The sequence below is a fragment of the Staurois parvus genome, unplaced genomic scaffold, assembly GCF_062004578.1.
Source record: "Staurois parvus isolate SC_StPar_1 unplaced genomic scaffold, SC_StPar_1.0 ptg000918l, whole genome shotgun sequence".
Classification (NCBI taxonomy): Eukaryota; Metazoa; Chordata; class Amphibia; order Anura; family Ranidae; genus Staurois; species Staurois parvus.
This window is the reverse complement of record NW_028318714.1, coordinates 149,142-221,230: the sequence shown is the minus strand read 5'-3', so window position 1 is coordinate 221,230 and position 72,089 is coordinate 149,142. Positions and strand designations below refer to the sequence as shown.

The 72,089-nt window shown below is 44.3% G+C and overlaps 1 protein-coding gene across 1 annotated transcript; it reads right to left on the bottom strand.

Annotated features, from left to right (window-relative positions):
- Positions 1–12,501: 12,501 nt before the first annotated feature.
- Positions 12,502–69,270, bottom strand: LOC149442050 (myosin-3). Its single transcript, XM_089656572.1, has 41 exons — positions 69,183–69,270; positions 67,144–67,182; positions 60,676–60,884; positions 58,441–58,584; positions 57,233–57,389; positions 56,436–56,463; positions 55,606–55,717; positions 53,762–53,854; positions 51,335–51,398; positions 51,128–51,226; positions 50,815–50,918; positions 50,554–50,692; positions 50,170–50,288; positions 49,933–50,082; positions 47,397–47,567; positions 46,570–46,879; positions 45,031–45,098; positions 44,681–44,768; positions 44,476–44,593; positions 43,941–44,064; positions 40,694–40,830; positions 39,281–39,536; positions 35,797–36,039; positions 35,498–35,674; positions 35,143–35,288; positions 34,612–34,702; positions 31,644–32,033; positions 30,273–30,399; positions 26,829–26,947; positions 26,550–26,746; positions 25,008–25,191; positions 24,285–24,450; positions 23,723–23,847; positions 23,305–23,613; positions 22,350–22,553; positions 20,828–20,953; positions 20,519–20,689; positions 20,024–20,128; positions 19,854–19,949; positions 19,394–19,531; positions 12,502–16,669 (listed from the first exon to the last, which is right to left on the bottom strand). The coding sequence occupies exons 3-41, from the start codon at positions 60,874–60,876 to the stop codon at positions 16,646–16,648; spliced, it is 5,820 nt and encodes a 1,939-aa protein (XP_089512698.1). The 5' UTR covers positions 60,877–60,884; positions 67,144–67,182; positions 69,183–69,270; the 3' UTR covers positions 12,502–16,645.
- Positions 69,271–72,089: the final 2,819 nt, after the last annotated feature.

Below are 72,089 nucleotides of genomic sequence, written 5' to 3'. Positions count from 1 at the left end.
CGTATCTATCTGTCTATTATCTATCTATCTATCTATCTATCTATTATCTATCTATCCCGTATCTATCTATCTATTATCTATCTATCTATCTATCTATCTATCTATCTATCTATCTATTATCTGTCTATATATCTATCCATCTATTATCTATCTATCCCGTATCTATCTATCTATTATCTATCTATCTATCTATCTATCTATCTATCTATCTATCTATCTATCTATCTCTATCTATCTATCGATCTATCGATCTATCTAATATATGAAGAATCTGCAGATAACATTTTGGCAGTGAGGAATATTTGTCCTGTTGGCTGCTGACAGCTGTGTAGATTGGATGTCAGGGCAGGTGGAAGGTTAATGGTGGAATGTACACACACTGACAGATGAATCTATATCTGTCCTCCTACACAATCATCTACACTGAGCACAACTTCCATAACTACAGAAGAAGAGTCTGCATGTGTTCCCTGTGAGCCCCATCCCATGGGAGGACGGCTCCACCACAACTGGGATTTACCTCCTAATTATTACAATTATTATATATCATTATTATTCTGTATACAGGTGGTATTGGGTAGAATCCTTATCTCCAATCTTTAAAGGAGAAGTACAGCCAAACCTCTTTTGTCTGTACTAATGTGCATCACAGGAGTGTAGTTCATTCTGCACACCTGTGACCCATTTTCAGCTGACAGGCTGAAGCCCGCTGCTGGCTGATATCATTCAGCCAAGTCTGACATCACTCAGCCAAGTCTGACATCACTCAGCCAGGTCTGACATCACTCAGCCAAGTCTGACATCACTCAGCCAGGTCTGACATCACTCAGCCAGGTCTGACATCACTCAGCCAGGTCTGACATCACTCAGCCAAGTCTGACATCACTCAGCCAGGTCTGACATCACTTAGCCAAGTCTGACATCACTCAGCCAAGTCTGACATCACTCAGCCAGGTCTGACATCACTCAGCCAGGTCTGACATCACTCAGCCAGGACTGACATCACTCAGCCGGTCCAGGCTGGGCAAAGATCCCGACTTTAAAGTCGCAATCCTCCCCAAAGTCTAAAGCAGCACCTGGCTCAGCCTCTCTGCGGCGGTGAGAACTCATGTTATGTGATCGCTTCTCACACTTAGAGCTGGCGGGAGACATATGCAGCATTGGACCAATGCTGCTTCCACCTAGGTAAGTACAATTGGGGGGGGGACACGTTTAATCCTCATCTCTCTCCTCTCTCTTTTCTTCTCTGTCCTTTCCTCTGTTTATCTTTCTCATCTCTCCTCTCCTCACCCATCTCTTTCTTTTTCTTTTCTAATTTTCTTTTCTGTCTTCACCTTTTCCCCTCCCATCTCCATTCATTTTATTTCCTTTTCCCAGCTTTTTCCTGCCTCTCCTTTTTTTCTCTCCTCTCCTCTTTTTCTCTGCTCTCCTCTTTTTCCTCTCCTCTTTTTTTCTCTCCTCTTCTCTTTTCTACCCTCCTCTCCTCCTTTTGTTCTCCTCTCCTTTCTTCTTTTTTCCCTTCTCCATAGCCTCTACTGTCTTCGTATGTTCTTTCCTCTTTACCCCTTTCTTTTTCCTTCACTGCTCCTCATGGTTTCTCTCCTCAGTTCTCTCCTCTTCCTCTTCTCTCCTCCCTTTATTTTTTTCTCATTTCCTCTCTTTTCTCTCCCCCCTATCATCCTCTTTCTTCATGTCTCTTCTCTCCTCTTCCATTCTTTTCTAATCTTCACTGCTCCCTTTCCTCTTCTCCCTTTTTCTTCTTTTCTCTTCTCTCTCCTCTCTCCTTTCCTCTTCTCTGTCCTCACTTATTCTCTTTCCTCCCCCCCCTCCCCTCCTCTTCTCTTCTCTTTTCTCTTCTCTTCTCTCCTTCTTTCTCTTCCTATCGCTCCTTTCCTCTTCTCTCTCTCCTCTTTTTCCTTCTCCTCTCCTCTTCTCTCCTCTCCTCTTCTCTCTCCTCTCACCTCTTCTCTCTACTCTCTCATCTCCTCTCATCTCTGCTCTCCTCTTCTCTCTCCTCTCCTCTTCTCTCTCCTCTCTCCTCTTCTCTCTCCTCTTCTCTCTACTCTCTTATCTCCTCTCCTCTCCTCTCTGCTCTCCTCTTCTCTCTCCTCTCTCCTTTTCTCTCCCCTCTCCTCTTCTCTTCTCCTCTTCTCTATCCTCCCCTCTATTCTACCTCTCCTGTTTCTCTCTTCTCTCTCTCCTCTTCTCTTCTCTTCTCCTCTTCTCTATCCTCCCCTCTATTCTACCTCTCCTGTGTCCTCTTTTTTCTCTACTCTCCTCTGCTCTCTTCTACTTCTTTCTCTTCCCTTCACTCCTTTCCTCTTCTCTCTCCTCTCCTCCCTCCTTCCCTTTCTACTTTCCTCCCCTCGCCCCTCACCCCTCACCCCTCCTTCAATACCCTCCCTCCCTCCTCTCCTGTGCTCCATTCTCTCCATTTTTACCCCCTTTCTTTTATCATTCCACTCTCCTCTCTCTATTCTCTGACCTCCTCTCTCTTCTTATCTTCTCTCCTCCTCTATCCTCCTCTCTTCTCTCTTTCTCTATCACATATCCCTCTGTAGCCGGTACAATTATTGGATGTTCTCTCGTCAATTTTTAAACATAAAACTACCCTTTCTTGCCGTGAAGCAATTCCTAAAGCTGAATCTGTCCCGTCATCATGCTGCCTTCCTGTGTCCCTCGGAATAATTAATTTGATCAAGTTCCTATTAAAAAGTACTTATTAATGGTCAGCCCCGTTATTAGCGCCTCGCTCTTGGCATCTAGCGCCCACTGCCTGTGAATTGTGTGTGTGACACGGAGCCAGAAACCAGCGCTAAACTGTTGTAATTGGCTGAAAATTTCCAATGCGGATCTAATTGGTTGTGATAATCAATCAAATTCACTAAAAGGCGCCCAATTCATGTAGGCAAATTATCGGGAGAACTCTGCCAGACGTCCTGTGTGCAGCACAGAAATGAATGGGATGTGAGATATTCGCTTCATCTAATCATCTAATCTGAGATCCGTGAAAGAGCAGCAAGATGAGAATTATAGATGGGAATCCGCCCAACACGAGATTAAAATACTCCGTCTGTGTCAGAGCGTCCTCTTCATGTGGATATTGTATGGCTGGACAATGGCTGTCCCTCGGTTTATCTTCTTCTGGATGCTGCTGCTTCCTGTATGGAATCTAATTACATTCCGGGACCCCGTTGTCCCATGCTGATGGCCAATTTAGGCTAAAGAAGGCTCAGAAAGAAAAATTAAAACTGAACTCCAGACACAAAAATGTTCTTTTAAATGTATTCCTCGATAGCCGCAAAGGAAATAATTCCCCTTGTTTGCACTAAATGCTTTTGCAAACTTAGATATTACCTTGTAAAAGTAGCATCACTGTGATGTACATAGCCTGTGCAGAGCTGTGGGAGGGGCCTAGAAGGCTCCACCCATGACAGGCTGCCTGCAGAAAAGTACAGGAGGGGCGGAGACAAGACCAGTCACCCTGCACAAGGAGAGAGAACAGCAGTGATCGGTCTTTATTCCAAGAAGTTTCATGCTGGATAACTGCACAGATCTGGAAGAAATAAACAAAGCTCACCAAGATCCAAGAAGAATACACATGAGGGATGTATTTAGACAATGTTTGCTGATCCCTGGAGTTGAGCTTTTAAAGCACTCTGAGATAAGCAGTCAGGAAGTCATCACCTCAAATGTATTACTTTCTTGTTCTCCACCTTCAGGTTTGACATGTTCCTGTATAATCCCCCCATCCCCCACCCTACTGAGATGGCAAGTAGATCAGGCATTGGCGTAATCAGCGGTTTACAGTCTCTGACAGTCAAGCAAAAATAACAAAGTAAAATGTAATATCTCTTTAAAAGACAAAATTACAAAATCATCTTTTGCTGCGCTATTTAGCTTTGATCCAGATTTTTTTCCCTACTTTAACTTTTCTGCCATTAGATGTCTGATGGTCAACATCATTCGGCCCACTTCCTTCCCAGGTCATCCTGAACTCACCCCAGTCAGTGAAATCACTTTGAAGTCACTGTGTCACCCTGCTCTCTCCTCCTATCAGCACGCTCATTGTCAGCACATGAACTGACTGGCTTCTTGTGCTGCTTCTTCCTCTCACACTGCAGCCCTGCTCCATAAAGACTGCAAGAGGCTGATACCAGACCAGGGGCGGACTGACCATTTGGAAACGCGGACACTGCTCGAGGGCCCGGGGTCAGTAGGGGGCCCCATGAGATGCCCCCTTTTTCATAGGCTTTTTTGAGTTTGGGCAAGGACACAGGGGCCCCATGATCCCCTATTGCCCGGGGTCCCCATGAGTTGTCAGTCCGTCCCTGGTCAATAGTGTGACAGAGATGCACAGAACCATTATTCCACCCGTCTGTACCACGGAGTAACAACCCTGAAGTAATGTCAGTCTGCCCCTGTACCAGACACATTCAGGTACTAAATATATATATATATTGATGTAATGTAATGTCACTGATTTTAGGTCACATTCAGGTGTCTACACTGTCTATTATTATTATTATATAGGATTTATATGGCGCCAACAGTTTGCTCAGCACTTTACAATATACAGGGAGACAATACAGTAACAATACAGTTCAATACAAGATGGATAGGAGGGCCCTGATCCTGGGAGCTTACAATCTAAGCATATATATATATATATATATATACATATATACACTATATTGCCATAAGTATTGGCCCCGCCCTCCAAATCATTGGATTCAGGTTTTCCAATCACTTCCATGGACACAGGTGTATACAATCATCACCTAGACATGCAGACTGCTTCTACAAACATTGGTGAAAGAATGGGTCGCTCTCAGGAGCTCAGTGACTCCAAGCGTGGATAGGTTGTCACCTGTGCAATAAGTCCATCCGTGACATATCCTGGCTACTAAATATTCCACGCTCAACTGTTAGTGGGATTATAACAAAGTGGAAGCAACTGGGAACAACAGCAACTCAGCCACCAAGTGGTAGGCCACGTCACATGACAGAGCGGGGTCAGCGCATGCTGAAGCGCACAGTGCGCAGAAGTCGCCATCTGTCTGCAGAGTCAATAGCTAAAGACATTCAAACTTGGTGTGGCCTTCAGATTAGCACAAGATTAGTGCGTAGAGAGCTTCATGGAATGGGTTTCCATGGCCGAGCAACTGCATTCAAGCCTTACATCACCAAGTGCAATGCAAAGCGTCAGATGCCGCAGTGTAAAGCATGCCGCCACTGGACTCTAGAGCAGAGGAGACGTGTTCTCTGCAGTGACTAATCACGCTTCTCTGTCTGGCAATCTGATGGATGTGTCTGGGTTTGGCAGTTGCCAGGAGAACGGTACTTGCCTGACTGCATTGTGCCAAATGTAAAGTTTGGTGGAGGGGGGATTATGGTGTGGGGTTGTTCTTCAGGGGTTGGGCTTGGCCCCCTAGTTCCAGTGAAGGGAACTCTTAAGGCGTCAGCATACCAAGACATTTTGGACAATTTCATGCTCCCAACTTTGTGGGAAGAGTTTGGGGATGGCCCCTTCCTGTTCCAACATGACTGCACATCAGTGCACAAACCAAGGTCCATAAAGACATGGAGGAGTCAGTTTGGGGTGGAGGAACTTGACTGTCCTGCACAGAGTCCTGACCTCAACCCCATAGAACACCTTTGGGATGAATTAGAGCGGAGACTGTGAGCCAGGCCTCCTCCCCCGACATCAGTGCCTGACCTGACAAATGTGCTTCTGGAAGAATGGTCCAACCTTCCCATAGACACCCTCCTAAACCTTGTGGACGGCCTTCCCAGAAGAGTTGAAGCTGTTATAGCTGCAAAGGGCGGGGCCAACTCCATATTGAACCCTACGGACTAAGACTGGGGGGCCATTAAAGGTCATGTGCGTGGAAAGGCTGGCCGACCAATACTTTTGGCAATATAGTGTATATATATATAAACTGTGCTGAGAAATGTATTTTGTTTGCTATATGCATATAGTTACAAATTGGGACGGTTGGGCAGTTGCGGTGGCGGTTGCCATTTTTGTTTAACTGGAATTAACACAGCCAGCATTGGACGCCTTGAGCTAGCTTTGTGTTTTGCTGGGTTTCTGGTGTGTCCCTGCACGTTTAAGGAGGAATGGGCTCCCTCCAGACATGCCTGTCCTTAATTTATCCAATGCTATATAAGCTCCAACATGGAATCTCTCACAGACTATTATTATTATACAGGATTTATATATTATTATTATTATTATACAGGATTTATGGCGCCAACAGTTTGCTCAACGATTTACAATATAACGGGAGACAATACAACAATAATACAGTTCAATACAAGAGGGTTAGGAGGGCCTGATCCTGGGAGCTTACAATCTAAGAGACTAGAGTTAGAACTGCTCTGTACACAGGGACCTTGATGAGGAGGTTCAGCTTCCACATATATTTGTAAATATTGTGGCATTAAAACCTTTAAGTCCCGTAAGTTTGAGAGTGTGACCTCCATGGATCAAATTTGTTTTTCCAGTACATCCCACAGATTCTCAACTTATTGAGATCTGGACAATTTGGAGGCCAAGTTAATATTTTGAACTCATTGTTTTTTCCTCAAACCATTCTTGACCCATTTTTGCAGTGTGGCAGGGTGCATTATCCTGCTGAAAGAGGCAACTGCCATCAATAAATATCATTTCCATGAAGGGGTGTACTTGGTCACCAGCAATATTTAGGTAGGTGGTACGTGTCAAGTTAGATCCACATAAACAGCAAGACCCAAGCAGGGGCGGACTGACAACTCATGGGGCCCCTGGGCAATAGGGGATCATGGGGCCCCTGTGTCCTTGCCCAAATTCAAAAAAGCTTATGAAAAAGGTACCAGGGGCATCTCATGGGGCCCCCTACTGACCCCGGGCCCTCGGGCAGTGCCCGAGTTTCCAAATGGTCAGTCCGCCCCTGGACCCAAGGTTTCCTAGCAGAACATTGGTCAAAGCATCACAGCTTGCCTTCTACCCATACTGCATCCTTGCGTCATCCCTTGCCAAGGTAAGCCACACATCCGGCTATCCACATGATGTAAAAGAAGATGGCAATTATTAAACCAGGCCACCTTCTTCCATTACTCCGTGGTCCAGTTCTGATGCTCATGTTACTATTGTAGACACATTAGGCTGTGGACAAGGCTCAGCATGGGCACCCTGACTGATCTGTGGCTATGCAGCCCCATACACAACAAACTGTGATGTCCATTTTTTCTGCTTTCAACACATCAACTTTATGAACATGTTTACTTGCTGCCTAACATATCACGCCAACTTTCAGATGCCCTTGTCATTCCCTTAACCTGTCTGTGATGTTATGGCTGATTGATGTATATATTGTGGAGGAGAGGTAACCAAGGGATCCACCTCTAGAAACTTGTCCACATCATTCCTGTTAGTCGCCCTTTAATAAAAAGGTGCACATTTAGTAATACCCACGGTCACTGAGCACTTCTAGAACTCATCATTTTGGGATGAAATTTGGATTTTTCAGCGTGGGGGCCAAATGCCATCGCCATCGTAGGAGGAGGAGAGTCTTACAGGAAAATTCTTCTTCTTCATACTTCTCTTATTTTTAGCCCAGCTTTTCTGCACAGTTGTTGAGACTTAAGTTACATGCCAATGCTTGGGTCCGAATCCTGGCAAGACTCTTAAGAGTTGATCCCTGATATATTTTTAATAAAGTGTCTTATATTTCCTCCTTGTGAGTCACGGCATTCCAAGAGGGGGACACTAAATCCAGAAGCATGCCTATATATGACGGGGGCCCAGAATAGAGCGCGGCTTTATAATATCGCCCCTTCTGGGTGCATTACTGAGGAAGATGAGTAGACGGCACAGTACATAAGAGGAACGGATCTGTAGGTCTCATCCTGAGTCTATGTCAGACCCCACTAACTGTCCGTTCCCCAGAATCCTCTGCTCTCCATCGTGGTCAGCACAGTGATAAGTAGTTTGCAAGACTTTCCTCCAGTACAAATGGCTTCCTAAGTGGGTTCTATAGTGCTTCGAGTGCATCTCATACCCCGTGGTTTATAATATTCCTTGTATCTCATTCTGTATAACTTTGCTTTGATGTTTCTCTTGGTTGTACACAACAGGTACTCTTTAAAAGTCTAAACTGGGCATACAACCATAGTTTTTTAGCCTGCAGGAACTATATGCCCTAGCATAACGTGCCTACAAGGAGATGCTGGGACTCGTAGTATCATGGCCGTTGGCTGATCCTTACCATTGACCTGCAAAATGGTTAATATTCAGCACCATTTGGTTCCCATTTAAGCAATTCAATCCTCAACTGAAGAAAATGGACTCAAAGTCCTAACAAGACAAATGTGCAAAACCAAACCAAAGGTGCCCAGTCTGGAATCAAACTCAAAATGTGATTGGCTGTTGTGCATCCTGCACTCTGCACATTCTCAGCCTATAGGACAAAGACTCATTAGATCCACTGCTCACAGAAAAGGGGCCAAGAAGAGGGTTACCATTGTCCTAGTGGCATTGGGGGTCTCTCTATTTGTGGCTTAGAACCCAACTCCAGCTACAACCTATTTTATGGTTTTGGATGGAAAAGGGCAAGGGTGTAACCTGTTTCCTGATTTGCTTGTCCCAGTAGGAGGGGGTGTCCACAGTGGAGAAATGGACAGGAATAAAAGCCTTCATTTGCATCCCCCACTTAACTTATAGCCATCACACATTCACGTCAAATAAATGGACAAGAGGGAGGAGTGACAGATCGTCTGTCTCCTGTTGGAGAGATGTGGTGTACTTCCTGTTACAGTGACCACACAGGAAGTGAAGGGAAAAGCTCCCCAATGGTGACAGAAGCCTGGCACACCCCCCCCCCCCCCCATCCACTGTGTCCTAAACTAATTCAAACGTTTTTTCCCAGAGTTGCACTTTAAAGAGAAAAGGAACTTCAATCTCAGTTATCTAGGGAACAATGATTGAGGAAAGCGTGGAAATGGAAAGACACGAAATGTGTGACACCCTGCAAATATTCAGTAAGAGTAAAATGTAACAATGGAAAACCCTAAAAGATTGCAGAACACTTAAGGCTCTATTGATAAAAGTTTTTATAAAGTCCTAACAAGATTCACACATTTTCAAATTCGATTTGTTTTGAAAAATGTGTGAATCCTGGGTGAAAGTTGTGTGAAATAGTTTCTGAATAGTCCCCCGGGGCGGGGGCGATTTACTAAAGCCGGAGAAGACAGAATCTAGTGCAGCTGTGCATAGTAACCAATCCGATTCTAATGCAGGTCAGGGTCGGACTGACCATTTGGAAACTCGGGCACTGCTCGAGGGCCCGGGGTCAGTAGGGGGCCCCATGAGATGCCCCTGGTACCTTTTTCATAGGCTTTTTTGAGTTTGGGCAAGGACACAGGGGCCCCATGATCCCCAATTGCCCGGGGGCCCCATGAGTTGTCAGTCCGCCCCTGATGCAGGTCATACACGGGTCAAATTCCAAAAAATTGTCCTTAGAAAATCGAAAATTTTGTGCGTTTTGTAATGCGATGGTGCCACCATTGATTTCAAAATTCAACCAACCAAGCCTTCAATTTTTCCTCATGTTGCTACAGAAAAGAATTTTCGTGGCCAAGAATTTTCTTTTCTTTCCAGGTCACTGCTTCATATTTCTTGCACGATTCTCCCATCATTGATTCGAAATTTGTTAGTTTTTCAAAAAATTTCCGATCACTCAAATTCGATTTTCACATGAAAATCGGCTGTTTCTGTGACCCACTAATGGCGCGAAATTCGAACAAAAATTCTTAGAAAAGATTTTCTAAAGAAAATTCTTTCAGAATTCGACCCGTGTATGGCCGGCTTTACTTCAACTTGTTCAATTAAACTTTGACAATAAAGCCTGCAAGCTGATTGGTTACCACGCACAGCTGCACCAGATTTTGGGTGCACCAGTTTTAGTTAGGCTCCATGCATGCTTATGCAACTTGTCATGCGATTTTGGGGTCCATGAAAAATCACCCCCCTCCAGGGGCGGAATGACAACTCATGGGGCCCCCGGGCAATAGGGAATCATGGGGCCCCTGTGTCCTTGCCCAAACTCAAAAAAGCCTATGAAAAAGGTACCAGGGGCCCCCTACTGACCCTGGGCTCTCGGGCAGTGCCCGAGTTTCCAAATGGTCAGTCCGCCCCTGCCCCCCACCATGTTACCTAATGGGTACCATTCATATCTGTGCGACTTCAAGTCACAGCGACATCTAAGTGGTTCCTGCATTACTTAGGTCCTACTTTCAGGCGACTTAAGGGCCATAGACTTCATATAAACCCTCTAAAGTCGCATGAAAGTCTCACCTGAATGTTGTACATGTGACTTGTGTGCAACTTTGTAGCAGAAACAGTTATCTTCTGTCAAAGCCAAAGTCGCATCAAAGTTGCACTCAACCAAAGTCACATTAAAGTTGCAATGAACATCGCATGATTTTGAAATCTCCCCCCAAGTGTCTAACCAATGGAAATGTTGGGTTTGTCACTCTTGATCTTAGTAAATAGACTCCATAGATTGTTGCATTCCGCTGCTGCATCCGCCAGCCCTTCATAATGTCAACTCCATATCAGGAGCGGACTGACCATTAGAGCACTCCAGCATTGCCCGAGGGCCCAGGGTCAGTAGGGGGCCCCATGAGATGCCCCTGGTACCTTTTATAGGCTTTTTTTTGTGTGTTTTGAGTGTGGTCAAGGATACAGGGGCCCCATGATCTCCTATTGCCCAGGGGCCCCATGAGTTGTCAGTCCTCCCCTGCTCCATATATACCCCATCATGAGTGATCTTGAGGTCCTACGGCTAATGAAGAACTACAAGTCCCAGAACAAACACTCTTAACGCATGCTGCACCAGTCCTCGGTATTTATGACATGGGTCTTGTCTCACCATAACGCTGGTCACTCGAAGCGAACGCATCTATTGACCTTATGGGTAAACTGCAGACCAACGCACCAGAAATGCATCATGGAGAATTTTTGCCTGCTGCTTCAGAAATTAATTTCTTTATTTTTGTGCATTTTTTTAAAAAGCAGCTCAATGTATTATATTGTGTCTGCTGGGATGTGATGTTCAAGTCACAGAAGAAGATGCAGAGCAGCCAGAAAATGACTACAGACAGCCCTGCTGCGCCCTCATGTGGCTCTTCTAAATACTGCAATGGAAGGGTCAGATTTGCACCTTCAACTGCTGTGGTCTAGAGCAGGGGTGTCAAACTCCATTTCATCACGGGCCGTATCAGCATTATGGTTGCCCTCAAAGGGCCAGTTCTATCTGTAAGACTAGATGTCCAGAGCACCCCACCATCCATTACATCAGATGTCAAGAATCCCACACCCTGCCTAACATCACCGGGCACCCCCTTTGTGGGCAAAGCTAGGAAACAGAAAGTGCAGGGTCTGGAGGAGGACCAGAGGAGGAGTGGAGTCAGTTACCAGAGCCTGCTGAGTGCTGAGACCAGGGGAGGCAGAGATGAGGGGGTGCTGCAGCTGCACTGAGGGGGTGCTGCAGCTGCACTGAGGGGGTGCTGCAGCTGCACTGAGAGGTGCAGGATTTGGCAGAGGAGTCCTATTCTCCTCTCTGCTACTGACTAATGAGACAAGGTGGGGGTGGAGACAAGAGGGTACCTGCAGGAGAGGTGCAAGGGCCACATGAAATGGCCTGGAGGGCCGGATTTGGCTCGCGGGCCTTGTGTTTGACACCTGTGCTCTAGAGAGTCAGGTATTTTCTAGCTGTTGGAAACCACAAAATTTTACTTCTTCCATAAGATAAACCACTTATGTAAAAATCACGGCCCTCACCATACGGTTCTCCATAAGACCATTTGGGGGCGTGACCTTTGACCCCCAAGGTACAATTACAGAGACTTAAAGGCAAGTGAGCAATTACGGGCAGCACATTGGCTAAATGGTTAGCACTTCTGCCTGGCAGTACTCGGGTCGTTGGTTCAAATACCAACCATGGCACCACCTGCCTGGAGTTTGCATGTTCTCTCTGTGCCTGCGTGGGTTTGCTCCGGGTACTCCGGTTTCCTCCCACACTCCAAAGACATGCTGATAGGTTAATTGGATCCTGTCTAAATTGTCCCTAGTATGTGTATGTATGAATGTGAGTTAGGGACCTTAGATTGTACACCCCTTGAGGGTTAGGGACTGATGTGAATGTACAATATATATATATGTAAAGCGCGTAGTAAATTGATGGCGCTATATAAGTACCTGTAATAAATAATTAGCCAGATTCCATCTTCAGGGATTTCCTTCCAGAGTAACTTTATGCATTTTAATGTCAATATAGAAAATATTAAAAATGTGATCATCAAACACGACAGTCGTAGTGATGGTAATGGCCCTATAAAGAGGAATATTGAAAAGGAAGGAAATACAATATGGAGGTCGGCGGTTCCCCTGGAATCTCAATGGCGGCCCTGTGGGGTCAGAACAGGACACAAAAGAAAGACAAGGCACCACACAGGTATTTATTGGACATTTATTTCCATTAGGAAATACTAAATACATTCTACAGGTCAACACGGCTTGACAGCGACATCCAAAATGAGACCAAATACATTTAAAGCAGTGACAGAACCGTCTGATCTGCCTTGGTTTAAAGGGCATGTCCTGGACCACAACTCATTATTTTCCCTTTACCCATAACTAGTGCTGCTGGCTGTTATATCCTGCCTTGGATGATATTTTTTGGCTTTCACTGACAATATGCAATGGGGGAGATTCACTAAAACTGGTGCACACAAAATCTGTGCATAGTGACCAATCAGCTTCTAAGGCTGGCCACACATTATACAATTTCTTACAATTTTCTGCCCAATTTCCTTTAGATTTACCTTCAACTATGTAGTGCAAGGGCCCACCTAATTGGATACTATTGAAAGTGTTGTTTAACCCCTTCCTGTCCGGACACTTTCACCCCCTTCCTGTCCAGGGCAATTTTCAGCTTTCAGCGCTATCACACTTTGAATGACAATTGCGCGGTCATGCAACACTGTACCCATATGCATTTTTTTGAGACAGATAAAGCTTTATTTTGGTGGTATTTATTCACCGCTGGGATTTTTATTTTTTTTGCTATGTAAATTAAAATGTCCAAAAATTTTGAAAAAAAGTGTTTTTCTTATAACATTTTGCAAATAAATAATATTTCATCATAAATCTTGGCCAAAATGTATTCTGTTATATTTTTAGTAAAAAAAAAAAATAACCCAAATTAGTTTATAACCAAAAATTATAATTTTTAAACATTTCTTTTACATTTTTTTAATTTTTTTATATTATTATCATTTATTTATTTACATACTGTCACCCTAGCAGTACAGTGTCACCATGGTGACACTGTACTACTTGTGGGAGGTGATAAAGATTTTTTTTTTTACACTGATTGCTTTCACACCCATAAAGAATATAAAAGCAATCATTTCTCCTCTCTAGCTGCCTTCCTGCAGCCATTGAGAAATACTGTGTGAGCTGTGATTGGCCACAGCTTGTCACATGGTACAAGGCTGTTGTGAATGGCCTTGTACCATGTGACTTCTGTGATCATTCACAAATTTCACACATAGTAAGCAATGATGTCAGAAGTGGCATCTTGCTTACTACTCTGCATGTGATCACTGATTGGCTAATCAGTGATCACATGATCGGGACCTCACACGGAGGTCCTGTCTGACGATTGGTGTTTCACTGTGTCCTGAGGACACAGCGGGCACCGGATCACGGTGCTGCACGCTCCCAGGGAGCACACACAAGCAGGGGGCCGGGAAAGCCGTTTATAAACAGCCACCTGACCCTGCACTGCCACCGTTTGGCCGTTTATATACAACGGCCGGATGGGAAGTGGTTAAGTTTGATCTCATATTACATTGTTTTTGGTAAATCTAAAGCACAATTCTCAAGAAAATTGTATAATGTATGGCCAGCCTAAGTTCAGCTTGTTCAGTTAAGCTTTGATAATAAAATCTGGAAGCTGATTGGTTACTATGCACAGTTTTAGTAAATCCCTTCCACAGCTTGCTGGACATCATGTCTGTCTGAAGACTCCAACAGATCTGATAAGAAGTTGTGTCTCACCCCCAGGTTCACACCTATGCAGCCGTGAGGGCTGCGTTTTGCTCGGGTACGAGAGCCCATTCATTTGAATGGACTCCTGTGCCCGGGACACGCAGGGAAAGAAGTCCCTGCACTTCTTTGGAAAACACAGCCCGCACAGGACCCTCGGTTCGCAGTACGGTTGCGTTTCCCAGTGTGGGCAACGTGCCATTAGAACTAATGGCGCCCGCCCGCGGGTCCACAATTCTCTGTGCAGGTGGTGCGGCTGCACGGATTTTTGTGCGGATCCAAAGCAGCACCATCCGTAAAGATTTGAACCTAGGGTCAGGCCCCTTTCACATGCGTAGACCGATGGGATCCACCTGTCTGTTTTTCAGGCAGACCCGATCCATCCATCCATAGACTTCTATGAACCGGCGGGTGTCAGTAGACAACTGACACCTGTCGGCATCCGATCCGATCCTGTATGTCAAATACAGACGGATGGATCGGATCAAATGACAATCGGGTTGAAACAGACAGGCGGTGCGTTTCCATCCAACCATCCCATTCAAATCAGTGGGCTGTGTCTGCTCTGAGTGGACAGAGACCTGTCATCCGCCTGCTCAGCGCAGAGATTCCCCCACTGAGCAGGCGGATCATGCTGACGGATCCGCCCCGTTTGAAAGGGGCCTTCAGCTGGCTGTACACAGTTAGAAAATCAAAAAAAAAAAAAGGATGGATTTATAAATACCTATTGAATGTGCATGCGATAATGCCATCATTGTATCAAAATATTTCCCCCAATTGTTGAAATATTATTGATCGTTCACAAAATAAATGGGGAATTTTTTGTCCATCGGTGGAAATGATTTCAAGGTTTTTTGACCTTTGCGAACCTTCCCACTCGCCAACTATATTTAGATTGTAAGCTCCACGAGCCGGGCCCTCCTATTCCTTCTGTACTGAAATGTATTGTAATTGCATTGTCTCCAGTTATATTGTACAGCGCTGCAAAAACTGTTGGCGCTATATAAATCCTGTATTATAATAATAATAATATATTTAAAAGAAAGATCTTTCTTTTCTTTGCTTGCACGTCCAGGGTTACATTTTAACACGTGCATGCGCTGTAGAATTTCTCAAACTGTTTTCAATCGATCCCACTACTAATGTTTAGAAAATTTTTCATTTTTGCTCAAAAAATCCGACATCTAAAATCCACTTTGCATTTCGATAACCAAAATGAGCCCACTAACATTTTGAAAGTCGAACGATCGAGCGCATCAAACACATTATCAAGTGATTGTCTAAGGCTACGTTCACACTAACATTGTGTGCAGGCGGCACAGAGGCGTTTGGGAAGCTTTTTTACCACTTCCCAAACGCCTCTGCCAATTCTGCACATTACAGCACATGGTGCAGTTCTAACGGGAGCGTTTGCGTCGCGGCAAAACGGACGCCTCTGGTCGAGTCAGGAGGTGTTGAAGCCTCCTATTCTCGTCTATGGTACCGCTCCGCAAATGCCCGGCTGGCGTTTGCGGTGCGGTTGCGACGCGGTTGCGGGGCGTTTGCGGAGCGGTAACACCACTCAAACTGCATTATAGGCGTTTGTGGGGCGTTATTAACGCTCGGCAAATGCCTAGCAACCACCGCTAAACCGCGCATGCGGCGTTTGTGGAACGTTTGCCAAGCGTTAAAAAACGCTGTGCAAACGCCGGACCAACGCTTGCCAAACGCTATAGGGGCGTTTGGCAAGCGTTGGTAAAACAGCCAAGTGTGAACGAGCCCTAACTGTGTATGGCCAGCATTACTCTGAGTTGATTGACTGCTTGTCTGTACTGATAGGTGTCATAGGAAGATATGCCCACTCATCACTAGCGAGGCCACGAGGCCAGGGGCAGACTGACAACTCATGGGGCCCCCGGGAAATAGGGGATCATGGGGCCCCTGTGTCCTCACAAACACTCAAACCACATACAAAAAATCCTATGAATGGTACTAGGGGCTTTTCATGGGGCCCCCTACTGACCCTGGGCCCTCGGGCAGTGCCCTAGTGCCCAAATGGTCAGTCCGCCCCTGCAGGAGGCTTAACACTAGGGGTGCAAATATTCAGTTTAATGTACTCTCTTTGGCAATAACCCCAAGTAAACACTTCCCAGACCTGTACGAACCAGAAAATTGAAGCTTCTGCATTTATAAACTTTAATGTCACACATATGTACTATGCCATCCATCATGAAAACATTGCGAGTGTCTTCAGCAAGCTAAGAGGTACCAATAAATACCCCCCTCCCCTTCCCCATCCCTTGCCTATGCTATGTGCCTAGTGAACTAATGAACTTTTCGGTTTGGTGGTTTCTGGTCACACATCCTACTGTGACATGTCGGGGCTCGTTTGCACCTACCAATCCCAGCAGAAGGTATACCAGCAGCTATAGAGGAGCATGTTGGGAGCAGCAAGACTCGAGACCTCAATGACAAAAATACTGCTTTTACTACATATGCTGGTCTGACAAAGAAGGATGCCACCTCATGGAATACACATTATGTGCATCTCATCGCCGTGTTCTGTTCTTATTCTACGCTGGACACAACCAACTGAAAGAAACAGTAATGGTCAGTTAATGAGGAATTCATAATACACATTGTAAACTGTATCATTTCTAAGGCAACATATGATATAGTACTGGCAAAAGTAATGGTTCTACCGACGTCTAATTGCCATCTGTGATCCGGCTATGCTCTATGCCCATGCCACCAGCCTATATGGCAGCACCTATATCCTCACCTCACCTCACCCCCTCGGTCTCCGCCCAAATCACACACCTACTGAGCGACATATCAGACTGGATGTCGCTCCAATTCCTTAAACTGAACCTCTCCAAAACCGAGTTTCTTGTCTTCCCCCCAGCCCAGACACCACCCCCCATTGACTTCTCCGTCACATCCAACAACGCCACCATCAAACCCGCCCCACAGGCCAGAGTACTTTGTGTCATTCTGGACTCCAACCTATCCTTCCAGCCCCAAGTCCAATCTTTAACAAACTCGTGCAGACTCCACCTCCGCAACATCGCCAAAATCCGCACGTTCCTAACCCCAGAAACCACTAAATAGCTCATCCACTCCCTCATCATATCACGACTCAATTACTGCAACTCCCTCCTCACTGGCCTGCCTCGCCGCTGGCTATCCCCGCTTCAGCCGATCCTGAATACGGCTGCCAGACTCATTCACCTTTCCAACCGCTCCGTTTCCGCCACCCCCCTCTGCCAATCCCAAGGACTCATCTTTCTCCAAAAGAGCCTCTGGCTGATTGAAGATGACACTTCTGTAATATATACAGTGCAGCGCTAATGAAATAATATATACATATGAATGCCTGAGATTCGGCGTTAAACACATAAATATAATAAGACCATAAATTATAAAGTCCAGTAGCAGTATGAAATTGTATATAAAAGTTCTATAGTGCTCTTTACGAAATTGTAATAAAGTGGCTATGGCATCACCCCTTTTGACAATGTACTAGGTGTACGAAACACGTCAAGGAGGAGCCACACACGCCTGTGACGTCACGCCACCAGATCACGGAGGTCCGGTGGCCACACAACTACCCAGCTGGTTAGTGATCTTAGCGGTTTCCGCTGCACGCTATCTACATGATATTTACCTATTGGCAAAGGCTTATTGAATTTTAAATGTGTGTTTGCTATTTTAGATTTCATAATTTTGATCCATTAATAAAATATTTACTATTTTGACATACTACACTATGGAAACTATTTTTTGCTCCACACCGACCATCTAACTCCCCAGGATCCATTGGTGACCATCCCTAAGGCCCAGAGGAGAGTGATTTAATTGCTGACCCCTACCGCAGCCCACACCTTTAGAGGCGTCATCCTACTGCCCATTTGTGACTGAAAGCCCACCTACTGCGAGCTGCACCTTTCCAGGACAGAGGGGACCTCTGGTTTTGATTACTGCGCTTATTAATTGCGCATCTGGTGAGTGCGCAATTTTATCATTTCCTGCGCGACACTGTTTTTGTGCCTTATTGGGATTATTAGAGTCACTTTCTTTATTACAATTGCGTAAAGAGCACTATAGAACTTAAATTTATGCGTTTAACGCCGAATCTCAGGCATTCATATGTATATATTATTTCATTAGCGCTGCACTGTATGTTTTACAATTTTTTAGAGGGTTTTAAGGTTTCCTTTTAGTGGATTTGCTGCTTCTATTCCATTTTAGCGCTCGCTGAATTACACTTTTATACTTCTGTAATATAGATCACCCCACTCCATCTAGTGCCTGGCAGCCCATAGTATGTTAAACATTTCTCTAACCCAGAGTCAGCAGTTGGGCACTGGAGTGACCATGGTAGGCCACAAAGTGTCGGCTAGTACCATTCGTGATGGCCCATATACTTTGCTATGTAATCATATGGTTATAATGTTACTAACTCCTAACATACATACATAACTGATTACCTAGAACTGACCAAGATTAACAAGAAATGTTGTTTATCCAGCTCAGAAATAGCCCTGGAGATGTGACTGCCTATAAGTTCTTTCATAAATCCATTGCTGAAGACCTCGGCTGTGTGTAGAAGTAACTCTAATTGCTGAGCCACTTGACGTGCTAGACTGCTTCCTCTCTGATCCATTAGACCACGGGTGTCAAACTGGTGGCCCTCCAGCTGTTGCCAAACTACAAGTCCCATGAGGCATTGCAAGATTGACAGTTACAAGCATGACTCCCAAAGGCAGAGGCATGGTGAGACTTGTAGTTTCGCAACAGCTGGAGGGCCGCCAGTTTGACACCCCTGCATTAGACAATTTTGTCCTGTTCCGTGTTTCTTGCGAACCTTGAACTTTTTGCTCCCCCCATGAACTTCCTATTAAAACCATGCCTTTGCACTTCTTGCAATATCTCATCACTTCTGAAGCCATCCATATCTTTGCTACCACTCGTTTCTGACCTTTGGCTTGTTCCTCGACTTACTTATGCTTGATCCCAACCTATGCTTCTGCTTAATTCCTTCCTGCTATATCTGCTACTGCACCCTGGCTTGTTCACCTCCTGGTGGTACAAACCTGAGGACGACAACCTAGTATTAACAGACAGCAAAACCCATCTCCACCATCAGGAGCTCTGGTGCTTAGACCTCCACACCTTGGGTGAGCACACATCATCTGTCAGGGTGACTTGCTTGTATGCCTATCCTTCTGGTCAGTGGAAGCCTCTCTACTGCTATAGCTACTGGACTCCAAGCGTGACTCCAGACCATGACAGTACAATATGGAGGAGACTTACCTTGGTGGTGATGGTCTCCCGAGTCTTCAGTCGTAGCTTATTAACCTGTGATTCAGCAATATCCGCTCTTTCTTCTGCCTCCTCCAGTTCATGTTGGACGCGGCGACACTTCGATAAGTTGGTGTTAGAGTGTTCCTCCTGGTCAAAGGGTAAGAAGATATTCAGTGTCAGCAATATATGAAATGTATCCTGGGAAATCTGAACTTTTTGAGGGGAACTTGGCCTCTACTACTATGAGTATTGGGTGTTTTTGTGACTTATTGCACTGTATTTCACACCCAGGACCCAACTGACATGGCACAGTTGAAGCAACTTCTATCATTCAGCAATGCTGTTCAGTAGCCACATGAATCTTCAGGGATTTTGTGTAATTACAGAATTTAGTAATAAAATGATTAAATTGTTTAAACCCCATCTAAGTGAGTGCACGGTAAGGGCCAGGTGTCCCACTCGAACTTACCGCCTCCTCAGTCTGCCTCTTGTAGGATTTCACTTTCATCTGCAGTTTGTCCACCAGATCTTGAAGTCTGAGATTATTCTTTCTGTCCTCTTCAGCCTGCCGTAAAAGATCAAGTTAACTGCTATATTCAAAAGGAAAAGTAACACAATCCCATTAGTATCAATATGTACCTGAAACGATAGCTCTTTGACACGCCTCTCATATTTACGAATACCTTTAATAACATCAGCACTCCTCTTCTGCTCCAGATCCAGCTCTGTCTCCAGTTCCCTCACCTGGAGCGATCAATTAAATAATAAATTTATGGGAAAACAGAACCAAATGAAAATGTTCACAGTTCTAATCTGTTGAATATGTTGTGGATTTAAAACTTTGAAAAGCATTTCTAAAGTTCTGCATGGCGTACATGAGTTCTTCTTGACATATGTGTAAACATATTTTTTATAAATTAGAGTAGAAGATAATGGAGCCCATTATTAGTGAGACTAGCAGGAAAGTCTTTGGCATATTGGTTAGGATAATGTAAGTAGCTAATAAAAAAAAAATACATTGAAAGGAAAGAGTTGTCTGGATCTCTGAAATGGATGTAGCAGCGTGTATATGTCTTCCTAAACTTAAGAAGGTTTGTATTGTTAATGCTATTTGAAGGTTGGGAAGACACTCACTCTGGCCTCCAATTTCTGGAGCTGCTTTTTCCCTCCTTTAAGTGCCAACTGCTCAGCTTCTTCTAGACGAAGCTGAAGGTCCTTCACAGTCTGATCCAAGTTCTTCTTCATCCTTTCCAGGTGAGAGCTGGTATCTTGCTCTTTCTTCAGCTCTTCTGCCATCATAGCAGCCTAGAAACCAGAAGACCTCAGAACTTCCACCATTTATAATCAAAGCAGTTATCCAATGTCTTGTTATATTATGTCTGTTAATAGTTCTTTTTGAGGTTCATGAACATTTATTGGTGAGTATTAGAATCAAACTCTTACATCAGTAATGGCCTTCTTGGCCTTTTCCTCAGCATTGCGAGCCTCCTTGGTGGTGTCCTCAATCTCTCCTTGAAGCTGTGACACATCACTCTCCAGTTTCTTCTTGGTGTTGATAAGACTTGTGTTCTATTGGAATAAGAAATGGATCAAATGAAGGATTCACTATCCAATATAACCCTAAACTGAACGACTAAGCCAAGCAACTGAAATTTGTGTGATATTTGGTACCCATGAGACCATCTTCCTATGTCTTTGTAGCTCCCAGTTAGTTTAAGGAATTGGTTTTGTTCTGCTGTAGCCTTTCATAAACATTTCAACACAGAGGAACTCTTGAAATAACTTTCCATTCTCAGGGAACCCCTGTTAAAAAATATATCTACAACTCATAATATATTAGCGTGATGGTTAGTGGGAAGAATGCTCCTTATACTTGTGGTCACTGGGAAGAAATACTCCCTTATGGATAGCTAAAAAAAATCAATGGTGTCAGTGGGAACTTATTTGAGAGGCAGAAATTGCTCAAGGAACCCCTAGCAACCCTGGTTGAGAAACCCTATTCTACTGTAGATCTGGCCTGTAGCTCACGACAAAAGCACTTACTTGCAGAGTTCTGCAGCTGGATATATTAGAAAATGTTTTCTGAGCTATGTAAGTCAGCAAAGCATTAAAATATTTGCTGGAATGTGGCAGATGGGGCCCTTGGTGGTTCTAACATGGTCTCAGCTCGAGTTATACTACCTGATTCAGCACGATGGTTGACTTGACTATAGCATACTAGATAAGCAGCAGCATGAAAAAAGTGCAATGCCGGTCTAGGTGCACATGGAATTGCCTCTTCTGGTGCTCTGCTGTAGGCTCTGCATTAAAATCTATATATCGGCCCCTCGTGGCTGAAGCTAGATTTACATTCTTATGAAACTCTGCATATAGCCACAAAACAAAGTTCCTTTTTTTATTCCGTTTTGGAGAAAACAGCCTTTTTGTTAAATAATATACACTCTTTATGGTTTCCCCATGTCTCTTTGAGTTAGCACATGTGAAAGAGGTGAAATATTAGGTGATGTGTGCTACTGCTACTACTCAGAATGTCATATATATCAATGGTGGAGTGGGGCAAAGACAGTACATCTTCCACCCACTTCCAGCTAGGTGAAAGCAGGTGTGGTCTGGGCTAATTTAATACTGAATTTGCATAATATTACCCCTCCCAGATTCAGAAATAGAGGGAGGATATATCATAGAGATGCTCCACCATTGTACACTGGAGGAAAATATTGGTTTTGAGAGATACAGTATGTATTTACAAAATTAAATTCTTCCTCTTAGTCCATTCAGCAGTTCTTTGTAATAAGGTTCATCACTCACCCCACGTCCTCTCTGTAGGCCTGCTGGCCCATGCTGTCCTGCCCTAAAATGAGTGTAGGTAGACACATTCCAGGTTTCCCCATGTCCTGTTTTTACTTCTAATCACAATCTGTTGTCTCAGCTATAGTACAATGCAATATTTTCTTTCCAGCCCAACCTGAGAATGCAGCAATTGGACACGTTCAGTGGCATCTAGAAGCTCTTGTTCCGCTATCTTCCTGGACCTCTCGGTCTGTTCTAGAGCTGCTCTCAACTCCTCGATTTCTGCCACCATCAAGTTATTTCTACGTTCAACTATGGCGAGCTGCTCCTTCAGATCTTCCTGTCCACGGAGAGCATCATCGAGGTGGATTTGAGTATCCTATGGAAGGAAGAGCAGACAGACTGGTTGCTTTATAGGTCACACTCCATGTTTAGTACTTCTGGCTCACTGATGGCTGAGAGAACTTTGATTACTTGCCTAAAGTTTTTTGGCTTTTGCAAGAGAAGGGGACTTGAAGACTTCTAAGCTTTGAGTATCAAAGATTTATGGATCAAAGTGTGTACACACTTATCTAGGATCTTAGATAGGATTCTAATCTGGCATTTGCTATTGTTAGATTAAAATGTACATGGCCTGTGCATTATAAATGTTTCCTGAAGTTACATTGAAGAGGATTGTGGTGATTAGCTGTAAGTAGCCACTTACTGTACGTGGTTTAAAATTATTTTAGGGCTTTGTGCTGGCAAAAAGATTTGCTGCCAGTCAATTTAGTCATTAAAACTGGAAAAGACAGCACATATTATGGGAGATTTGCACCTCTTTTATATATGTGTCCTTTACTAAGGAGAACTCAAGATTTTCTGTATCTTAAATCTGCATTTGGCCTGTGGCAGAAGAACATTTTGTGCTGGTCAGGTGTGTATGAACATTCCAGCCATGTGTTTGGTCAGTGAGCATCAGAAGGACAGAGAACTTTGTACTGTCAGACTCACCTTGTTTCCCTATCTGTTGTCTGGGCTCCAAACCCCACCACTTGAGGTATTGTTGGAGGTGAAAATAGACCTGTGAAACACTATTCTGCCCCATATGCTTGTGAACTTAGTCTATACTCATTGATCAAATCAAGTACCTTAAGTTGTCCTTGGACATTGCGCAAGTATTTCTGAGCTTCTGCAGCAATGCGGTTGGAGTGGCTCAGTTGTATCTCCATTTCATTAAGGTCACCTTCCATCTTCTTTTTGATTCGGATTGCCTCATTCCTGCTTCTTATCTCAGAGTCCAAGGCTGTCTGCATGGTTTCCATTGATCTCTGGTGGTTCCTCTTCAGCTGGTCAATCTCTTCATCTTTCTCAGCGATCTTTCTGTCAATGTCAGCTTTCACTTGTGTCAGTTCCAGCTGGATACGAAGGATCTTGGCCTCCTCATGCTCCAGTGTTGCCTGTAAGAGGGTAATTAGAAGGAACCAATAACAGTTAGATAGTAGAGATGATCAGATGGTTAGTCTGGTGCATATACAGGTTTTTGGGTATTTCATTAAAAAATTATACCTCAGCTTCTTCCAGAGATGCTTGCATTTCACTTTTCTCCATCTCCACCTGCTTTTTGGCTTTCTCCAGCTCATGGATAGTCTTCCCGCTGGTGGCCACTTGTTCTGTCAAGTCTGTGATCTCCTCTGAAACATAGCACAGACTAGTCAGGGGAAAGCTCACAAATGGGCAATGTGAAGAGATCACAAAAATCAACAGACCAGCAAAAGGGTGAAATCTAGTTATAGTGCTGTGTCCTACTTTATTAAATGTGAAAAATAATGTTTACCTTTTCATATTGCTAGTCTGTCACACAAATGTAGAAATGAAAAGTTCATCCAAAGATTACATAACACAATATTGCTGAACTAAAGCCAAGGAAGCTAGAAGTTTTCTGTGTTTCTGCATATTATACAAACAAAATGGAAGAAAATTTAAAAACATTTTTGAAGAAAAAGTTAAGCATCCTGGTTTTCGTTCTTGGCACATACAGTCATATAGCAGACCAGGGTCATGACTGCTAGAATCAGACTGAAGCAGTTCCCTTCCAGTTCTAGTATTTTTCTTATTGGCTAACACTCACGTTGGAGGTTCTTGTTCTCCCGCTTAATGGTCTCCAATTGGTCTAAAGTTTCCTCGTAGGAATTCTTCATCTTGAACAGCTCAGTGCTCAGAGATCTTGATTCTTTCAGGGCAGACTCAAGCTCAGACTGTGACTCCTCATACTTCTGCCGCCACTCAACCAGGATCTAATGGAAGTAAGAAAGACAATTCCAATTTTTCAGTTATGGTAATTATGTATTTCATCATCCGTATTTCCCCGAAGGAGATCTAGATGATATCACCATTTATGACCATAGTATTGGACTGTTTAAATGTAAAAGATCAGGAGTTCAAATTATCCCTAGTACCTTCCACCCCTGATATTATGGGATACTTCGATATTACTGGCCACAGAAGGATGCCATAAAGGGTCAGCTGTACCCTCTTGTGAGATGGTCATAGCTGAGACATTGTGACAGCCAGGGGAGGATTGACAACTCATGGGGCCCCCGGGCAATAGGGGATCATGGGGCCCCTGTGTCCTTGCCCAAACTCAAAAAAGCCTATGAAAAAGGTACCAGGGCATCTCATGGGGCCCCCTACTGACCCCGTGCCCTCGGGCAGTGCCCGAGTTTCCAAATGGTCAGTCCGCCCCTGGTGCCAGCATTAAAAGAGACCATCCCAACCACACCAACATGCTTTTTGGCAAACTCCCTTCTCCAAACCTTCTGGAATCTCCTCCGCCCACTCTTTTTATAGTCACCTTGTCAAAGTTCTTTTGTTTCTTGTCCAGAGCAGCTGCCAGTGAATTAGCCCTCTCCACGTCAATCATCAAGTCCTCTACCTCCGCTTGCAGCCTTTGTTTCGTCTTCTCTAGAGAGGCACACTTTGAATTTACTGCCTCAATATGTTCCTCAGCTTCTTGAAGGCGCTGGGCCAGCTTCTTTCTGTGGCACATAAAACAACAGTCATAGTTACTAGTCCAGGTCACCGATGGACTGATGGACACAATGATCAGCCAAAAGCAGAGCTCAAGTGCCAAAACCTCTTATATGTGATTTACAGAATTAAGTTTAAGCCTTTTGATATGCTGCTAATGATTACACACAATTAAGAATATCTGGTTTACTTTTCTTATGGTAGTTCAGGATTAGTTCAGCCAGGTAGACACATGGTGGTCACAGGCTTTTCATTCACTGTTGACCCTCAGTCATTGGTCACATGGCGTTATCAGCACATCTAACCAACAAATTGTTATGGCTTCCTTTTTTGAAGACTTCAAAAGCAACAACATTGTCTGCTATCATTGTCTTAAGCAGTAATTCCCCAATCCTTATGAGCTGATGCAAATAATTTTATACAGATAATCTAATATGTATTTGTATTTTGAAGGTTCATGTTTGGACACATTCCAGAACTGAGAACGCCCTGTGGGTGGGGCGAAACGCGTTGACTTACTTCCGGTCCGCCGTCATCTTGGCCAATGTCACTTCCGGTATTTGGAACGCACGCCGACTTTTGCGGTTCAAGCGGCCATCTTAGAGGTGGAAAGCTGGTCATCCTCTACAGTGATTCTTAAAGCGTGAGATCCCTATATTTACAATTTGGAAACTTGTTCCTTTGAAGCCTTTGAGGCTATTAAACAAGGCCTGTTATTTTATTGAAACATGTGAGTGTCCTTATTCTATCGATTTATATGGTATTGAGTGGCAGTATTACACTATGTAGCCTTTCTTTCCTTGCACATTATTGAGGATTCCATGGAGAAGTAGAGTGGAGTCGATTGCTGTATCTATGCAGGGTGAAGAAGGAGATTTGAGTTCCTTTGGAGGGGCTATAGGATCCCTTATATCCTATGAGGCTTATTACTCACCTCCATCTGGTGAGTGCGGTCAATATTATTTGTCACATGGTGATTAGGTGGAAGCACATTTTGGAACATTTTCTTGAAAATCCTTTTGGGAATTGGGAATAACGACTTATGTTTGAATTATTATATATATATATTTTTTTTTTTTTGTACGGACATTTATTTATTTGTGATTATTTTTTATTTAATTTTTGCGCTGTTTTTCATGTTATACATTCCAGAACTGAACTTCACACTAGTTGATCAAAGGGGGAAATGTGTTCATCACAGCCGTCATTTTTTTTTATTGAATCCTACAATAAATATCCACCCTGAAGACTTTTGACAAGTCTTATTCAGTATATTTTATCTCCAGAACCGCTCTGCAATATGTACACGAGTAAATGTTATAAATGGTTTTACATTAAGTCTGCTGAAATAGTAGCTGCTACTTACTTGGCATCTTCCAGCTCCTCTGTGCGCTGAATGGCGTCTGTTTCATATTTAGTCCTCCATTGAGCCACTTCACCATTGGCCTTGGATAACGATCGCTGTAGTTCTGCCTTGGCCTCCTGCTCCTCCTCATACTGCTCCCTGAGAAGGTCACAGTCATGGCGTGAGGACTGCAAGCTGTGAGCCAAAGCATTCTTTGCCTGAGAAGTAAATAAAAGGAGACATTAGAATGAGAGTAAAGATCTGGTGAGAGGGGCGTTCCAGCCTAAGGCCCGATCTTACCTTCACCTCCTCCTCCATCATCCTTTTCAGCTCTTCAATCTGCTGGGTGAAGGCTTGTTTAGATCTGGAAAGTTGTGAGACAAGAGCCTCCCTCTCCTCCAACTGACGAGCAATCTCCCCTGCATTCAAAATTACACAGATAACTGCTTAACATTAACTGATATTTTAATGTCTGTGCTAAAAAGTTACACAGAACATGTACGGTAGAGAGATCTCACCAGTTGAGTTCCTAAGAGATACAAAAGCCAGCTAATGAATCAGTTAACCAAACTCCATCTAGCATGTTTGTGCTAAATGTACAATAGCCTCCACTTTTCAAAGAAGGCTATTGCATTGAGTCTGTTTCACATTTGGGAATCCAATTCGTTCCAAAGGTGTTCAGTAGGGTTGAGGTCAGGGCTTTGTGCAGGCCACCCAAGTTTCTCCACACCAAACCATGTCTGGACTGGCTTTGTGCACAGGTGTACTTTCAAGCAGGAAGAAAAAAGGTCTTCCCCAAACTGTTTGCACAAGGTTTGAAAGCTCACAATTGTCTAAAATGTCTTTGTATGCTGTATTATAAACAGTGCCCTCTATTGAACTCAGTAAATTGGAGTGGGTTGGTTCCACATACTTGTGACCGTAGAATGTATGTAACACCCTGCTGATGTTTGTGTTGCGCTTTATATATATATATATATATATATATATACATACATATATATATATACACACATAGGGCTTGTTTTCTCAGAAAATAGGTGCAGGAACTCAACTATGACCCCCCCCCCCCCCCCCCCCCCAGGTAAGCCAGGACATTTTTAATCTTTTAACTACTCTAGGTTCTTACAGAATAAGGAACTGCTATCTGCTGCTGCCCCTGCCCTAATCTTGGATCTCCAGGACACTGGCAACATGTGTGAGACTGCAGTGGACTCGACTGGGGGCATGTTAGTGCTGCTTGCTGTCCTTGTATCTCCATATCTGGGGGGGGGAGATCATGATGGCTAAGGGTCTCTTTCTGTGTTGTTTTTTTGTTTGGGAAGGAGCAAGCAGCATCCATTTGGGGTCTCTATTTGGTGGGGATGGCTGTCAGTCATCTCCATCCTACAAGCACCTCCATCCAGTCATCTCCATCCTGCTCACACACAGTCACCTCCATCCAGTTATCTCCATCCTACACACACACAGTCACCTCCATCCAGTCATCTCCATCCTACACACACACAGTCACCTCCATCCAGTCACCTCCATCCAGTTATCCTCATCCTACATGCACACCTGTCATCCTGTCATCTCCATCCTGCACACACACAAACATCTACATCCTGCACACACCTCCATCCAGTCATTCCCAACCTGCACACACACACACAGTCATCTCCATCCTCCCTTGTTCTGCACTGTACATTCCCTATTTAACATTCTCCACTATGTAAGTAATCTCAAACTCTATTTAACCACACCCTGTTAAAGCCATGCCCAATACGTGGCATATTTTAAACCACACCAAACTTTTTGGCTATAACCACGCCCATAAAATATGAATGCTCCACCCCTAAGTAAAGTAATGCCCTGCCTATAAAGGCTTTCCTGCCACAAAGAAAAAGAAGTGTCCCTAAAAACTTTTTCAAATGTTGATAACTATGTATTAAGCTGAAGCACCCAGCTGGCTCTAGTACCTTCTCGCACACTGTAGGTGGCTCCGCCTTTCTCATTTGCAGGGAGATCATCCATCAAGGGTGTCAGTATCTGCACTGCACCCCAGGCACCTGCATCTCCCTTTTCCCCTTTTCAGTGGGAGCTGCTCAGGAGATCTGATTTGTGGAAGCCAGACTTCTGTGTTTGCAAGTGGTAGTAACGAGGAGGGAATAGATGGCTTGAGCAAGGGAGTTCCAACACGTTCCTGAGTATATGTGTACTGATTTCCTCAGACTACAGGGAAGAGTCTGTCTTGGAGACAGACATCAAGTTTCTTGAAGTTTGTTTGAGGGGATACTTCTCAACAAATGCACTGGATACAATGGTAACATAGATACCATTGTTTTATTTCAGTTGACAGTTGGATCAGTCTATTGTTCTGTAATCATAGTCAAGCAAAGTTTGACTTTTTGACAAATATGACCTATGGCATGTAAGCTACCACAGTGCCATCTTGAGGTCGAATTGGAGAATGTTTCTTCCATTGAGACACATTATAGCGAAAGGAGCCACAGCCAAGTAGGATGGTAAAACTTTCCAAATAAAAGCCAACACAAAGTTACCCTATTAAAGAAGGATAAAGCCATGTAGAGTTTTGAAACTGTCATATAACATCTGTATTGTGTATTGGCTGTAGGTAGAGGATGGAACTGAATCCAAACTTACTTTTCAAATACAACTGAGAGTGAGCTTCTGTCTTTGTCCAGTGAGATCTTATTTGTATTATGTTCTCATTTTTATTATTACTCAGCACAGTGGCTAAAATGTTAGCACTTCTGCCTGGCAGCTCTAGGGTCGTTGGTTCAAATCGCAACCACAGCACCACCTGCCTGGAGTTTGCATGTTCTCCGTGTCTGTGTGGGTTTCCTCTGGGTACTCCGGTTTCCTCCCACACTCCAAAGACATGCTGGTAGGGTAATTGGATCCTGTCTAAAATTGTCCCTAGTATGTGTATGTATGAATGTGAGTTAGGGTCCTTAGATTGTACACCTCATGAGGGTTAGGGACTGATGTGAATGTACAATATATATGTAAAGTGCTGCTTAAATTGATGGCGCTATATAAGTACCTGTAATAAATAAACTCATCTTTTTAAGGCATACATTTCTAAATGTTGCAACAATACACTCCATTCTTCAATCGATTAAATCATTTTTCTACTTTAGATTACTTATCCCAGAGTGCTGCTGTGTTTTTGTTTTACACAACCCTTAGACAGTCCATTTATTAATCATTCTTTTTTCATTCAGCCAGCAGGGTGAACGAAAAAAAATTACCCAATTCCCCCATCCACATATTTGAGGTGGATGGGGGAATAACTCCCCACTATTGTGTTCTGATGGCAGGGAGCTATAGCCGGCTGCACTGACCGATCAGAAAAAAACAACAGGCTCAGGGGCGGACTGACAACTCATGGGGCCCCCGGGCAATAGGGGATCATGGGGCCCCTGTGTCATTGCCCAAACTCAAAAAAGCCTATGAAAAAGGTACCAGGGGCATCTCATGGGGCCCCCTACCGACCCCAGGCCCTGCTGAACCGGGAGAATTTCGAACCTTAACACCCCAACTCTAGCACACTAACCCAACCACCCTATCTCTAACAGTCCTAACACCTCAACTCTAAACCTTAGCTCTAAGTTCAGTATTTTTGTTTAAATCAGACAGGCTGGAAGAAGCTTGTCCCCCTAGCACAGACCCTATGCCTGTAATGTGTAAAATGTATTCAGTTCTACGCCCCAGAGGAGCTCACAGCATGACACCCACCAGACTCAGTCTGCAGGCGAGCTCTCTGCATGGTCAGTTCTGCCACGGTCCGTTGGTTCTCCTCTGCCTTAGACTTGAATTCGCTGAGATGGTCCTCCAGAGTACGACATATCTTCTCCAAGTTGGCCTAGAATTTAAAACAAAATGTAGAATTCTTAGTCACACATTTATTGAAATATAACACCCTATACCATCACTTAGACCAACTTCACAATGAATGGAGATATTACACAATGCCTGAAAGCTGTATCTGCTAAATAAAACATTCTGCATACAATGTTACTCACCAGCAGGTTTTGCTGGACACTACATATAGTCTCATAATGCATTGATTAAAAAAAAACAAGTTAAAAAGTAAGACACACAAAAGCAAACATAAAACAGATGGACATCTTACATAAAAAGTATTCTCCTGCTGAAATGCGTGGATAATACCTCCCACGTAGATGGGACCCTTCAGATGGACCAAAAATTGAATGTGTATCTCAACCCACCCAGACTATCCACTGTGATAGAACAGGCTGACCATTGCATCTTACCAAATTAGCATGGGTAGGATTTTGGTTATCAAAATCTTTAAACACTCATAACAGTGTCAAGTCATAAATTATGAATCTGAAAGTAAGGAAAAGGGTTTCAGCTGTTGTTCTGCTATGAAGGAGACCAAACATGGACACTTTACACCTAGCAGAACCAGTAACATAATAAAATAAACATTTTCCATATTCTAGAATAAAGCTCTTGCATGAAGTTTTATAATGGTGAACTCCACTGGATGGGAATTATAAATTAATCAATTTTCCAGAAAAGGAATAAAATACACATATTTATTTGGTGTTCTGTGAAAACGCACCAAGGAGTTAATTGACCTCCACTGTGAAGGTATACAGATTAAACATTTGGCTTTCCTTTGACACTGTAATGGTAAAATGTTATGTATGTTCCAAAAAGACCCCCCCCCCTGACTGGATCATAACAGACCTGTACTATGATTTTTTTTTTTTTAATGTTTATGAAAATATGATCCAGGACTAATCAGTCTTCACTAGATCATAATAGGCTATAAATGACTGAACAAAAGCCTTCTTTGAGGTGAGAGGGTTAATTAATTCTTGGAGAAACTAAGATACGTCATGAGAAAAACTATTGGATCCTATTTATCAAAGTGTTTGAAAGATGAGTTGTTAATACGTTATCCATTTATATTGTCATTTTTATTTTTACATAGTGTGCTAGAGAAAGAATGGAAAGCAGACTGGTCAATGGTGTCAGTAAGGATAGTTCACCATTTACTTTGGAGGACCCTTTGATAAACAGGGCACATTGCAGAGTCAGAGGATTAGCCTGCGGCTCACATTTCAAGTGACCAACCTTGGATTTGGTGACATTCTCTAGGTTGCCATTGATGTCATCATTCTCCATCCTCATCTCACTCTTCTCCTTTTCCAGCTTCTGCTTTACCCTCTGCAGGTTGTCGATCTGTTCCCCGAACTCAGCAGCGCTATCTGCTTGCTTTTTCCGTAAAGCCGCCACCATGGCGTCATGCTGTAGAGACATCTCCTCCAGGTCCCGGCGCATCTTCTGAAAATCTGTCTCCCTCTTCTTATTGAGCTCAATCTGTGTGGCTGTGACTCCTCCAGCTTCCTCCAGCCTCTCACTGATCTCCTCCAGCTCCCTTGACAACTCAGACCTCTGCTTCTCCGCCTTGGCACGGGTCGCTTTCTCTGATTCTATCTCCTCTTCCACCTCCTCAATTCGAGCCTGTCATTTAAATACCCATTTAGAACATCAGAACTAAAATCAGTTATAAGACAAATAAACTTAAAGTAGAAAAGGGTATCATGGAACAGGACTCTTTACCCTACCACAAACCTGTTTCTGTTAAAACTATGTAGCTGTTGTTCTGATTTGATAGCCACTCTAGGGCTGTGTAGATGGGCAAAAGCAATTTGCTTTTAGGTGCCCAAAACTTGTTTTCAACTTCATTTTAGTTGCCTCAGAGTTAAATCCAAGTTCCTTCACTGAGGCTTTGGACTTGTAGCTGATCTCTTTATAAGCTGCCTCAAGTTGGGTTTGCATTCCCATTGACTTATTTATGGAGAAAAGCAATTCTGAACAAAAGCCTGTGCACACGGGACCTAGGAGGGAAGAAGGTTCTCCAGGATGTGCTGCACTTGAGCTTTGTGTTACCCACAAGATACGGCAACGCAATATTATTCAAGAGCACCCGCCTGTGATCAGGGATGGTCAATGAAAAAGCCACCAAAACATAATGTTGTACACTCACTGGGGGCTACAGTGCTAGCATTGTGATGGAGGCCTTGTCATCAGTGATCTGTATGGTGGTTCTTGGGGAAATGGAGAGTTAATTCCATCAGCTGTAATAGCTGTGTGAGAACCTGAAAGAGGAGGTATGTTTACGTAGGATACCTAATGGCTTATCTTTGCCATGGGGAAGTTAGTAAATGTAAACCTGATCATTGACCCTTAAAACACTGGTGGAAATTCCTAATAGTAGGAATTGTAAGGAGGAAAAAAACGTCCTCTTTCCTGAGGAAGACTGTTATATCAAGACTAAACCATGGCCACTGCCATAGAGCAATACAGAGAGAAGACTACATGCTATAAGGAGCCTAGGTCATGGTTTGGCTTTAGATGACCTCCTCTTGCAGGAATAGATTATGAATGTTTTTATCAGCTGTATAGCAACAAAAATGGACATGAAGACCCAGCATGTGGTTAGGTAAGGAAAAGATACAGTAGTAAAAATGATGTATCATCGATTAAAGTATATCTAAACCAAAATCAAAAATATTTTATGTTACAGCTAACTAGTGCTTGGTATGGTGGCTGCATTCTTTTGATTTATTTTTACCAGGCAATTTTGCAAAGAACACACATCTTGTCCCTGGGTGTCTATGTAACCCCTCTACTCTGTCTATGGAGGAATACATGGTTGTCACCCTAGGCTGCTCTCCTGATATGGACTACAAAGGTGCCTGGATCCCGTCATTTCCAAGTGCAACTGATAGATTACAGAAGATAGCTGTGAAGAAGGGTATTCCTCTGTTCAGTTCAGAGTAAGTGACAAGCAGGGGCGGACTGACCATTTGGAAACTCGGGCACAGCCCGAGGGCCTGGGGTCAGTAGGGGACCCCATGAGATGCCCCTGGTACCTTTTTCGTAGGCTTTTTTGAGTTTGGGCAAGGACACAGGAGCCCCATGATCCCCTATTGCCCGGGGGCCCCATGAGTTGTCAGTCCGCCCCTGGTGACAAGTGTGTTAAACACAGTGTCAGACCTTGGCCACCTTTATCAGCCTGTGAAAAATGGTGGTCAATCTCACACCGCACTGTTACCAATACGTGAAGATGACACACTCAGCCTCACACTGCACAAAGATTTTCCAGCTCATGGGACCACAGTCTAAGTGCCAGCAGACAGAGTAATTGTTACTAGGTCTAGGTAAGTACACAGTTAACCTAATACACATCAGTTTAGCTGCCACCAGATAGTTTATCAGAATATCGACTATTCACAATAATGATTATGAATTTTACTAAATGTCTGTAATACACATTGTCACATACAGGCCACGCCATAGTGATGCCTTTTACCCTCCAACAGGCTTAATTGTAGAGGTGGTGCTGGCCTCTTTGATTAAACCCATAGTAGGATGAAATGGGTCAGAGGGGGTGTCTATGGGAGGAGGCTAGCTGAAGCCGATCTTCCATATCCAGCATCACTAGGCTGACATGTGTGCGGCTCCGTTCTCTCTTATTGGATGTTTGTATAACTGAGCTTGACGGGCTCAACTTGGAGCAGTGGCACTATACTCATAGCTTGGAGTCACTAGGTAGTACTTTCACAGAAGCTTGGAGCGGTGCTTTCTTTATGGTGTTACAGATAAATCATTCCTAAATACGGTAGATTATGAGCAGCACAGTGGCTAAATGGTTAGCACTTCCGCCTGGCACTACTAGGGTCGTTGGTTCAACCACGGCACCTCCTGCCTGGAGTTTGCATGTTCTCCCTGTGCCTGCGTGGGTTTCCTCTAGGTACTCCGGTTTCCTCCCACACTCCAAAGACATGCTGGTAGGTTAATTGGATCCTGTCTAAATTGGCCCTTGTATATGAATGTGAGTTACGGACCTTAGATTGTACGCCCCTTGAGGGCTAGGGACTGATGTGAATGTACAATATATATGTAAAGCGCTGCGTAACTTGACGGTGCTATATAAGTACCTGAAATAAATAGATAACAATCTTTCCTCCTTCTTTTTCTATTTGTGTACTTTAACTCGGTGGAATATCCAAGAGAAGAGTTGTATAAGGATTACCTGAAGCTCTTTTATTTTCTTCTGTAACTGGTTCCCCATCACTTGTTCGTCCTCTATTCTGCTCAACAGCTGGCTGATCTCAAAGTCCTTTCTGAATTAATGAGAAAATCCTCATTGAGATTTCATATGTTAAATGTAAACTTTTTTGTGCAAATTAGGATTAAGCCCCCTCTACAAGAGATATTTCTAATATATTTTCATGGCTGCAGTAAAAATCTGAGTCATTTCCCTTAGTAACCAGTCTGGTTCTTAGAGCTCAGCTTTTCTGCTTAGCTACTGTTGTCATCACAATGACTCCTACATACTGTATATACTTTTAGAGAACCAACTAGAGAGTGTGAGACAAAGAATTACTTTATGCATCCTATAGCAGGTTCTCCTTAGGAACTTTCAGATAACGTAAGGGTGGTGACACATGATTCAAATGAAAATCAAAACTAAATGTTTCAATCAAGATAGGGAAACAAGAAAACCTAGAACAAAAATTAAATCCCATCCCATTTCAACCAAAATTGAGAAAAAAAACTTTACTTTTTCAGTTTTTCATCCATTTGTTGTTTGTCATTTTCCAAATCCATGATGGAGTCCTGGGCAAGTTTCAGGTCCCCCTCAAGCTTCCTCTTTGCCCTCTCATTGTCCATTCGGACCTTCTTCTCTTGTTCCAGGGAACCTTGCAGCTAAGAGGCAGATTAAACATAATGGTTACTGATCAGCCACAAGGGGGGATACCATGAACTCCTTAAACTTTTTATTGTTCCTCAATGCACAATCTTCAGTGAGGTATATGAACATATTGATAGCGTTGTACCAAGTTTGGTCTCTAATATATTAATCGGGTCTAGAAAATTCCCTTCCCAAACACAACCAGTCATAACTAGCCACTCACATCATCAATTTGCTGCTCTAGTTTGATCTTCAGTTTGGTCAAGGAGTTTACTTTGTCCTCCTCAGCCTGAAGATCATCCAAGGTCTGTTGGTGGGCCTCCTGCAGAGCTTTTTTCTCCTTGGTCAGCTTGACGATTGTTTCATCTAAGCCAGCCATTTCTTCAGTAAGGTTTTTAACCTAACAGCAAAATGAAAATATATAAAAAGTGTTATTGCTTCACACAATGTGCCTAATTTATTCTCATTCCTTGAGACTCTCAAATTGGAAGCCTATTTCTGGTAGAGTAATACTTTGCATACCTTGTTTTCTGTGGCATGCCTCTCTTTCTCAACTTTAGCTAAGGTCAGCTCCAAGTCATCAATGTCCTTCTTGAGCTCGGAACACTCATCCTCCAGTTTCCTCTTCTTAGCAGTCAGCTCAGCATTTGATTCCTCTTCATCCTCCAGCCTCTCATTCAACTCCTTGATTTTGGCCTCTAACTGGATTTTACTTTTAATTAGCTGATCACATCTCTCCTCCGCATCTGTTAAATTCTCGGTTTCCTGTTGAGGAGAAATAAAAAAGTACCAGCAATACTTTGAGAATGTTTTAATCATCTTCAGCTCCGGCACATGTATAGCTCTCATGGAATAGTCATTTCAATTTGCTATTGCGAAAAAAACTTCAGTACTTAAGATAATTTATTTTTTTCTCAGAACAAACTAGACTTTAAAAAAGAAAACTTTAGCTCTATACAGACCAGGGGCCAGGTAAATCTTTAACTGTAATATTATTGTCATCCTAAACAGTAAAACGAAAAGCATGGAACACTTGTGTGACCTGCAGATCTTGTTACTAGCAATTAACCTCCATTGACTCTCACAGTCCAATTAGGCAGTAGTTCTACAAATATAAAATCTTGGGTTTCTTGTATAATAAGGTATTACAAACCACAACCTCAATACCGAACAGCATGATGGCAGAGATCCCTGCATAGGAGCTGCCAGATAGTGCCCTTTTATCACAAGGGTTAACTTACTAAAGGCAAATAGACTGTGCACTTTGTAAAGTGCAGTTGCTCCAGAGCTTGGTAAATGAGCAGAATCTCTGCTGCCTTCCATCACCCAATCATGTGCAAGCAAAAATTCTGGTTTTTTTCTTCCTTGCATGCAATTGGGTATTCTTGACAAAGTGAAGCTTTACCTCATTTACTAAACTCTGGAGCAACTGCACTTTGGAAAGTGCACAATCTATTTGCCTTTAGTAAATCAACCCCAAAGAGTTCTTGCACAATAATTCACAGATGTAACTACAGACTCTGAACACCATGCCAAACAAAAGTGTGAATCGTGCCCACAAGAACATACCTGCACATAATAAAGCACACATTGCAAGGCTGTCCACTTGCTGGAGCTCCAAAATAAGTAGTGTAACAAATAATGATGTGACCAATGACATGCAATTGTGGTATAGCAAAAAAAGTACAATTATTCATGCACAAGTATCTCAGTATGTTCCATGCAATATGTGAAGTGTAAGCAAAAGTAAGTATAAAGAGGGTATGCAGAGACTTCGTGTTGGTTGCGCCTCAAATGTCCAAACAGGGCAAAGTCCTAAATGCATTTTTGCCATGGCTTCCTCAGAGGGGTGTGGCTTTTATGTGTTGTTTGAAGTTTTAATTGAACGTTTTTATATCCACTATATTGCCAAAAGTATTTGGGCCCGCCCTCCAAATCATTGGATTCAGGTGTTCCAATCCCCTCCATGACCGCAGGTGTATAAAATCAAGTACCTAGACATGCAGACTGCTTCTACAAACATTGGTGAAAGAATGGGTCGCTCTCAGGAGCTCAGTGACTCCAAGCGTGGTCCCGTGATAGGTTGTCACCTGTGCAATAAGTCCATCCGTGACATTTCCTGGCTACTAAATATTCCACGCTCAACTGTTAGTGGGATTATAACAAAGTGGAAGCAACTGGGAACAACAGCCACTCAGCCACCAAGTGGTCAGCCACGTCACATGACAGAGCGGGGTCAGCGCATGCTGAAGCACACAGTGCACAGAAGACGCCAACTGTCTGCAGAGCCAATAGCTAAAGACCTCCAAACTTGGTGTGGCCTTCAGATTAGCACAACAACAGTGTGTAGAGAGCTTCATGGAATGCAATGAAAAGCATCAGATGCAGTGGTGTAAAGTACACCGCCACTGGACTCTAGAGCAGTTGGACCAGTGGAGACGTGTTCTCTGGAGTGACCAATCACGCTTCTCTGTCTGGCAATCCAATGGATGTGTCTGGGTTTGGTGGTTGCCAGGAGAATGGTACTTGCCTGACTGCATTGTGCCAAGTGTAAAGTTTGGTGGAGGGGGGATTATGGTTTTGGGTTGTTTTTCAGGGGTTGGGCTTAGCCCCTTAGTTCCAGTGAAGGGAACTCTTAAGGCATCAGCATACCAAGACATTTTGGACAATTTCATGCTCCCAACATTGTGGGAAGAGTTTGGGGATGGCCCCTTCCTGTCCCAACATGACTGCGCACCAGTGCACAAAGCAAGGTCCATAAAGACATGGAGGAGCCAGTTTGGGGTGGAGGAACTTGACTGGCCTGCACAGAGTCCTGACCTCAACCCCATAGAACACCTTTGGGATGAATTAGAGTGGAGACTGTGAGCCAGGCCTCCTCCCCCGACATCAGCCTGACCTCACAAATGTGCTTCTGGAAGAACGGTCCAACCTTCCCATAGACACCCTCCTAAACCTTGTGGACGGCCTTCCCAGAAGAGTTGAAGCTGTTATAGCTTCAAAGGGCGGGGCCAACTCAATATTGAACCCTATGGACTAAGGCTGTGATGCCATTAAAATTCATGTGCATGTAAAGGCGGGCGGCCAAATACTTTTGGCAATATAGTGTATGTACATATAGTAAAAGCTATTGATGTATATTTTATTGGTTTTTATATCTTTTCGATTGTTCTGCTGTTATACTACAACTATGACATTCTTTTTTAGGATGGTTCTGTAAAAAATCATTTTATTTTCTAAATCAGCCATTCTCAACCTTTTCAACACAGAGGAATCCTTGAATTAACTTGGTGTTCATGAGGGAGCATACGAATTTCAGTCCATCTATGGATCGAGTTCATTACAACCAGCCTTGTGAGTATTTTTTGTATGATTACTCCTGGTGGCTATAGCTGCCAACAGTGAACGTTGTATTCTGACATCTGAGAATCATGCCAAGCTCTGTTGGAGGGTTTATGGGGAAATCAAGCAATTTTCTTTCCTCGACAAGAAAATTGCTTAAAGTGGTTCTAAAGTCTCAAGGTTTTTTACCTTCATGCATTCTGTCAGCCTCCCCCCAACACTTACCGGAGCCCCCTCTTGATCCAAAGATGTCCACAAGAGCCTGATTGGCTGAGGCAGCAGAGGGAACCAATGGCTCCCGCTTCTGTCAATTAAAACTTAGTGAGCGAATTAGGAGAGGGAGGGGGCAGAGCCGAGCCGAGCCACGGCTCTATGTGTGAATAGACACACAGAGCCGTGGCTCGGTAGCGCACCTGCTCGGGTGCCCCCATAGGAAGCTGTTCGCTATGGGGCCACCGGACAGCAGGGAGGGGCTAGAAGCCCCGATAGGGGGGCCCGAGAAAAGGAGGATCTGGGCTGCTCTGTGCAGAACAACTGCACAGAGCAGGTAATTATAGACATGTTTGTTATTTTTAAGAAAAAAAAACAAGACTTTAGTATCACTTTAATGTATAGTCAGCTTATGGGCAGGTTCCCAGCACTGTACAGACCGCTCAGTACTCACAGATTGAACCTGCAGCTGGAGGTCATTCTTCTCCTGCAGAAGCTTCACCATCTTCTCTTCCAGCTCCTTTCTCTTTGCCTCCGACTTGGCCAGGCTGTCTTTGGTTTTGGCAAATTCCTCTTTCATTGCCGCCATCTCCTTCTCGGTCTCAGCACTTCGAAGCAGTGGTTTGATTTTGAAGTAGAGCTTCATCCATGGCCAATGTTTCACATTCATGAACGCCCGGATGTTGTACTGAATTGTATAAATTGCATCCCTGTAATAAACACAACTTATTTGTTGGTAAACTTTGTCCAGGCAATAAATTATCCATAAAAGGCGACTTTAACAGTAACAGCTTTGTAAGTTATTGCAATGTCTTATGTTTTGTAATGTTAATCATTAGGCAGCCCAGAACTCTCCTCATGTTCCTGATACAATCTGGCATTTAGTGAATGCTGAAATGATAGGACAGTTCGATTACAAGTAAAGTCCTACTCTTCTGGTCACCTGATGTGTGGTGTAAAAATTCTTTAGAGCAGACTTTTTTCAGTCTTTTTAACTCAGAGGAACCTTGAAATAATTTTTGTATCTCAGGGAACCCCAACTGAAATTAATAATTCGGAGGTCAGTGGAAAGAAAGTCTGTCTTTACAGTGGTAGTCAGCATGCCACTCTCACAAATATAAAGCTAATTGGTGTCATGCTGTTGGCTCTGCCGAGTGGCGTTGGTCCAAGACCCAGATCACTCAGCCACAGCTCAGGGACCCCCTAGTAGCTCTGGAGGAACCCTAGATTTCCAGGGAACCCTGGCTGAGTATGTCTGGTCTAGAGATTTTATTCACTTTTTTAGTTAAAAAAAAGGTACGGTACATGTCCATCAAGTTCAACCAAAAGACAAAAAAACCAATAATAATAATAATACATAATATACAAATAATGATACATAAATAATATTAATAACACATTCAAAAACTATCCTTACAACCCTTAACCCTAAACTTGATCCCACTGCAGAGTGCTCTATTTAAAGGTCTCTCTCCCATTGCTCAGCCTTAAAATTAAACCACAACTGGGGTGGGGTGGAAAACATTCAAATAGTTCTCGCTTGTCAAATCTTGCATCAACTGATAGAGATTCTCCATACTGAATGTCCTATTTCTCAGTGTCTTAGAACCAGGGGCGGACTGACCATTTGGAAACTCGGGCACTGCCCGAGGGCCCGGGGTCAGTAGGGGGCCCCATGAGATGCCCCTGGTACCCTTTTTCATAGGCTTTTTTGAGTTTGGACACAGGGGCCCCATGATCCCCTATTGCCTGGGGTCCCCATGAGTTGTCAGTCCGCCCCTGTCTCAGAACCTTTCTGGCTCCAGAGGCCTCTAGGAAAAAACGTCAACCTAAGATAATTTTTTTAATATATGTAGATGAGCTCTACCTTCTGTCCAATATCTTCTTGTACTCCAGTCGCATCAGGAAGCCCCGACATAAGGCCTGTGTGCGTGTAATGAGGAGGGCCAAGCGGTCGTCCCGCATCTCCTCCAGGGTGCCCAGGAGACCAGCTTTAAAGAAGACCTGAGAGGGAAAAATGATATATAACCACCCAGGACAGAAAATATACTGTGATTCAAAAGTAAAACTCATCTATAGAATATTTAATAAGTGGTGAAAAAGACAACCAAGCCTGGCATTTCTGATTTCATTTTTAAAGTGGCAGGTTCTGGGGCTGTTATCCTCATCCTTCAATTGAGAAGAGGCAGAGCAAAAATGCCCCAGAACTGATTTTAATATTCTTGAACACAAACTGGTAATATGTCACTGTTCAATATTATTGTAACTAAATATCTCAGAGAGGCTTTGTTGATTTAGATTGTACGCCCCTTGAGGGTTAGGGACTGATGTGAATGTACAATATATATGTAAAGCGCTGAGTAAATTGATGTCGCTATATAAGTACCTGTAATAAATAATCTTCATCCAAGGATGACCTTGGATGAAGAGTGTCACCATCACTGCTGAAGAAAAATTAAGACACAAACAAATTGGGCTGAATAATAATGAAAATAGGTTCTAGAGTGTGTGTGTGTCCATTGGAGGGTTCCATAAACGGAATGTACAAGAGGAATCTAAAAGAGGGACATATGAGAAGGATTTGTAGGAAAAATCCTTGAGAGACATCTATGAGAAGGAACTTTGAGAAGGATTCATCAGAGGGATCTATGAGAGAGGGGAAAATTCAATGAGATGAATCAATGAGAAGGATCTTTGAGATTGATCAGTGAGGTTACTTATGAAAAGCATATTTGTATGAGATTCTTGTGAGGGATCCATGAGTGGAATCTTTAAGAGGGATCCATGAAAGGTATCTATGAGAGGGAATCCATGGGAAGGACCTACAGTATGAGAGGGATCTGTGAAAGAACTCTACGAGAGGGATTTATGAGATGGACATTTGCAAGAGAAATCCAGGAACAGGATCTATAAGAGGGATCAATGAAAGGGATCTATGAGAGGATCTAGTGTGTTATGGCTCACTGTATGGTTTCAGAAAATGATATTGGTGTAGCACCCTCCTAGTCAGCTAGGGGGGAGCTAGACTCCAATTGCTAGCAAAGAGGGCTGAATAGCAGGGATCAAATTGTGGTTAGAGCTGTGAGGCTCTGCAGACCAGCCCTCTGGAATTTCCTCCTGCTCTAGAACTTTAGATAAAAGTCTAGAAGCAGTGGTAGGGTCTGAGGAGAGGCAAGTCTGTACTTTTAGAGGGCCCTGGCCAATCCCCAACAGAAGGCTTGGCAAGGGGCCAGGACAACCTTTAAGTGTAACTGAGCCTGCTCAGCAGGAGAGGAGAGTTTGGGTGGAAGAGGAAGATGTGAGGCTGAGGAGAGGGAGCCTGGGAGGGGGCCTGGATGGGTGAGGGGCTCAGCTCCAGGCAGAAGGACCTGGGAAGGCTGAAAGCTTAGGACTTCACCAGCCCCCTGAGAGAGGACCATCTGTGTGGCAGGGAAGGAGCATCCCAGCTAGAAGGCCTAGCAGCCACCAACCCAATAGCAAAACAGGAGATGGACTAAGCGAGTACACCTGCACCACCTGGGCCTAATAGGGGAAGGAGGCACTCTAGTGGGAAGCTGGATTAGCCTCCCACCTGGGACTGTTTCACCATTTATGTGGCAGACACCAGATCCCCTTTTCAGGGATTCCTCCAGACAGCTGGGTAAAGAAGAGGAATTATCTGGAGTCTGGGGTGGTACTACAGGAGACACTGGCTATCTCTCCAGAAGAGACTGATTGCTGTAACCACTGTACAATGTTCAGGAACTTGTCCTCAGTTTCATTGAGCATCCTGTACACCCCTTACCCTATCCAAGTTGAAATCCCCCTAATAAACATCAAAAAACAAGCTCAAGAACTGCTTACTGACTCCTGAGTGCAAGTCGGCGTGGAAATGCATGTTGCCTGGCTGTGCAGGGCTATAGGGGATCCAAATCCTCAGCAACTCGTAAGAGGGTAGTGCTACATTAGCCAGTGCTGTGAATAAGGAGGTATCACCAGTACTCCTGTATGGGGCCCAGGCCAGCAGGGGGGCCCAGGCAGCTGCGTGAATCAGATGTGGGCAGGGATGGTAACCGACACGGTGTGGGGCAATTACTGGAACCAGCAAGGGAGAATGTCACCAGCACACCGAGGATCACCAATATAGGTCCAAACGTTTTAATGAATGAACACATAGTTACAGCAAGGCAACGTTTCGGAGTCTCGCAGGACCCCTTCATCAGGCATATGACCGGTCATCCTCCCTTACTGATTCTGTTCGGTTCCAGCTAACGGTCGCTGCAGCACCCACACCACACAGACATTTTTAACGCAGGAATGTGTGCATTTGGATTGTACACTTGAATTACTGGAACCAATCCCCTGTATGGCTCTCTTTGCAACAGCTGAAAGCTGGCTTCTGCTCCTCTCCCTCCCACTGGCTTTCAGTTGCCTCAGAGAGAGCCAAACAGGGGGTCAGTTCCAGTAATTGCCCCGCCACATCCATCCCCCTCCCTCTGCATGATGCAATTCCCTCTTCTGTCCAGGCCCCCCTGCGTGCCCCACCCCCACAGTGCTGTCGACTTCCCTCCTCTTCCCAATGGCAGCTTCAAGCGCACAGTAGGATCCTTCAGGATGGAGTGTGGGAGAAGTGTCCAGTAAATATGTTACCTTTACTAGCCCTTCCTCTACTGAAAGAACACAATGAGGGATCAGGAACAATCACTCGCTGTGTTCACTCATAAAGAAGCATAGGAATTTTTTTTTTGGGGGGGAGAGGGTCTCTGTCAGGTTGGCTGTATGGGGCCCCATGGTTTCTAACAGCAGCCCTGACATTGGCTAAACTGAAAAGTAATTTTATCATTGCTGTTTTGATTGTGCCAGCCACACTTGTACTGTTTTTCTACCTCTATAAACTATATTTGTGAAAAGTGATTTTATGGTTTGTGAAGGAATAGGAACTGAACTAAATGGTTCTTATTTTTGTATGCATGGAGTTCTTTCTACATGCATCTTACACTCAGGGTTCTCATTGGCCTACAGATGCCTCTACTGCCTAGCAGGTATCAGTCTGGCCCTGTCATAACTACTAATACACATTTTTCATGCTGTGACTGTACTTAGTATATGCAATGCATTCAGAGTTTTGGAGTTACCTTGGTGTGTCCAAATTTATACTGATTGTGATCAATATCAATGGAGGCCAGGAGCTTCTCGCAGGCCTTCTTACTGTCGATGAAGTGTCCCTCAGGGATGGCGCTGGCATTCAATATACGGTACCTGTATAGTCAAGCAGACAGAATATAAGAACCACACCCTGGATCATTCAGCAGTATGTAACAATGTATGCCTGTAGGGAGATTAATATAATAAAGGAGTTGGAGATCCACACAGGGATTGTCCAACACATCCAAAGCTGCCTACAGACATCAGATGTTGTCAAGCCAGGCCCACAAAATTCAACCATCATATGATCTTTATTATAAAAAATTATCTAGAAACATGCCTTCTGTGACACATCTGGCCATCATAACTGCCCATAAATAATGTAGATCAAGAACTGTACTTCATCAACACAAATGTTTGCACTGCCAGGCATTTTCATAGACTTTGGCCTGGTATCTTCTTCACTTTAAACAAATTCTCTCTTTGGTAATCTCCAGATTTAAGTTCAAAGACACCCAGCCTCACCTTTGCTTGAAATCTCCATAGAGGATCCTGTTAGGAAAACCCTTCCTGCAAATTCGGATTCCCTCCAGCACACCGTTACACCTCAGCTGATGAAGTACTAGATGATGGTCCATAGCACCTGACAGGCACACAGTGACAGTCACTCTTCAGAAGCAACACATTCTGAGACTGGCCTTGGCATCTCTAGCACACATACAAAGCATACCTGGTGTTTTAGTCTCATTAGGGATGAGACACCTTACAAAATGGGGATGAGTGGTCCTCAGGTTAGACATCAGTTTGTTGAGGTTCTCCTGCAGGTTTGAAATTGACTTTATTTCAAGAAATCACTCTGCAGTTTGTTTTTTCTGATAAATCTCTCCCAAATTGACACATTAAATCTAACCCCCACCCCCCTTTTGGTTGATTCCCAATCACTATTTCCTTTAAACTATACAAAGCTGCACACGCATCTTAAATCTTGAAATTTTTTATCCATATTAGCCTGTGTGCAGAGATTTTTGTCATGAAAAATACTGTCTTTCACATTTTCCTAAGAGGATCAGATCAGATTACCCTGAAAAGTGCTGACACAGTCTGAAAAGATGATCCTTTCTTCTTTGCTGCTTTCTTAGTTCCCTCACCTAGAAAAGACAAACGTATAAGATTTACTAAGGCGTTTAAAAAATAAAACAATCCCACCATTTATTGGATCTTAGGACTCCATCCTGTAGAGCAATGGTCTCCAAACTGTGGCCCATGGGATGGATGTGGCCCTTTATCTGTCTTTATCCTGCCCTTGAAGTACTATTCTTTCTGCTGATAGAAGGCACTATTGCTTCCACTGACAGTAACAATGAGACACCATTCCTTTTGCTGCACAAACAGCAGGGCATTATTACTTCCATTGGCATCAACAATGGGGCATTATTCCTCCCATTGGCAGCAACAATGTGTGGCATTATTACTCCCACTGATTCTAATGACGAAGCATTTTTCCCACTGGTACCAACAATAGAGCACCCCACTAATACTAAATAAAGAGTACTATTCCTCCCACTAATATCCATGATAGCCCATTATTCCTTATCCTACTGACCATAGGCATGGAGCAATATTCCTCCCTCTGACACCAATTATGAGGCACTGTTCCCCCAGCTGACAACAATGATGGGGCACTATTCCTCCCATGGACACCAATGATGGGCCACTATTCCTCCCACTAATACCTGTTATGGGGCACTAATCCTCCTCTAAATGACCACATGTACTATGCAATTTTCTTAGTCCCACTGACCACCAAGTTTGAGGCATTGGCATTGTTTATTCCCACTGGCCACAGTCTATCCCCCCCCCCCCAAAGTCTGAAGGACTTTAAACTAGCCCTTCATTTACAACATTTGAAGACCCCTGCTATAGAGAAACAGCAATGTATAATATAGGTAGTAATAATTTATGAACATCCTGTGTTCCTGATCCTCAAGACTCTTCTTCACCAATGGAAGTAAGTTCAGTTCAGTAGACAGCAGCCAAAGGATTTTCCATTCACATCATTTTAAAGTATACACTATCAAATGTCTTCTCCGTTGATTTAGAGTGTAACTATCAAGCACTGGTTTAAGGTTCATACCTGGCCCAGCTCTTCTTGCCAAACCCCTATACTTTCCTTTAAATTGATAGCCAAGGAAAACATTAAGGTGGAAGGAGATATGCCAGGTGATTGGCCATGAAAGCTATTGTGTATTTTTGTGAAACAAAATGCACAATTTTTGGGGATACCTAAGCACTCTATAGATAAACCAAGAAAGTCTCTCTGTGGACTTGGAATCATCTTTGAATGCAAGTGGAGCCCAAAGGTTTACTTTAAGGCTTGTGTGATATTTGTTTGTAATGCATCAAGGAGGTATGATAGGTATGTGGTTTATATTTTGCACTGGGCACAGAGACATGTATATGAGATATTGAGATAAAGAATTAATTTCCAAGTATGTGTTACTTTATGTCATCTCAAGACAATCAGCCTTATGTAGTGAGCAACGCCATTGAGAGTTAACAAGTGACCAAACAGCCATAGCTGTAGTATAAATAACAGTGGTACCCAATAAAAACATCTACCTGTGTCAGCTGAAGAATAGGTGGCATACAGATTTGCCAAAATCTTCATGGACGATTTCTGGTAGAGTCCCACTACAGTTTCATTCAGAGGGTCCTTGTTCTTCTCCAGCCAACCCTTGATGTTGTAATCCACTGTCCCAGCATAGTGGACGAGGGAGAAGTGAGCCTCAGCTTTACCTTTGGCCACTTTTGGCTTCTGAAAATTGCTGGACTTGCCCAGATGTTGGTCATGCAGCTTGTTCTTAAAGGAAGTGTCAGTCGCCTTGGGAAACATGCACTCTTCTTCCAGGATGGAGAAGATGCCCATTGGCTAGTGGAGAAATACATTCTTAACATTCTTAACCACCCAACCCGTGCCCTTCGCTCCTCACAAGACCTCCTACTCTCTAGCTCCCTGGTCTCCTACTCCCACGGCCGACTGCAGGACTTCTCCAGGACCTCCCCCATCCTCTGGAACTCCATACCCCAATCCATCAGACTGTCATCTACCCTCCTCACCTTTAGGCACACCCTGAAAACCCATCTCTTCAGGGAAGCCTACCTCACCCTCACCCAACAGCCATTCTCCTCCACTCTTCCTACCACTCCATCCCCCACAGCCACTTCCTCCTGTACCTATACCCCCTCCCTCCTAGATTGTAAGCTCGAAAGAGCAGGGCCCTCGTACCCCTCGTGTATTGTATTTTTACTGTATTGTCTCATGTACTGTCCCCCCACTTTAATGTACAGCGCTGAGCAAACCTTTTGGTGCTATATAAACACTGTATAATAATAATAATTCTCTTCACTAGGAGGTGGTCATTGAATTATAATAGCCATCTACTTACCTTCTCAATAAGCTCAATGCAGGCTGCCAAGTCCATGCCAAAGTCAATGAATTCCCACTCGATTCCTTCCTTCTTGTATTCCTCTTGTTCAAGTACAAACATGTGGTGGTTGAAGAACTGCTGTAGCTTCTCATTGGTAAAGTTGATACAAAGTTGCTCCAAGCTGTTGAACTAAATAAAATGATATATCTTAGCCTAGCGCCAACAATTTCTCCCCTTTGGGGAAATGAAGGAACAATTGATGGAGATTATGGTACATGAGAAGTTTGCTTCCATACTTAATGACGCACATGCCAAGTTCTTGAGAATCTGGGATCCGTGGATAGCCTGCAACGCTAATCTGAATCTGGACCATGTTCTACTCTCAGTTTATTAGCACTCTCAGTGTCTTTACACCTACGCCTCGGTCTGGACCCTGCGGAAACCCCTCTCCCCCCTATCCCCCTCCGCCCTCTCTTTTATTTTCATCCTTTTCCTACCTTCCTCCCTCCATCGCCATCACTCCCTCCTTTTCTTACAATTCTTTCCTCTACTCTTTATTTCGCCTTCGCAATATGCAGACTATCTAGCCCTGTACTCACATCAATATGCTTACTTCGGCTGGCAAGAAGCAGGCCCTGTTGGATGGGGCTCTGGCCTCATCTATTGGCAATGAGTGCAGTCACCACATATTGTTCTATCTGCGGTTCATTGACCAGTGGCCCAGTATTTCTACACACTGTTGCCTGTTGCTTTCAATAGCTGCATCATGTTATTTCTTGTCTCTGTCACATTTGTATGTATTGTTACACTAAGCTCTTTATTGATAACTCAAAAAAAACCCTGAATTTTTTTTTGTAAAAGAAATGATATATCTTAATGATATTGAGTCTGTGAAAAAAACAACTTATTTATAGTGGCTTATTATAAATTTTGCAGCATATCATGACTGCCGGATTGTCACTAAGAAATACCATTGCTAAATGTGTCTGGAGGCTTCCTTCAGATGTGCAAATGTACCAAATCGACAAATACACTGAAACTAGATAACTCCCTCTTCCTGGACACTGTGGTAATTTGATAGGCAGGTTATTCTCCCTGGCAAGCAGCACTGATAATCTGGTTTGTATAAATATTGTGTGGATTGCAAATACTGTAGATTTCCGCCAAGCCATTTCTGGCACTTTTTGTTTACATTTTAAAATCAGTATTTTTTGCTAGAAAACATCTTAGAACTGCCAAACATTATATATTTTATATATAGGCATAGAGCGTTCCAGCTTCATTGGGCAGGGCATACAGACCCAACCTCCCAGAGGCAGGGCAAATAGTGTTTCACCTTGTCAGGGCCTGGACCTGAACCCAAGATATCTGCTGTGTCTGGCAGTAATTCTTCTGACTGAGCCACCTGAGATGCTGGAAAGGGGCCCTTCTGATCCATTTGTACCTTGTTTTTCATGAACCTGGAACCCTTTGTTCCTCCCATGAACTTCCCGATTTAAGCCATGTTTCTGCTCTTCCTGTTTGCTAGATTTTGATGCTCTCTCCAGCCAATATCTAGCTCTTGTCAATCCTGCTGCCGTCCATATCTTTGCTACTACTCGTTACTTACTTTTGACTTGTACTTTCACTATGCTTCTGTGTGACCCCAACCTGAAACTACTTGTTACCGACCTTTGGCTTGTTTACTGACTACGCTTCTGCCTATTCCTACCTGCTATATTTGCTACTGGACCCTGGCTTGCTCACTTCCTGGTGGGGCGATCCTGAGGGCCATGACCTGGTACTAACATGCAGCAAAACCCATCTCACTCATCTCAACACTGGTTAGTACTTAGACTTTGGAACCTCAGGTGAGGCCATGTCATCCGCCAGGGTGACCTACTTCTGTACTTACCCAGCTAGTCAGTGGTTGCCTCTCTACTAGCTCCTAGCTACTGGCCTCCAAGTCTGACCCTGACCTGCTATAAGTAGGGCATAAAGGGTTTCACCTCTTATAGGAAGGGCATAGAGTGTCCCACCTCCTACAGGCAAGGCATAGAGTGTCCTATCTTATAGAAGCACGGCATATAGTGTCCCACCTCCTACAGACAGGACATAGGGTATCCCATCCCTTGTAAGAAGGGTATAAAGTGTCCCACTTTCCATAGGCAGGGAATAGAATGCCCCACCTCCTATTGGCAGAGTATATAGTGTTTTATTCAGCATTCAGAGTTCCATCTCTTATAGGCAGGTCATATAGAGTACCATCATAACCAAGCAGGGCATTACCCCAGAGTTCTGTTGTACCCACCCCCCCCTCACAATAACAGAAAACACAAGTGTATAACAGGGGAGGACTGACAACTCATGGGGCCCCCGGGCAATAGGGGATCATGGGGCTCCTGTGTCCTTGCCCAAACTCAAAAAAGCCTATGAAAAAGGTACCAGGGGCATCTCATGGGGCCCCCTACTGACCCCGGGCCCTCGGGCAGTGCCTGAGTTTCCAAATGGTCAGTCCGCCCCTGGTGTATAATAAATTACTAGTAGATAACCTGTTGGCTGTTTTATTACCAACCTCAAAGATTTCAAATCCGGCAATATCCAGCACACCAATGAAATGCTGTCTAGGAAGTTTGGTATCAAGTTGCTGGTTGATACGGGTCACCATCCACAGGAACAGCTTCTCATAGACAGACTTGGCAAGTGCGTTCACATTTTGGTGCACCTGGATATAAAGAAAATGGTTTGATGATGTTCATCCAAAACAGGGGTGACAGATGAAGACGGTGCCAACTTGTATAATAAAACCTACCTGCTCTGGAGTCTGCCCCTTAGTCACATACTCATTCCCCACCTTCACCCGGGGGTAGCAGAGCGCCTTTAGCAAGTCTGCAGAATTCAACCCCATGAGGTACGCTGTTTTATCGGCCACTGGAATACAGAGATGTCTCGTTTAGAAGCCATTCCAGATAACCAGTGAAAAAAAATCATAGTTGATCACATTCAGACTTCCACTGTGGCATTGGAATGTTTATGACAGGTAGCATGGAGGGCGCGCCATATTACAAATCATGCATATTGAATGTGCAAGAACCTCCAGAAAATCATTTTCTACGGTTCCAAAAATTTGACATCCAACCAATGACTGAATAGAAGATGATAGATTAGATACTTCAGATAAATTAGACAAACTAACCTTCTGTCCCATCAGGCTCAGCCTGCTCTTCCCGCGGTTTTTGCTTGAATTTCATATTGCCATAATGGATAACGGCACCGGTTAACTTGTAGATTCCGACCTTCTCCTCAGGAGTGAAGCCCAGGATATCAATGGCATTCTGCAATTCCACATAAAGAAAAGATATATAGCCTGGTACTGGAATTCTGACCTCCCTGTTTTATCAGAATATCTGTGACAATGCCATGGATTAGTATTTTGCCCATTTCCTGATCTCCTTACATCTGTAGCCATCAGCTCCTCAGTGTCATCAATGCTCGCCACAGAGATCTCACCCTGGCTGATGTACGGAAAGTCATACGGGTTCGTTGTGATCAACAGCATGTCTGAAATTGTACAATGACAAATATTTTATTCCAATAGTGAATAGTAGACCTTTATTTCAGTAATTGTGACAAAATTCTAAATATTCTACACAAACATGAAAATACCATTTCCTGGTCATGTATGCAGTAATGGCGCTGTACAATTTTGTTTGTGGACAGTTCCTCTTTCCACCATCATCTAGCACTCCCCTCCCCTGCCCTCTACTCACCGATCAGTTCCGGCTTCTTGTTGGACAGGATCTGATAGAAGATGTGATAACTTCTTTCTGCAGGTAGCTGAAAGGTGACCCTGGACTTCTCCAGCAGATCTGCAGTAAGGGAGAGATTTGGATGCTACAGCTTTCCCATATGTTACTGGTTTGATACATCAGATCATTATCAAAGTGTATATTGCTACCAGACCAAGAGATACTCACACGTTTCGATATCTGCAGAAGCCAGTTTTCCAGTGGTGCCAAAGTGAATACGAATGAATTTACCCTGTTTGTTGACACAATAGTCATGAAAGCAACATATATATCACCGCAAAACCTACCAATATGGCAGAAGTGGGCCAAGGACAATGATCATTGTTATTCTATGAGTGTCTAAGAGTTTGGTGACAACATTTCAGTTCTTTTGCAACTCACAAAAACTTTAACGTTCTCAAAAGCATAAAATGATCATCGTACAGTGTAGCAAAACCCTAAACCCTTCCCTAAGCGTATCTTAAATCAATCCAACACCTATCAATAACATTAACTTAATGTCTAACCAAAAACCATCTTAACCCACCCCAAAACCATAACCCAGGCCAATCCTTAATCATAACTCCAACCCAGTCTCCAGCAATAATTATTAACCCACTCCTAACCATAACCTAACCCAACCTCCTATTCTGACCCAATACCTAAACATAAGTTGATTTAATGCCTAACCATAACCTTACCCAAAAACCTTACCTATCTGTCAGGAATGGACTCAGCACTGGTGGTGGGACTCACCTGCCGTGTGGGCTGCAGTACTAGGGCTGACCAGTGGGTGCTCTCAGCAGCCAGAAGCTCACTTCTGCAGTCAGCCAACACCTGGGGCTGATTGCAGAAGGTGTATTTAAGGAATGACCAGGCCTGTGATCTGGGCCTTGGTGTAAATGTTTCCCATGAGCCCTTGTATCCTGTTCCTGTGTTGCTGTATACTCCGTTGCCAACCTCTGCTTGTTACTGATCCTGCTCCTCTCCTGTTTAACCCCTGGCTTGCCTGACTACTCTTCCGTCTGATCCCTGGTACTGTATTTGCTCGCACCCTGCTGAACCTGGCTTGTGGCCTGACCATTCTTAGCTCGCTCCTCTTGTACCTCGCTGCCCGCATAATACCGACCCGGCCTGTCTGACCACGCATACTGTACCCGACCTTCCATCCATCCATCCGGCTCGGATCAGACCAGTGTATCTGTCTGCCTCTTCCAAATTAGATTCCGTTCCTGCACTCCCCTGTCAGTACTCTCTACCACCGCAGGTCACACTCGGGGGTCGTGACCTGGTTCCAGTCTGCACCAAGTCCATCCCCACCATCAGGGGCCCTGGTGAACAGCAGGCTGGGACTTAGACCCCGTGCCCTGAGGGCGTCCGTGCGGTAGGCTGCTAGCGACTCTGCCAGGCGGCTTAACAGTACCAAACGGCCTGCCTGACCATTCCACCTCTCCAGCCCTGACTACGCCTGTGTTCTTGAAGCCTGCTACTTCCCTGTGTCAGTCCACACATTTCTGGTCACACCCGGATCCCTAACACTATCTCACCTAATTATAAGCCTAACCCAATTAAGTGCCTGGTCATAATTCCAATGGAACTCTAGCCATAACACTAAGTCAACCCCTAACCATAGACCTAACCAACTCAGCCACTAGCCACAACCCAGCCTAATATGTGGGTTAACCATTATCCTAGCCCATGTTATTCCCTAACCATAATTTTAACTCAAAGTCTAACCATAACCCAATCCAGACTAATCTAACCATTAATTATAACCATAACCCAACTCCTAAATATAACTCTAGCTCCAACTCCAAACCATAACCTTAGCCCAACCCAACCCTTAACTATAAAACCCTAGCTCCAACTCCAAACCATAACCTTAGCCCAACCCAACCCTTAACTATAACCCAGGGGCGGACTGACCATTTGGAAACTCAGGCACTGCCCGAGGGCCCGGGGTCAGTAGGGGGCTTTTTTGAGTTTGGGCAAGGACACAGGGGTCCCATGATCCCCTATTGCCCAGGGGCCCCATGAGCTGTCAGTCCGCCCCTGCTATAACCCTAACCTACCAACCATAATCCTGACCAAACGCTAACTAAAACTATATCCTGAACCCAAAGTGACCCGTAACCATGGCCATAACCCAACTACCAACTGTAAATTTAACCCAACCCCTAATTATAACCCTAACTTAACCCTTACCCATAAAACAAACCAACCCATAAAGCAATCTTAATCTACACACTAACTGTGAAATCTGCGTGTTAATGCTAACCCATAATTGTAAACCTTCACGTTCTCCCTAATATGGTCCATCCTGATCCCTGGGGGTCATAAGCTGACTGAGCTGTTTGCAGATAGTCATTTAGTTCTGCACACTGCTGCGCACCCTCAACTGTTTTTCTTCTGCCTATACCTAAAACATACTATACATTTTTTCTATACTGAGCTAAGAACACACATTGACATACAAAAAGTGTATACAGACATCATAAGCGTCTCAATCTCACAGTTTACCATTGAGGTAAGACTTTCAGGGAAGCAACCCAGAGCAACAAAGCAACATGAACATTTGCAGCTTTACATAAAAAGACATAAATAGATAAAACTCACAAAACGTGATGAATTATCATTCCTGACAGTCTTGGCATTGCCAAAAGCCTCCAGCAGAGGGTTGGCCTGGATGATTTGGTCCTCCAGGGTGCCCTACACAGAAAAGATTAGACTGGATTAGAGGAGTAGGTCTTCTTTATCAAGGATGGGCCAATCTGCCCTGATTTAATTCACAGGGTGGTTTGTCCAATCCTGTTTTTTTTTTAGTTTTATTTTAATGTGAGAATGGGATTAACAATTTGAAGAGGGCACAACAGTTGGGCAATAAGTCAATACAAGAAAGGCCAGTGTGTTAGTACAGGTTGAGAGCGAGCTAACAATGCTTTAATGCTTCAACCATGAGTCCGAATATGAACATTAAAAAAACACTTGACTGGACGGTGACTGTGCAAGTGGGTAGCATGCAAAAGGAAGGGGTGGGGGGAGGCCTTTCTTATTAGATTAATAATTCAGGAATTTGAAACAACAATTGGGGGGTCATTAGTTAACAGTCTGAGTTGATTCCATTGAGTTTTTTGGAAGCATTGCATCACAGAGTGCTGAGATTCTCTGGGCTAGGTTTGGATGAAAGACTCCCAAACATCCCAAACAAAGAACTTTTGAACCCCTAATTCCTTATGCAAGGAGTCCTCAGCCCATTCCATAAGAAAAACTGTCAGATCCTGTTTAAAATTCGATAAACTTAGCAGCAAATCCCACTGAAGTGTATGGGGGGTGGGGGAAAATCTAGAGACTAAATTCTGCCCATTTTTAGTGCTAATGGGCCACAATTTAAAAGGGAGAGACAAGGCAGGTTTTATCTTCAAATAAACACTACAGTGTATTATCTGAGAGACAATAGCCAAAAATATTTTGTGTGGCAGGATAGGACCAGAACACCAGAATAGGCAGCAAACTTTGAGGAACGAAGAAGAATTTACACTGCAGCAAATATTACACATTTTTCAGCTGAAGTCAAGCAGCAGAAATATAATGTGGCACCTTTACAGTGCCAAAGAATTGGAATAGACCAGGAGAGGTGTCTGGTAATAGTGCCAAGTATCACTTTTTTTGGAGCAGGTGACACATTTAATACAAGCCTGGAGTTTCGGCAGCAGGGTTTTTTTTGGTCATTGGTAATCCAAACCAGTTCAATTTATGCAATTTGCCTCTCTTAGGAAATCGCACCTGCTGCACTGAAGGCCCTCTTGAACTGTCCATTGGCTCTAGGGCAAGCCAAAAGTTCCAGCACAACTGAGCAAGCTCTGGTCAGTGGTCCAGCCTGGTCGCCCATTAGTCCATGTGGTTCAAATCATAGTGTGCTGATGGACCCGATGTAGTCGGTAATCGATTGGTTTGGGCTTGCCTGGTTTGCATAGGCAATTGATCATGGGGCGATTACCTGCAAATGATCTGCGCTGGACACAGACTGCGGGCTCTGGACACAGCATGTAGCTGTGGGAGCCATCAACCTCACATTGTTTTCAATGGGGCTTCCTGTCCACAGAGAACCCCTACTGCGTCTCTCGGAAACGGTCCCATTCACTAGTTTGAATGGGGCCTTAAATTGAGGGGCTAGCTTATTCAAAAAGCTTCATTAATGACCCGTTCAATCCAGGTGACCAAGTTCAAAGGTCAGGTAGTGCATTCCGGCTACTAATAATTAGTTCTGGCACATTTCGGCATTAATCCACCAGAATTGCACATTTTTAACCTACTGGATCCACCGCTAACCCAAACTCATTTCAAGTCTTTATCCCTCAATCCTTGATTTCTGTTGTTAGTTTTGATGCAAACAGTAATTAGTGGACCTGTCATAACTATTTTATGGCAGTTTATGTCATTGTATAACATGCATACATTACCTTCATCCCACCTGTGGATTCCTTCTTTTTCACATCACCCACTGCTGCAATTGTTGCAAAGTACTGGATGACGCGTTTTGTGTTCACTGTCTTCCCAGCACCGGATTCTCCACTGCCGAACACAATGACATTGTATTGAGGTATAGAGAAAACCTACAGCTTTACCCATTTATGATTGGGACTATCCATTGTGACCAGAAGACTTTAAGTGACTTTAGATATTAGCACTGTAATGGAACTGTCCCCAGACTGCACTTGGGTACTTCCGTTAGGATACCGCTCCCCTGCCCGAACACCGAATACTTTATTTTAACACAAATAGAAGATATATACATTCAAGGGAACAACCCCCCCCCCTGCATAATGACACAGGGTGGGGCAATCTACCTTTAGTAACAAGAGACACACCAAAAGAAAGTCCCATCAGGAGGGAGAGCTGCTGGAAACACCCCCCAGCAAGCAAATACACAAACACATACATCCTACAATAGTTTGCTCCCAAGCAAGACACACAATAAAACAATGGGATGCAACCATATGGCATTAAACAATCAACAACCCCCCCCCCCACCCCAATATTAGGACAGATCACCCTGTACACATAAGAGGGATATGGGGAGCTGAGACTGGAGTCTCCCCACCTCTCCAAAGTGAGCTGTGTTCCATGGACCCCCACCCAAAGTGACTCCCATCACAAGCACCATAATTGTGGCATGTATTTCAAATTTAGAATGTTTATAAAATGAACATTTTCTACTTGATAACTAGTAAATTACAGAACTGGTGAAAGGTTATAATAATCCTATATTATAAGTTATAAAGATACGCACGTGATGAGGATAGACTGGTTTTCACGATCTGGAGGACAGAAAAAAAAGGATAGTTCTGTTATAATGTAACAATATTAATTCCATCAAAGATATCTATATGACATAACAATCAATACATCACAGCTATCTAGAAGATTCAATAAGATATATCTTTATGTAACAACACACCAGAGATATCTATATAATGTAACAATATCAACTCCATAACAGATACCTTGAAACTTTGACCAAATCCAAAGATATATACTGTATAATGTGACAATACATCAGAGATGTCTACTATATATAATATAACAATATATAATCTGTTAGTGATATCTAGAAGATTCCATCTGAGACATCTATATAATATATACACTGTATATAATGTAACAATATAATTTCCATCAGAAATGTCTAAAAGATTCCATCCAGCAATATCTATATAATGTAACAATTCATAAGAGATATCTAGACAAAGCTCTTTCTAGCTTCTGGCCAGAGTAGAAGACTGTGCTGTGCCCATTATGAGGGGTTCCCACCATTCCTGTGCTGAGATCCCAGGTCTGTACACCTGCTGTGCCCATTATGAGAGGCTCCCACCATTCCTGTGCTGAGTTCCCGGATCTGTACACCTGCTGTGTCCATTATGAGGGGCTCCCACCATCCCTGTGCTGAGTTCCCGGTTCTGTACACCCGCTGTGCCCATTATGAGGCACCACAATGCAAATTCTTCTGATGAGAAATGGGATGCTTTTTTCTTACGATAAATTTCTAACTAATTTTTGTTTTCTGCTCCTATCTGCATTTCAACTCACCAGTTAGCATGAACTGATAGGCGTTGTCAGAGATGGAGAAGATGTGGGGCGGAGCCTCCTGACGCTTCTTGCCTCGGTAGGCATTAACCACCTCAGGGTTATACACGGGCAGCCACTTGTAGGGGTTCACGGTGACACAGAACAGCCCAGAATATGTCTGAAATTACATATTTTAGATATTTGTTAATTACATCTCTGAGTTGAAAATATATGATCAGGATTGTAAATTGGATCCCATAAATAACTTAAAGTGGAACTAAACGCTCCTATTCTTCACAGCCATGGAAGCTGCCATCTTAGCCTCTGTTTGATCTGCAGTTGGCCTGGTACTGCACATGTGGTCAGTTATGATATCAGAAATTTGATGGCTTGGCCATTTGGTTACGAGCATAAGCAACTGTGACCTTCTCTAAGCCATTTCATATGGCCCTCACACCCAGGGCTTTTTTAGCTGGAAAATGGAAGAGTGGTGAAGAGGTCAAAGCTGCAAAAGAGAGGTGGAAAAGAGATATGGACAGCCTTTGAAAGAGAGATGAACCCTGCGCTCTGTGCATAGCACACCCCTAGGCCCTGCACTCTACACAGCATACTACTGAACTCTGCACTCTGTGCATAGCATACCCCTAGGCCCTGCACTCTGTACACAGTACACTCCTGAACTCTGCACTCTGTGCATAGCAGACCCCGAGGCCCTGCACTCTGTACACAGCACACTCCTGAACCCTGCACTCTGTGCATAGCAGACCCCGAGGCCCTGCACTCTGAACACAACACACTCCTGAACCCTGCACTCTGTGCATAACACACCCCTAAGCCCTGCACTCTGTACACAGCACACTCCTGAACCCTGCACTCTGTGCATAGCACACTCCTAGGCCCAGCACTCTGTACACAGCACACTCCTGAACTCTGTACTCTGTATGTAGCGCACCCCTAAAGTCTTTGAAGTTAACCTAATGCTGATGCGGCCCGTGATGAAACTGAGTTTGACACCCCTGCTTAAGATGAAGGGAGAGGATAAAGTGATCACACTGTCATCTACAGTCAGTTCTGAGCCGTTGTGGATTTGTAGATGTCAGTCAAATGATCTTTGGGCTCGGTTACTTCATTTTTTCACATTTGCTTTTTACAGAAATAAAGATTTTCCACACTTTATGACCATATGAAAATGCTGGCTGTCTGACAAGGAACCGTAGGTGGGAACGTACATAGATCATCCAAGCTTTATAACGATCCTTCAGGTTGTACAATACAGCCGGCTCGTGCAGGTGAGTCAACATCGCCATGTCCTCAATCTTATCGAACTTGGGTGGATTCATGGGGTACACGTTGTCTGGCTTCACTGTGACCGTCTGATGTAAAAAAAAAGAAAAGAGATGGAGAGAGATGGGGGGGGGAGAAAGGGAGAGAGAACAAAAAGAAGGGCAAGGGAGAGAGGGTAAGGGAGAGCAATTGAAAGGGAGGGCAAGGAAAAGAGGAAGGAAGAGCGAGGGAGAGGGAGAGTAAGGGAGGGCGAGGGAGAGAGAGGAAGGGAGACCAGGGGGTAGAGAGAAAGTGAGAGATTGAAAGGGAGGGCAAGGAAAAGAGGAAGGAAGGGCGAGGGAGAGAGAGAGGAAGAGGGGACAAGGGAGAGAGAGGAAGGGAGGGCAGGGGTAGAGAGAAAGTGAAAGAGATTGAAAGGGAGGGAAAGGAAAAGTGGAAGAAAGAGCAATGGAGAGAGAGAAATGGAGAGGAAATGAGGGCATAGAAGAGTGAGAGGAAGGGAAGACAAGCAAGACAGAGGAAGTGAGAGAGATTGAAAGGGATGGAAAGGGAAAGAGGAAGGAAGGGTGAGGGAGAGAGAGAAATGGAGCGGAAAGGAGGGTGAGGGACAAAGAGGAAGAGTGGGCGAGATAGGAAGGGAGGGCAAGGGAGAGAGAAGAAGGGAGGACAAGGGAGAGAGAGGAAGGGAAGGCAGGGGGTAGAGACAGTGAGAAAGATTGAAAGGGAGAGCAAGGAAAAGAGGAAGGAAGGGAGAGAGGGAATTGAAGGAATTAGGAGGGCATGGGAGAGAGAGGAAGGGTGGACAAGGGAGAAAGAGGAAGGGGGGAGGAGGAAGAGAGAAGAAGGACAGAGAAGGGAGAGAGAAAAGGGGGTGAGAGAGAGAGGAATGGAGGACAAGGGAGAAAGAAAGGGAGGGTGAGGAAGAGAGAAAGAAATGGAGGGGAAGGGAGGACAAGGGAGAATGAGGAAGGGAGGATGAGGGAGAGAGAGAAAGGGAGGGCAGGGGGTACAAAGAAAGGCATTGCAGAGAGTAGAGAGGACAAGGGAGAGAGCGAAAGGGGGAGTGGGAAACAAAGAGTTGAGGAAAAGAAGGAGTGGAGAGGGAGAGAGAGTAAGGAAGGGTTGGTGAGTAGGAGAAGGAGAGAGACAAATGGGGGTGGGAATAGAAGGGGAAAGGGAAGAGGGCAGAGAGGAGAAGATGGGGAGGGGTTTTGGAGTGTAGAAAGGATAAGGGTAGATAGATTGAGAGGGTGTGAGGAGGGGGAGATTGAGATATTGAGAGAGCTGATACAATACCTATCAGAAACATTTGTATAATTTTGATTGTCTAGTAGCAGAAATAAAAGATAAAGGAAGAGCTGGAGGAGAGCCAGACAATCCAAACTCTGCAAATACCACAATCAAACTGACATCAGATCTGATCGTTCAGCTTGTCCTGCCCCCACCGAGCACTTACTGGCATCGGGGAATTAAAAACTAACACATGTATACCTCCCAGCCTTTAATATTAAATGATATTTGTTTTTAAATTTTCAAACAGATGAATTGTTCTTCTCACTTCAACAGACAGCTGGTCAGGATCTTCCAGAATCCTCTGCACTGTTTGTGGTTCGCTTCTGTCTCATACATCCTGAGATCAGATGACATGCAGTCTGTGGTATAGGGTTTTGGTATTCCAGCTTTTCTCAACCTGTTATTAAGGAACCCCTATTAAAACTAATTCATCAGTGTCAGTGGGAAAAATTCCCCGTAAAGTGGTCAGTGGGAAGAATGCAACGAATACAATGGTGGTCTGAATACCCCTCTTACAGACAGCTAATAGGATCATTGGTATCATTCCATGCTGCTGGCTTTGCAAATGGCGCTGACCCTGAAAATATACAGGCACTATCAGGTGGGAGGTCAGTCAGTCATATCTCAAGGACTCCTAGTAACCTCTGGAGGAACCCTAGAGTTCCATGGAACCCTGGTTGAGAAATGCTGCCACAGACAGTAACCAATTTATTTAAACAGAAATGGATGCTGTTGACCCTGAATATGCATTGGGTTTTTTTGTGATCTGTCTACAAATAAAAAGAACTGATCAATGTTGGTATTTCATGAAACTGGTCAGTACAGGAGACATTTCTATAATAAATACTGGGTGACATACAGCATTACTGACATCCGGCCTCACCTACCTTGCCTTCCTCAGTTTCCACAGTGGTTTTTCCAGCCTCGGTGCTTTTAATCTTTCCCTGGATGTACTCCACAGTGGGGTCGGTGACATAGCAGTAGGTCTTGGCATCAAAAGGCTGGTTCTGGGCCTCGATGCGCTCTTTTTCAGGCTTCCGGAGAAAAGGAGCCGCCACCCCGAAGGCCATCATCTCCTGGTCACTCATGGTGGCAGCTGGAAGGAGAGTGAGGGTGGGAAGGTTCTAAGATGGCATACAGAATGGAACCCCTATGTGCCATTGTGTCATTGCTCTACGACCCTTAAGTGTCATGGTTCTGGACCACAAATGTCAGTGTGTCATGGCAAGAACCCCTATGTCCAAGTCTTATGGCAAGAATACATGGTAAGAAAATCGACCGATCAGCGTTCATTTGTTGGTCGAAATCATGGCACACATTAACCAATTGAAAAAAATCATTCATCGAGCTATACATAGTATTGATGTCTTCCGTACAAGTGGAAGTGATACAGTGTCTATGTGGCCTTTTAGCCACGCCATTCTGCCCAGAACGAGCGTTCAACACCCTGCCGCCCAGAACAACCGTTATCCTTTGTGACAGGAATTAGAACGTATTATTAATAGATACTTTGCGAGCTCCCAAGTGGAAGCATCTTTGTACGCCCATTGTAGGACAATCTACTTTTAACATTTGGATTTTTCGTTCGTGTTTACGAAGATTCCTTGAACATAAACATCCGGGTCATCTTCTGTTTCCGCTCATGCGTGATAGCGCTTGATAGATTTTTTTCAGACGACCGTCAAACCACCACATAGAAAACCGTTTGTTTGCATACGAAACTACAAAATTGTTCACATTTTTCACTGTTGTTCAACCGGAATGTTTCGTTCACAACATCATTATCGGTTATACCATCTTGCTCATCAATGAAGGGAAAATTGGTTGATCATTTGATCAACGACATTTTTTGTTCGATTTTCTTACCTGCCGTATTCCTGCCATTAGTGTGTCACTGTTCTGGGACCGCAAGAGTCAATGTTTCATTGTTCTGGGAGATCTGTGTTTCCTTGTGTCATTGTTCTGGACAAATGTCAGTGTGTCTTTGGTCTGGCACCAGCAAGTATCAGAGTGTCATTGTAATAAGACCCTCAAGTTTTAGTGTTTTTTTGTTCTCACTTGGGTGTCTGTTAGTGGGTACATAACCAATGCTATGTCAATATTAGAATTCTAATCTGGTGTCTGTACATTGTACCATTTGTGTTCATTCTGGGATCCCCAAAGATCAGTCTGTCATTCTTTTAAGAAGCCGAAGTGTCAGTGTGTCACTTTTTGGACCCCCAAGTGTCAGTGTTATCCTGCCGGGATGCCCAGGTGTCAGTATGTCATTGTTCTGGGATATACCAGTGTCAGAGGGTCATTGTTCCCTCCCCCAAGTGTTGCTGTGCCATTTGATTGGACCCCAAAGTGTCATTGTTCTTGATACCCCAAATGTTAATTTTATTTTTTCTTGATTCCCCAAATGTCAGTGTCATTGTTCTGGAAGCCCAGGTGTCAGCATACCATTGTTTTGGACCCTCAAGTGTCAGAGTGCCATTGTTCTGGACTACCAGTGTCTGTGTATCATTGTTCTTGGACCCAACCCCCACCACGCCCACCCCCAAGCACCAGTGTGTCATTTTTCTGGGCTATCAGTGTCTGTGTATCATTGTTCTTCGACCCAACCCCCACCACCCCCACTTCCAAGCATCATTGTGTCATTGTTCTGGGCTATCAGTGTCTGTGTATCATTGTTCTTGGACACAACCCCCACAACCCCCAAGCACCAGTGTGTCATTGTTCTGGGCTATCAGTGTCTGTGTATCATTGTTCTTGGACACAGCCCCCCACCCCCAAGGGTCAGTGCATCATTGTTGTGAGTCCTCTTATCAATGTGTCATTGTTTTTGGATCCCAGTGTCAGGAAGTCCATGTTCTTGGACTCCCAAGTGTCAGTTTTTCCATTCTTCTGACCCCTCAGTGTCACTTTGTCTTTATTTTGGAAGCCCCCTCCCCAAATGTCTGTATGTCATTGTTCTGGATCCCATGTGTCAGAGTGCCAGTTTGTGTCATTGTTCTGGGACCTCCAAATGTTACTTTGTCATTGTTTTGGGATCCCAGTGTCAGGAATGGACTGGCCAGCTATGGTGGGACTCACCTGCCTTTTGATCTGCAGTACTAGGGCTGGCCAGCGGGTGTTCCCAGCAATCAGAGACTCAACTTTGCAGCCAGCTAACACCTGTAACTGATTATGCTGGGGTATTTAAGGGATGGCCAGACCCACAGACTCTGCCTTGGTGTGTGTTTGTCCTGGGCCCTGTATCCTGTTTCTGTCCTGCATCCTGTTTCTGAACCGCTGCTGACTTCTCCTGCTCTGATCCCGGCTCGCTCCTGACCATCCCTCTGTCTGACCCTCTGTACCACGCTACCTGTTCTGATCCCTGGCTTGTGACCCTGACCAATCTCCGCTTGCTCCCCCTGTACCTACCTGCCCTATTGATATTGACCCAGCCTGCCTGACGACGCTTGCTTGTATGTACTGTTATCTGTGGGTGGTTTGGTTTGTTTGCACTGTATTATGTTTTAGTATTGCACTGCGTTTATGTTTGTATTGTTAGTGTTAATAAATTATATTGTTTATAACATATCTGAGGTCTGCGTTTCCCTGCGTCAGTCACACATCTCTGGTCACACCTGGGAGCCCTGACACCCAGTGTCAGGGTGTCTATGTTCTGGGACCTCAAGTTGTCAGTATGTCATTGTATGGGATCCCCCACCCCAAGTGTCTTTCTTCTGGGACCCCCAAATGTTAGTGTGTCATTTTTCTTTGACCACCAAGATTCAGTTTGTCAGTGTTCTGACCTCCTTCCCCCCCAGTATCAGTTTACCATTGTTCTTGGATGCCCAAATCTCAATGTGTCATTGTTCTCAAGGGGCAGAAGCATCATAAGTTGCCCCTCACCACTATACAGAAAAGGCCAGACACTGAGTAGAAAGATGTGCACGATATCCTCTAATTTCATCCTGAGCTGTCAGCATTGACGGGTTTTTATGGCTCGGCTGGTTCTTCCTGACGACACAGTAATTAGAGAGAAGACAGTTCTAGGGTCTTCATCATGTCTGCAGAATGTGCAGCACTCAGTTTATTGAGTACTTGTAAGACCTGGGTGCTATTTCAGTATCAGAGACCTAATCCGCTGTCTGTACATCGCTAAGTGCCAATGCCTGACAGCAAGTATATCATTTGTGATTGTTTTGGGACTCAAAAGTATCAGTGTATCATTGCTTTAGGACCTCCAAGTATCAGCCTATCATTTTTCTTGGACCTTCAAGTGTCAACGTGTTATTTTTCTGGGGCCACCAAGTATAAATGTGTCATTGTTCTGGGACCGCTAAGTGTCAGCATATCACTGTCCTTGGACCTTCAAGTGTCAATGCGTCATTGTTCTGGAACCCCCAAGTGTTAGTGTGACATTATTATGGACCCCATATGTCAGTGGGTCATTGTTCTGGAACCCCTGGATATCAGTATGTATGTGTTCTGTGACCCCCAAGTGTCAGTGTGCCATTATTTTTCACCCTAGGTGTCAGTGTGGCACTGTTCTGGGACTCCCAAGTATCAGTGCATATGTGATCTGCCCTCCCCCCCCCCAAGTCCCTTTTCTGAACCTCAACTGTCAGTGTGTCATTGTTCTGGAACCCTCACATCTCAGTGTGTCATTGTTTTGTAACCTCCAACTGTCAGCATGAAACTGTTCTGACATTTGATTGACACTCACAAGTATAGTAGGCTCACAAACCCAACACACCAGGATGAAGCTGTGGGCTGAACAAAAAAAAACAATGGATTCCTCCATTCATACAAAAAGGTGGATGGAATCTACCTGCTGGGAGATTGTATTCTAACAGCGGCTACTGTCAGAAAACACTGATCAACGGCTCCAATCGAGCACATTTTTCCAACTTCTATGAATGATCAATTTCTTTCAATTAGGGATCCCTGCTGAACCGAACAAATTTTGATCAGTGTATGGCCAGCTTATAGTGGAACTAATGGAAGCTATTCTGATCTTTCCTTCAATGGTCCTTGTCCTTACCGATATCTTTTTCTGTGTGCTAGTTTTGGGCCATCCTGATTGGCTGGAGCAGAATGACGTATACACAGGAGCTAGTCATCCTGGCACATGGGGTTCAGGCTGAAGCTGTATACTGAGCTGCGCATGCACCGCTCAGTTTACATGCGGGGAACGCTGAACACAGGCAGGTCAGTACATCTTATTGCAGAAGTGACATTGCATGTCTCTTCTGCAATAAAAGAACCTGCCTGCTTGCAGTGAATATCAGCAGAACTTTACTTCTGCTTTATAAATCCTTATTTTCAAAAAAGTGATAGTTCTTTACAGTTGGGTCCAAGGGCGGACTGACAAATTATGGGGCCCCCGGGGCAATAGGAGATCATGGGGCCCCTGTGTCCTTGCCCAAACTCAAAAAAGCCAATGAAAAAGGTACCAGGGACATCTCATGGGGCCGCCTACTGACCCCAGGCCCTCGGGCACTGCCCGAGTTTCCAAATGGTCAGTCCGCCCCTGGTTGGGTCCAAAGAAAATGACAGTCATGTGGCTAAATATAGAGTGCTTTAGGCTGGCTATACCCAAGCCATTTTCTTTCGTTCAACCAGCAAGTTGAATGAAAGACAATGGCTTGTGTACAGGGGCGGACTGACAACTCATGGGGCCCCCGGGCAATAGGTGATCATGGGGCTCCTGTGTCCTTGCCCAAACTCAAAAAAGCCTATGAAAAAGGTACCAGGGGCATCTCATGGGGCCCCATACTGACCCGGGCCCTCAGGCAGTGCCCGAGTTTCCAAATGGTCAGTCCGCCCCTGCTTGTGTATGTCCAGCCTCTAAGGCGCTCTATTCCCCCATTGTCATATTTCACATGACTGTCACATGCCTTTAAGTATTCTTTGTATTTTGTCTCTGCTCCTCCCTTTCCTCCGGTTTAGTTCTTGCTGTATAGATAGCACCACCCTTTTTCCCAGTAATGCATTTCAGCTTCTAGCCTCGCGTCTTATGGAAGTAGATCACATTATGATCTTTTGACCTATCCGATGTTAATTGTTGTAAGATTCTCTCAGTTTATGGAATAAACTTCACAAGATCTACAAGATGTTATCTGGATTGAGTCACTGCCTGTGTTATTCAACTAAGATTAGAGTTATGCTATCTCATCACAACTGTAAGTTACAGAGATCACACTTTCAATGCTTAGATTGGAGAGACAGAACACCCATCCATGTGGACTTGATGTGGATTAGGGAATCCCTCCTGCTGAGCGTTTGTATTTTGACAGTGGAGAGATTTCCCTGCTATCAGAATACACTGGCTATAGCCAGTGGCGCTGATTGAGAGAAGAATTTCCAACAGCCTGGTTGCACACAAATTGATCGATAGATCAACTTGTGTGCAACCAGCCTGCCCATACAGAGATCAAAGTTTGGACTTGTTGAACCGGCCAAAGTTTGATATACGTACAGTATGTATGGCCAACTTTAGGCTGGTTCAAAATCTTTGTGTATTACGCCCATTGCATGTTAATCTGTGCAAACACAGACCAATAGATTTTGGCTCCATTTACAAAAGAAACCCCTTTCCCTATGAAATACTTCAGAATGTCCTATCTTTCAAAAACATTCATTTCTGAGTGCAGAGCAAACACTATTCAAAACACACAGTCAGGGGCGGACTGACAACTCATGGGGCCCCCGGCAATAGGGGATCATGGGGCCCCTGTGTTTTCTCCCACACTCAAACCACACCCAAAAAAGCCTATGAAAGGTACCAGGGCCATCTCCTGGGGTCCCCTACTGACCCCGGGCCCTCGGGCAGTGCACGAGTACCCAAATGGTCAGTCCGCCCCTGCACACAGTGTAATGTAAACCCAGCCATAGATGGATCGAATCTCAGCTGGTTCAGCAAGGACTAGACGAAATTTGATCCATCTATAGGCAGGCTGGTTGTACTAAAGTCTATCCATCAATTGACCTCAGTACAATCAGCCTGTTGGATTCTGTTCGCGCAATCGCTGCCAGCAGCTATAGCCGTCAGCAATGATCATTGTGTTCTGCCACCAGGGAAGGCTCCTTGCCAGCAGAACAAAATAGCACTGTGAGAGGGATTCCCCCATCATTAGTGAATGTGTTGACGAGGAAATTGAGCAATTTTCAGGAAGGAAAGAAAATTGCATAATCTATGGGCTGCTTTAGTATGGGCCAAGTCCTTATGGAGAGAAATCAGCTTCCAGAACTATGTAATCTTCCTGTGCACAGAGCAGAGAGGAGGATGGCTGTCTGGTTCTTCGTTCAGGAAGGGAATCGGAAGTGCAGCAACTTAACAGCCTCCAGAATACATGTCATCACAGTGATTAAAAAGCACTTACCTAATTATCCAATCCACAGCAAGAAAGACAGATGGGACCCTGAGAAGGAAGAGAGGGAATGCTTCAGATTTCACAGAGGGAAAAAAAGGAGGGGGGGTGAGAGAGAGAGAAAGTCTTCTACCTGGACTCCCAACCATCCTTCTTTGTATTATTATTTATCCCTAATCATGTCCCAGATGCCCCCCCCCCACAGTAACATCTCATTTGCTCTGCCAATGCTAAAATGTATTTTGTTCTGTCGATATAGCTTATCTGATTTTAAGAGGAGAGGGCTGTGGGGTGGGGGGTGCAAAGCGAGGGAGACAGAAAGAAAAGTGGAAAAGGCGGGGGAGAGAAAGTGAAAGAGACAAGAGGAGAGTAGGGAGGGGAGGAGAGAGAGAGAGGAGTGAGAGAAGAGAGCGGGGGGAGAGAGAGAGAGGAGGAGACGAGTGAGAGAAGAGAGCAGGGGGAGAAGAGAGACAGAGGAGGCAAGAGGCAGTGAGGAGGAAGAGAGAGTGAAAGAGATGGGGGGGGGGGAGACAGGAGGAGAGAGACAGAAAGAATTGGGGGGGGGGAAGAGAGAATCAGAGATAGATGGAGAGAAGGAGGAAAAGTGAGTGAAAGAGAGAGGAGGGGGGGGAGAGACAGGAGAAGAGAGACAGAAAGAAGGGGGAGGGAGAGAGCGAAGGAGGAAGGGGGAGTGAAAGAGAGAGGAGGGGGGAGATTTTGACAGGAGGAGAGAGACAGAAAGAAGATGTGGAGAAAAGAGAGAAGAGGAGAGAGACAGAGAAGGGGGAAGAGAGAGTGAAAGAGACAAGAGGAAAGGGGGGGGGGGAGAGAGAGAGATAGAAAAGGGAGGGGGATAAGAGAGAGAGAGGAGGAGAGGGGTGAGGGAAGAGAGCAGGGGGGAGAAGAGAGAGACAGAGAGAAAGAGGAAGAGAGCGTGAAAGAGAGAGGAGGGGGGAGAGAGAGACAGAAAGAAGGGGGAAGGATAGAGAGAAGAGGGGAGATACAGAGAGAAGGAAGAAGAAGTGAAAGAGAAAAGAGAGGGGAGAGAGTGACAGGAGGAGAGAGACAGAAAGTAGAGGAGGAGAAAAGAGAGAGAGAAAGAAGAGGAGAGAGACAGAGAAGGAGGAAGAGAGAGTGAAGGGGGAGAGGGGTGAGAGAAGAGAGCAGTGGGGGAGAAGAGATAGAGACAGGAGTAGAGAAACAGATAGAAGGAAGAAGAGAGAGTGAAAGAGAGAGAGGGGGAAGACAGGAGGAGAGAGACCAAAAGAAGTGGGGGGGGGGGAAGAGAGAGAGAGACAGAAAAAAGGGGGGGGGAGAGGGGTGAGAGAAGAGAGCGGGGGGGGGGAGATAGAGACAGGAGTAGAAAGACAGATAGAAAGAGGAAGAGAGAGTGAAAGAGAGAGAGGGGGAGAGAGGAGGAGAGATACAGAAAGAAGTGTGTGGGGGGGAGAGAGAGAATCGGAGATAGACAGAGAGAGGAAGAGAGAGTGAAAAAGAGGGGGGGGGGAGAGAGAGAGACAGGAGGAGAGACACAGAAAGAAAGAAGAAGAGAGATTGAAGGGGGGAGAGATGAGTGGATGAAAAAAGAAAGAGACAGGAGGAGAGAAACAGAAAACAGGGTGGGATGAGAAAAGAGAGAGAAGCAGAGAGCTACAGAAAGGAAGGATGGTACAGAAGAGCAGAGGTGAGAAAGAAGATGGGGGAATGAGAGGAGAGGGGGTTGAGGGGACAGAGAGGAGGACAGAAAGATGGGGGAAAGAGCAAGAGAGAGAGGAAGGAAGGGATAAAGAGGAGATAGGGATTAGAATAAGCAAACACTGACAACCCAATTTGTGTTAGCACTGAAAAGGATTCTAGTCGGTTAAGCAGGGTATGACAAAAGTAACCAGCCTGCTGGCAGATCTTTGCACCCATCAGTCCCACCAGTGATTGCTTCCTCCCTGCAGTTGATTCTGCGCACATTGCTTCTATGAGGATCAGCACATCTTGAAGTGGAGCTGGATATCTGGCAGTGTATTCCCCCTTAGCTCTAGGTTTCCCAAATTACTTACTGTATGGAGCAGTGCAGGCAGCCCCTGGGGATGGAGATAATGAGCTTTTATAATGGCCAACAATAATCCGTTGGTTGATCCCCCGTCTATAATTGGAATAGGATCCGGCTGCTCCCGGGTTTTTTTTTTCTTTACAACTTAAATATAGCAGTGATGTCTTGTCTGTATTCTGTTTCCAGCTCGGGACTTGGCCGAGGTACACAATAAGGATGGTCACCTCCTCCTCACATGAGATCTAAGTGCAGGACAGGTGGCCTCCATCTGCCCCATCCTGAGATCCCAGAAAAATGCTGCTGGAGCACTACAACACCCAGCATGCTCTAGTCAGATACCATCCATCTCCACAGGACCGCATCCATCTCCATAGGACCATATCATATCCCTCACCATTGCCGCAAATATTTTAAAGCTCTTTAGGCAACACCATGAAAATAAAATGGAAAAAGCAGGCCTGGAAAAGTGTAGGCACCCCCTCTAGAGCTAGACAGAAAATTGGATATGTAACACTTTACAAAAAAAATCACTATGTGCCATGGATCTGTGTTAGCCATGATATTAGGCACCATAAGACCACAAATTGGTATTATATACAATTTATGGACAGGAAGTAAGCTGTGTGTCAGAAAATACTGTCCCCTGCAGACCACCACTTTTGTTTTAAAGTGGACCGGTCAGTTAGGACCTTTGCATATCTGCATAGGGATTGGGTAACATATGATACCCTGTCCATAGTGCTCTGTGCCTTCTACCATGATGACTGTGCTGTAATCTGAAATGCTGCAACCACCTACAGCTTCCCTCTCCCTGGCTACCAGTGAGCCCATTGGGAAGAGGAGAAGCAGTGACAAAGGATGTTATGGCAGGCCCCAGGACACAAAGAACGCTGTGGTTGACTGCTGTGCAGTCTTTGAGGAAAAAGAGACTGCTGGGAGTCACTTGGAATTATGGGGGGATGTAGTCCTCAAGAGACAACCCCTAGCAAGTACTGGAAGGGACTACAAGTCCCAAGAGGACAGAGCTGTAGGAGAAGAAAAGATAGAGAAGCCAAACCTCAGGGCAGTCATACATGGGAAGTGAGAGGTGAATACTGGAAAGAACCCCTGGGTTTTAGAACTGACGGCCATGAGTGTTCACTACCAGAGACTGGGCTGCTACATCTGCATGCAGGGCACAGCTGTCGGGGAGATCCAGCAAGCTAAAGGAAAGGGATGTCACTGGTTCTATGAGAGATCGTCACTACAGAGTTCTGGTGCCAGAGAGCGTGAGGCGGCCTAATCACAGACTGCCAAGTGGTAAGAGGCTGAAGGCCACAACATTGTTATCCATTTCTCAGACTCCATGGTGGAGAGGCCACGAGCCAAAACTTCCCTTCCCTGTGCCCTGTACCATGGGAAACACTTAAACCTAAGCACACCAACGTAGGAACTTGGGCCCCAACAACTAATATTAGGCTGGGCAGTGGGAGAGATTTGGAGAGACTGAAGGACCTTTTAGCATCCAGCTTAGGACCTCCCTAGATTCAGAGTTCAGGTGCAGAACTTGGTCCTCTCATTATTTTGTTGCATCCGGGGGTAAGCACTACAAATAAATTCCTGACCTGTAACAATATACAGCAACAGTATCATTTTTCAGAAAAGCTCCACATTTTATCGTTAAAAGTCATCCTTGAGCTTGAACATGTGAAAAAATATATTGCTGTGCCTCCCAATAAATTATTTAAACCGATACTAACATCTCTATAAATAATATACCCTCAATTATAAATCAAAGAGTCCGTATATCACAAACAGTGAATCAAAATAAAGTGTAAAAAGTCCATGCATAAGATGTGAATTTCTTCTCCAATTGCACCGTACATTATATCACTGTATTCCACCTCTTGCGATCCTCCACAAAAACATACATGGTGATACCCACCACCAGGTGCGGACTGATAACTCATGGGGCCCCCGGGCAATAGGGGATCATGGGGCCCCTGTGTCCTCGCCCACACTCAAAAAAGCCTATAAAAAAGGTACCAGGGGCATTTCATGGGGCCCCCTACTGACCCCGGGCCCTTGGGCAGTGCCCGAGTGCTCGAATGGTCAGTCCGCCCCTGCCAACCACCATTCGCCACTGCGCTCACCTCCAAATTGAGACCTGTATATTTTCAGGTCTCAAAACACCTTTCCCCTGATTTGGAACTCCTCCTCCTTGGTATCTCTCCTTCCAATGCAGCAGCAGGTATCTGTTCATAAAACACTCAAGCACAAGATGGATAGGTTCCCATAAGTTGTAAATCTGGCCCTTTAAATCACGATCCCATCCTGTTCTTTAGTGTGCTCACAAAAAAAAAAGGTATTCCATAGTGAAGTATGTATACACTAAATACAATTTATTAATAAAATTGCACTTACAAAACAAAGTTAAAATACAGGCATTTCCATGCAGACAGCGGGGCCTCGGCTCCAGTGTCACTTCTGGTTTTGATATCACTAGTTCCTGGCTTCGCCTAGATGAAGAGGAGCACAAGGGGGTGCCTCTAAGTGCAGTATTAACCTCCTCGGCGGTATGATTCTTTCCGATTTTTTGTGCTGAAAGCGGTACCTTTTTTTGCATGGAAATATGTAGTTTTTTATTGCAGGCTGTAATTTTTAGGAATAACTCACTGAAATCTGTCCGAACAAGAGTCTATTAAACATTCCGGATATGATAAAATTTGAAACACGAAATCATAAATTATAATTTAATAAATAATCATAAAAAATAATAATATAATAGTAATAAATTTAATTCAATAATATAATCAAACCAAAAACACTGAAATTTGAAATACAGAGGCAAATTCGCACATCGCTAAGCAAAGTCGCAGAATCGTTTTCAGTGTTGATGACGAATTTCCCCCACAAATCATTATCACTCAATTCT

Bases quoted from the DNA above. Each gene is read 5' to 3' on its own strand.
- LOC149442050 (XM_089656572.1), bottom strand. From the start codon at position 60,876: ATGAGTGACCAGGAGATGATGGCCTTCGGGGTGGCGGCTCCTTTTCTC. The intron at 45,099-46,569 runs GTAGATGTTTTT...TGTCTTTTCTAG, and splicing joins CTATTCTTCAGCTGACACAG to GTGAGGGAACTAAGAAAGCA. The intron at 26,948-30,272 runs GTGGGTGTCATG...TTTTGAATGCAG, and splicing joins TCGCCTGCAGACTGAGTCTG to GGGAGATTGCTCGTCAGTTG.